This window comes from Calliopsis andreniformis, unplaced genomic scaffold (genome assembly GCF_051401765.1).
Source record: "Calliopsis andreniformis isolate RMS-2024a unplaced genomic scaffold, iyCalAndr_principal scaffold0015, whole genome shotgun sequence".
Classification (NCBI taxonomy): domain Eukaryota; kingdom Metazoa; phylum Arthropoda; class Insecta; order Hymenoptera; family Andrenidae; genus Calliopsis; species Calliopsis andreniformis.
In genome coordinates, this window is record NW_027480428.1 from 72627 (window position 1) to 144715 (window position 72089).

Below are 72089 nucleotides of genomic sequence, written 5' to 3' on the forward strand. Positions count from 1 at the left end.
GTGGAGCAACGCCCTAGAGTGAAGCCTAGGTTGCTCGGAAAGTAGAAATGACCATAGGTTTCATACTGGTTGCAATTATCCGTTCTATACGATGGAAGAACTGTTGTATTTATATTGTATTTTATGCTTCTGGCGTTGACTTCTAAGGCCCTAGCTGTTCGATCTAGTGGAGCAACGCCCTGGAGTGAAACCTAGGTTGCCCGGAACGGAGAATTGGCCATCACTTTCAAACTGGTTGCAATCACTCCTGTTATATGATGGAAACACTGTTGTATTTTCTTTGCATTTTATGGTTCGGGCGTTGACTTCTAAGGCCCTAACTATTCAATCCGTTGGAGCAACGCCCTAGGGTGAAGCCTAGGTTGCTCTGAAAGTAGAAATGACCATAAGTTTCATACAGGTTGCAATTATTTGTTTCATACGATGGAAAAACTGTTGTATTTATATTGTATTTTATGCTTCTGGAGTTGAATTCTAGGGCACTAACTACTCGATCTGGTGGAGCAACGCCCTAGAGTGAAGCCTAGGTTGCCCGGAACGTAGAATTGGCCATCACTTTCAAACTGGTCACAATTATTCCTGTTATATGATTGAAACACTGTTGTATTTTTTTTGCATTTTATGGTTCGGGCGTAGACTTATAAGGCCCTAACTATTCAATCTGTTGGAGCAACGCCCTAGGGTGAAGCCTAGGTTGCTCGGAAAGTAGAAATGACCATAAGTTTCATACTGGTTGCAATTATTCGTTTTATACGATGGAAAAGCTGTTGTATTTATATTGTATTTTATGCTTCTGGCGTTGACTTCTAAGGCACTAACTATTCGATCTGGTGAAGCAACGCCCTAGAGTGAAGCCTAGGTTGCCCGGGACGTAGAATTGGCCATCACTTTCAAACTGGTCGAAATTATTCCTGTTATATGATGGAAACACAGTTGTATTTTCTTTGCATTTTATGGTTCGGGCGTTGACTTCTAAGGCCCTAACTATTCAATCTGTTGGAGCAACGCCCTAGGGTGAAGCCTAGGTTGCTCGCAAAGCAGTAATGACCATAAGTTTCATACTGGTTGCAATTATTCGTTTTATACGATGGAAAAACTGTTGTATTTATATTGTATTTTATGCTTCTGCCGTTGACTTCTAAGGCCCTAATTATTCGATTTGGTGGAGCAATGCCTCAGAGTTAAGTCTAGGATGCCCGAAACGCCGAAATGATCATTACTTTCACGCTTGTTGCAATTATTCCTGTTATACGATGAAAAGACTGTTGTATTTTTATTGTATTTTATGCTTCAGGCGTGGACTTCTGAGGCCGTAGCTATTCGATGTGGTGGAAGAACGCCATACAGTGAAGCCTAGGTTGCCCGGAACGCAGAAATGACCACTACTTTCACACTGTTTGCAATTGTTCATTTAATACGATGGAAATGCTGTTGTATTTATATCGTATTTTATGCTTCGGGCGTTGACTTCTTAGGCCCTAACATTTCGATCTGGTGGAGCAACGCCCGACAGTGAAGCCTAGGTTGCCCGGAACGTAGATATGACAATAACCTTCACACAGGTTGCAATTATTCGTTTTATACGGTGTAAAGGCTGTTGTATTTATTTTGTATTTTATGCTTCTGGCGTTGACTTCTTAGGCCGTAACAATTCGATCTGGTGGAGCAACGCCCTGGAGTGAAACCTGGGTTGCCCGGAACGTAGAAATGACCACTACTATCACACTGGTTGCAAATTGTTCCCGCTATACGATGGAAAAACTGTTGTATTTTTATTGCATTTTATGCTTCTGGCGTTCAAATCTTAGGCCCTAACTATTCGATCTGGTGGAACAACGGCCTAGGGTGAGGCCTAGGTTGTCCGGAACGTAGAAATGACCATAACCTTCACACTGGTTGCAATTATTTGTTTTATACGATGGAATAGCTGTTGTATTTATATCGTATTTTATGCTTCTGGCGTTGACTTCTTAGGCCCTGACTATTCCGTCTGGTGGAACAACGCCCTAGAGTAAAGCCCAGGTTGCGCGGAACGTATAAATGACCATAGCTTTTACACTGGTAGCAATTATTCGTTTTATACAATGGAAATCTGTTCTATTTGTATTGCATTTTATGCTTCTGGCGTTGACTACTTAGGCCCTAACTATTCGATCTTGTGGAACAACGCCCTAGAGTCAAGCCTAGGTTGCCTGGAACGTAGAAATGACCATCACTTTCACACGGGTTGCAATTATTCCTGTTATAGGATGGAAAGACTGTTGTATTTTTATTGTATTTTATTCTTCTGGTGTTGACTTCTTAGGCCCTAACTATTCGATCTGGTGGAACAACGCCGTAGAGTGAAGCCTAGGTTGTCCGGAACGCAGAAATGACCATTACTTTCACACTGTTTGCAATTATTCCTTTTATACGTTGGAACAGCTGTTGTATTTATATCGTATTTTATGCTTCTGGCGTTGACTTCTAAGGACCTAACTATTCGATCTGGCGGAGCAGCGCCCTAGAGTGAAGCCTAGGTTGCTCGGAATGTAGAAATGACCATAAGTTGCATACTGGTTGCAATTATTCGTTTTAGACACTGGAAAAACTGTTGTATTTATATTGTATTTTATGCTTCTGGCGTTGACCTCTAAGGCCCTAAATATTCGATCTGGTGGAGCAATGCCTCAGAGTTAAGTCTAGGATGCCCGAAACGCCGAAATGATCATTACTTTCACGCTTGTTGCAATTATTCCTGTCATACGATGAAAAGACTGTTGTATTTTTATTGTATTTTATGCTTCAGGCGTGGACTTCTGAGGCCGTAGCTATTCGATGTGGTGGAAGAACGCCATACAGTGAAGCCTAGGTTGCCCGGAACGTAGAAATGACCACTACTTTCACACTGTTTGCAATTATTCGTTTTATACGATGGAAAAACTGTTGCATCTTTATCGTATTTTATGCTTCTGGCGTTGACTTCTTAGGCCGTAACTATTCGACCTGGTGGAGCAACGCCCTGGAGTGAAACCTAGGTTGCCCGGAACGTAGAAATGACCACTACTATCACACTGGTTGCAAATTATTCCTGCTATACGATGGAAAAACTGTTGTATTTATATTGCATTTTACGCTTCGGGCATTGACTTCTAAGGCCCTAACTATTCCATCTGTTGGAGCAACGCCCTAGGGTGAAGCCTAGGTTGCCCGGAAAGTAGACATGGCCATAACTTTCATACTGGTTGCAATTATTCGTTTTGTATGATGGAAAAGCTGTTGCATCATTAATCTATTTTATTCATCTGGGGTTGACTTCTAAGACCCTAACAGTTTGATCTGGTGGAGCAATGCCCTAAAGTGAAGCCTAGGTTGCCCGGAACGTAGAAATGATCATAACTTTCACACTGGTTGTTATTATTCGTTTTATCCGGTGGAGAAACTGTTATATTTATATTGTATTTTATGCTTCTGGCGTTGACTTCTTAGGTCCTAACTATTCGATCTTGTGGAACAACGCCCTGGTGTGAAGCCTAGGTTGCCTGGAACGTAGAAATGACCATCACTTTCACACGGGTTGCAATAATTCCTGTTATAGGATGGAAATACTGTTGTATTTTTATTGTATTTTAAACTTCAGGCGTTGACTCCTGAGGCCGTAGCTATTCGATGCGGTGGAAGAACGCCATACAGTGAAGCCTAGGTTGCCCGGAACGTAGAAATGACCATAAGTTTCATACTGGTTGCAATTATTCGTTTTATACGATGGAAAAACTGTTGTATTTATATTGTATTTTATGCTTCTGGCGTTTACATCTTAGGCCCTAAATATTCGATCTGGTGGTACAACGCCCTAGGGTGAATTCTAGGTTGTCCGGAACGTAGAAATGACCATAACTTTTACACTGGTAGCATTTATTCGTTTTATACAATGGAAAAAACGTTCTATTTATTTTGTATTCTATGCTTCGGGCGTTGACTTCTAAGGCCGTAACTGTTCGATCTGGTGGAGCAACGCCCTGGAGTGAAACCTAGGTTGCCCGTAACGTAGAAATGACCACTACTATCACACTGGTTGCATATTATTCCTGCTACACGATGGAAAAGCTGTTGTATTTTTATTGCATTTTATGCTTCTGGCGATCACTTCTTAGGCCCTAACTATTCGATCTGGTGGAACAACGGCCTAGGGTGAAGCCTAGGTTGCCCGGAACGTAGAAATGACCATAACTTTTACACTGGTAGCAATTATTCGTTTTATACAATGGAAAAACTGTTCTATTTATTTTGTACTTAATGCTTCGGGCGTTGACTGCTAAGACCCTAACTGTTTGATCTGGTGGAGCAACGCCCTAGAGTGAAGCTTAGGTTGCCCGGATCGTAGAAATGGCCATAACTTTCACACTGGTTGCTATCATTCGTTTTATACGATGGAAGAACTGTTATATTTATATTGTATTTTATGCTTCTGGCGTTGACTTCTTAGGCCCTAACTGTTCGATCTGGTAGAGCAACGCCCTAAAGAGAAGCCTAGGCTGCCCGGTACGTAGAAATGACCATAACTTTCACACTGGTAGCAATTATTCGTTTTATACAATGGAAAAACTGTTCTATTTATTTTGTATTTAATGCTTCGGGCGTTGACTTCTAAGGCCCTAACTGTTTGATCTGGTGGAGCAACGCCCTAGAGTAAAGCCTAGGTTGCCCGGAACGTAGAAATGACCATAACTTTCACACTGGTTGCTATTATTCGTTTTATACGATGGAAAAACTGTTACATTTATATTGTATTTTATGCTTCTGGCGTTGACTTCTTAGTCCCTAACTGTTCGATCTTGTGGAGCAACGCCCTAGAGTAAAGCCTAGATTGCCTCGAACGTAGAAATGACCATCACTATCACACGGGTTGCAATTATTCCTGTTATAGAATGGAAAGACTGCTGTATTTTTATTGTATTTAAATACTTCAGGCGTTGACTCCTTAGGCCCTAACTATTCGATCTGGTGGAACAACGTCGTAGAGTGTAGCCTAGGTTGCCCGGAACGTAGAAATGACCATTACTTTCACACTGCTTGCAATTATTCGTTTTATACGATGGAAAAACTGTTGCATCTTGATCGTATTTTATGCTTCTGGCGTTGACTTCTTAGGCCGTAACTATCCGATCTGGTGGAGCAGCGCCCTAGAGTGAAGCCTAGGTTGCTCGGAATGTAGAAATGACCATAAGTTGCATACTGGTTGCAATTATTCGTTTTATACGATGGTAAAACTGTTGTATTTATATTGTATTTTATGCTTCTGGCGTTGACTTCTAAGGCCCGAAATAATCGATCTGGTGGAGCAATGCCTCAGAGTTAAGTCTAGGATGCCCGAAACGCCGAAATGATCATTACTTTCACGCTTGTTGCAATTATTCCTGTTATACGATGAAAAGACTGTTGTATTTTTATTCTAGTTTATGCTTCAGGCGTGGACTTCTGAGGCCGTAGCTATTCGATGTGATGGAAGAACGCCATACAGTGAAGCCTAGGTTGCCCGGAACGTAGAAATGACCACTACTTTCACACTGTTTGCAATTATTCATTTAATACGATGGAAATGCTGTTGTATTTATATCGTATTTTATGCTTCGGGCGTAGACTTCTTAGGCCCTAACATTTCGATCAGGTGGAGCAACGCCCGACAGTGAAGCCTAGGTTGCCCGGAACGTAGATATGACCATAACTTTCACACAGGTTGCAATTATTCGTTTTATACGGTGTAAAGGCTGTTGTATTTATTTTGTATTATATTCTTCTGGTGTTGACTTCTTAGGCCCTACCTATTCGACCTGGTGGAACATCGCCGTAGACTGAAGCCTAGGTTGCCCGGAACGTAGAAATGACCATTACTTTCACACTGCTTGCAATTATTCGTTTTATACGATGGAAAAACTGTTGCATCTTGATCGTATTTTATGCTTCTGGCGTTGACTTCTTAGGCCGTAACTATCCGATCTGGTGGAGCAACGCCCTAGAGTGAAGCCTAGGTTGCTCGGAATGTAGAAATGACCATAAGTTGCATACTGGTTGCAATTATTCGTTTTATACGATGGAAAAACTGTTGCATTTTTATTGTATTCTATGCTTCTGGCGTTTAATTCTAAGTCGCTAGCTATTTGGTCTGGTGGAGCAACGACCTGGAGTGAAGCCTAGGTTGCCCGGAACGTAGAAATGACAATTACTTTCACACTGTTTGCTATTGTTCATTTTGTACGATGGAAAAGCTGTTGTATTTATATTGTATTTTATGCCTCTGGCGTTGACTTCTAAGGCCGTAGCTATTAGATGTGGTGGAGCAACGCCTTAGAGTGACGCCTAGGTTGCCCGGAACGTAGAAATGACCATTACTTTCACAATGTCTGCAATTATTCATTTTATACGATGGAAAAACTGTTGTACTTATATTGTATTTTATCCTTCTGGCGTTGAATTCTAAGTCCCTAGCTATTCGATCCTGTGGTGCAACGCCCCAGAGTGTAACCTAGGTTACCCGGAAAGTAGAAATGACCAGTACTTTCACACTGGTTGCAGTTATTCGTTTTATACAATGGAAAAACTGTTCTATTTATTTTGCATTTTATGCTTCGGGCGTTGACTTCTAAGGCCCTAACTATTCGATCTGGTGGAGCAACGCCCTAGAGTGAAGCCTAGGTTGCTCGGAACGTAGAAATGACCATTACCTTCACACTGTTTGCAATTATTCATTTTATACGATGGCAAAGCTGTTGTATTTATATTGTATTTTATGCTTCCGGCGTTAACTTCTAAGGCCGTAGCTATCAGATGTGGAGCAGCAACGCCCTAGAGTGACGCGTAGGCGGCCAGGAACGTAGAAATGATCATTACTTTCACAATGTTCGCAATCATCCATTTTATGCGACGGAAAAACTGTTGTACTTATATTGTATTTTATGCTTCGGGCGTTGACTTCTAAGGCCCTAACTATCCGATTTGGTAGAGCAACGCCCTACGGTGAAGCCTAGGTTGCCCGGAACGTAGATATGTCCATAACCATCACACAGGTTGCAATTATTCGTTTTATACGATGGAAAGGCTGTAGTGTTTATTAGGTAGTTTATGCTTCTGGCGTTGACTTCTAAGGCCTTAACTCTTCGATCTGGTGGAGCAACTCCTCAGAGTTAAGTCTAGGATGCCCGAAATGTCGATATGATCATTACTTTCGCACTGGTTGCAATTAGTCATGCTATACGATGGAAAAACTGTTGCATTTTTATTGTATTTTGTGCTTCTGGCGTTGACTTCTAAGTCCTTAGCTATTAGATATGGTGGAGCAACTCCCTAGAGTGACGCCTAGGATCCCCGGAACGTAGAAATGACCATTACTTTCACACTGTTCGCAATTATTCGTTTTATACGATGGGAAAGCCGTTGTATTTATATTGTATTTTATGCTTCTGGCGTTGACTTCTAAGGCCGTAGCTATTAGATGTGGTGGAGCAACGCCCTAGGGTGACGGCTAGGTTGCCCGGAACGTAGAAATGACCATTACTTTCACAATGTTTGCAATTATTCATTTTATACGATGGAAAAACTGTTGTACTTATACTGTATTTTATCCTTCCGGCGTTGAATTCTAAGTCCCTAGCTATTCGATCTGGTGGAGCAACGACCTAGGGTGAAACCTAGGTTACCCGGAACGTAGAAATGACCAGTACTTTCACACTGGTTACAGTTATTCGTTTTATACAATGGAAAAACTGCTCTACTTATTTTGCATTTTATGCTTCGGGCGTTGACATCTAAGGCCCTAACTATTCGATCTGGTGGAGCAACGCCCTAGAGTGAAGCCTAGGTTGCCCGGAACGTAGATATGACCATAACCTTCACACAGGTTGCAATTATTCGTTTTATACGGTGTAAAGGCTGTTGTATTTATTTTGTATTTTATCCTTCTGGCGTTGACTTCTTAGGCCCTAACTATTCGATCTGGTGGAACAACGCCGTAGAGTGAAGCCTAGGTTGCCCGGAACGTTGAAATGACCATTACTTTCACACTGTTTGCAATTATTCGTTTTATACGATGGAAAAACTGTTGCATCTTTATCGTATTTTATGCTTCTGGCGTTGACTTCTTAGGCCGTAACTATCCGATCTGGTGGAGCAACGCCCTAGAGTGAAGCCTAGGTTGCTCGGAATGTAGAAATGACCATAAGTTGCATACTGGTTGCAATTATCCGTTTTATACGATGGAAAGACTGTTGTATTTATATTGTATTTTATGCTTCTGGCGTTGACTTCTAAGGCCCTAAATATTCGATCTGGTGGAGCAATGCCTCAGAGTTAAGTCTAGGATGCCCGAAACGCCGAAATGATCATTACTTTCACGCTTGTTGCAATTATTCCTGTCATACGATGAAAAGACTGTTGTATTTTTATTGTATTTTATGCTTCAGGCGTGGACTTCTGAGGCCGTAGCTATTCGATGTGGTGGAAGAACGCCATACAGTGAAGCCTAGGTTGCCCGGAACGTAGAAATGACCACTACTTTCACACTGTTTGCAATTATTCGTTTTATACGATGGAAAAACTGTTGCATCTTTATCGTATTTTATGCTTCTGGCGTTGACTTCTTAGGCCGTAACTATTCGACCTGGTGGAGCAACGCCCTGGAGTGAAACCTAGGTTGCCCGGAACGTAGAAATGACCACTACTATCACACTGGTTGCAAATTATTCCTGCTATACGATGGAAAAACTGTTGTATTTATATTGCATTTTACGCTTCGGGCATTGACTTCTAAGGCCCTAACTATTCCATCTGTTGGAGCAACGCCCTAGGGTGAAGCCTAGGTTGCCCGGAAAGTAGACATGGCCATAACTTTCATACTGGTTGCAATTATTCGTTTTGTATGATGGAAAAGCTGTTGCATCATTAATCTATTTTATTCATCTGGGGTTGACTTCTAAGACCCTAACAGTTTGATCTGGTGGAGCAATGCCCTAAAGTGAAGCCTAGGTTGCCCGGAACGTAGAAATGATCATAACTTTCACACTGGTTGTTATTATTCGTTTTATCCGGTGGAGAAACTGTTATATTTATATTGTATTTTATGCTTCTGGCGTTGACTTCTTAGGTCCTAACTATTCGATCTTGTGGAACAACGCCCTGGTGTGAAGCCTAGGTTGCCTGGAACGTAGAAATGACCATCACTTTCACACGGGTTGCAATAATTCCTGTTATAGGATGGAAATACTGTTGTATTTTTATTGTATTTTAAACTTCAGGCGTTGACTCCTGAGGCCGTAGCTATTCGATGCGGTGGAAGAACGCCATACAGTGAAGCCTAGGTTGCCCGGAACGTAGAAATGACCATAAGTTTCATACTGGTTGCAATTATTCGTTTTATACGATGGAAAAACTGTTGTATTTATATTGTATTTTATGCTTCTGGCGTTTACATCTTAGGCCCTAAATATTCGATCTGGTGGTACAACGCCCTAGGGTGAATTCTAGGTTGTCCGGAACGTAGAAATGACCATAACTTTTACACTGGTAGCATTTATTCGTTTTATACAATGGAAAAAACGTTCTATTTATTTTGTATTCTATGCTTCGGGCGTTGACTTCTAAGGCCGTAACTGTTCGATCTGGTGGAGCAACGCCCTGGAGTGAAACCTAGGTTGCCCGTAACGTAGAAATGACCACTACTATCACACTGGTTGCATATTATTCCTGCTACACGATGGAAAAGCTGTTGTATTTTTATTGCATTTTATGCTTCTGGCGATCACTTCTTAGGCCCTAACTATTCGATCTGGTGGAACAACGGCCTAGGGTGAAGCCTAGGTTGCCCGGAACGTAGAAATGACCATAACTTTTACACTGGTAGCAATTATTCGTTTTATACAATGGAAAAACTGTTCTATTTATTTTGTACTTAATGCTTCGGGCGTTGACTGCTAAGACCCTAACTGTTTGATCTGGTGGAGCAACGCCCTAGAGTGAAGCTTAGGTTGCCCGGATCGTAGAAATGGCCATAACTTTCACACTGGTTGCTATCATTCGTTTTATACGATGGAAGAACTGTTATATTTATATTGTATTTTATGCTTCTGGCGTTGACTTCTTAGGCCCTAACTGTTCGATCTGGTAGAGCAACGCCCTAAAGAGAAGCCTAGGCTGCCCGGTACGTAGAAATGACCATAACTTTCACACTGGTAGCAATTATTCGTTTTATACAATGGAAAAACTGTTCTATTTATTTTGTATTTAATGCTTCGGGCGTTGACTTCTAAGGCCCTAACTGTTTGATCTGGTGGAGCAACGCCCTAGAGTAAAGCCTAGGTTGCCCGGAACGTAGAAATGACCATAACTTTCACACTGGTTGCTATTATTCGTTTTATACGATGGAAAAACTGTTACATTTATATTGTATTTTATGCTTCTGGCGTTGACTTCTTAGTCCCTAACTGTTCGATCTTGTGGAGCAACGCCCTAGAGTAAAGCCTAGATTGCCTCGAACGTAGAAATGACCATCACTATCACACGGGTTGCAATTATTCCTGTTATAGAATGGAAAGACTGCTGTATTTTTATTGTATTTAAATACTTCAGGCGTTGACTCCTTAGGCCCTAACTATTCGATCTGGTGGAACAACGTCGTAGAGTGTAGCCTAGGTTGCCCGGAACGTAGAAATGACCATTACTTTCACACTGCTTGCAATTATTCGTTTTATACGATGGAAAAACTGTTGCATCTTGATCGTATTTTATGCTTCTGGCGTTGACTTCTTAGGCCGTAACTATCCGATCTGGTGGAGCAGCGCCCTAGAGTGAAGCCTAGGTTGCTCGGAATGTAGAAATGACCATAAGTTGCATACTGGTTGCAATTATTCGTTTTATACGATGGTAAAACTGTTGTATTTATATTGTATTTTATGCTTCTGGCGTTGACTTCTAAGGCCCGAAATAATCGATCTGGTGGAGCAATGCCTCAGAGTTAAGTCTAGGATGCCCGAAACGCCGAAATGATCATTACTTTCACGCTTGTTGCAATTATTCCTGTTATACGATGAAAAGACTGTTGTATTTTTATTCTAGTTTATGCTTCAGGCGTGGACTTCTGAGGCCGTAGCTATTCGATGTGATGGAAGAACGCCATACAGTGAAGCCTAGGTTGCCCGGAACGTAGAAATGACCACTACTTTCACACTGTTTGCAATTATTCATTTAATACGATGGAAATGCTGTTGTATTTATATCGTATTTTATGCTTCGGGCGTAGACTTCTTAGGCCCTAACATTTCGATCAGGTGGAGCAACGCCCGACAGTGAAGCCTAGGTTGCCCGGAACGTAGATATGACCATAACTTTCACACAGGTTGCAATTATTCGTTTTATACGGTGTAAAGGCTGTTGTATTTATTTTGTATTATATTCTTCTGGTGTTGACTTCTTAGGCCATACCTATTCGACCTGGTGGAACATCGCCGTAGACTGAAGCCTAGGTTGCCCGGAACGTAGAAATGACCATTACTTTCACACTGCTTGCAATTATTCGTTTTATACGATGGAAAAACTGTTGCATCTTGATCGTATTTTATGCTTCTGGCGTTGACTTCTTAGGCCGTAACTATCCGATCTGGTGGAGCAACGCCCTAGAGTGAAGCCTAGGTTGCTCGGAATGTAGAAATGACCATAAGTTGCATACTGGTTGCAATTATTCGTTTTATACGATGGAAAAACTGTTGCATTTTTATTGTATTCTATGCTTCTGGCGTTTAATTCTAAGTCGCTAGCTATTTGGTCTGGTGGAGCAACGACCTGGAGTGAAGCCTAGGTTGCCCGGAACGTAGAAATGACAATTACTTTCACACTGTTTGCTATTGTTCATTTTGTACGATGGAAAAGCTGTTGTATTTATATTGTATTTTATGCCTCTGGCGTTGACTTCTAAGGCCGTAGCTATTAGATGTGGTGGAGCAACGCCTTAGAGTGACGCCTAGGTTGCCCGGAACGTAGAAATGACCATTACTTTCACAATGTCTGCAATTATTCATTTTATACGATGGAAAAACTGTTGTACTTATATTGTATTTTATCCTTCTGGCGTTGAATTCTAAGTCCCTAGCTATTCGATCCTGTGGTGCAACGCCCCAGAGTGTAACCTAGGTTACCCGGAAAGTAGAAATGACCAGTACTTTCACACTGGTTGCAGTTATTCGTTTTATACAATGGAAAAACTGTTCTATTTATTTTGCATTTTATGCTTCGGGCGTTGACTTCTAAGGCCCTAACTATTCGATCTGGTGGAGCAACGCCCTAGAGTGAAGCCTAGGTTGCTCGGAACGTAGAAATGACCATTACCTTCACACTGTTTGCAATTATTCATTTTATACGATGGCAAAGCTGTTGTATTTATATTGTATTTTATGCTTCCGGCGTTAACTTCTAAGGCCGTAGCTATCAGATGTGGAGCAGCAACGCCCTAGAGTGACGCGTAGGCGGCCAGGAACGTAGAAATGATCATTACTTTCACAATGTTCGCAATCATCCATTTTATGCGACGGAAAAACTGTTGTACTTATATTGTATTTTATGCTTCGGGCGTTGACTTCTAAGGCCCTAACTATCCGATTTGGTAGAGCAACGCCCTACGGTGAAGCCTAGGTTGCCCGGAACGTAGATATGTCCATAACCATCACACAGGTTGCAATTATTCGTTTTATACGATGGAAAGGCTGTAGTGTTTATTAGGTAGTTTATGCTTCTGGCGTTGACTTCTAAGGCCTTAACTCTTCGATCTGGTGGAGCAACTCCTCAGAGTTAAGTCTAGGATGCCCGAAATGTCGATATGATCATTACTTTCGCACTGGTTGCAATTAGTCATGCTATACGATGGAAAAACTGTTGCATTTTTATTGTATTTTGTGCTTCTGGCGTTGACTTCTAAGTCCTTAGCTATTAGATATGGTGGAGCAACTCCCTAGAGTGACGCCTAGGATCCCCGGAACGTAGAAATGACCATTACTTTCACACTGTTTGCAATTATTCGTTTTATACGATGGGAAAGCCGTTGTATTTATATTGTATTTTATGCTTCTGGCGTTGACTTCTAAGGCCGTAGCTATTAGATGTGGTGGAGCAACGCCCTAGGGTGACGGCTAGGTTGCCCGGAACGTAGAAATGACCATTACTTTCACAATGTTTGCAATTATTCATTTTATACGATGGAAAAACTGTTGTACTTATACTGTATTTTATCCTTCCGGCGTTGAATTCTAAGTCCCTAGCTATTCGATCTGGTGGAGCAACGACCTAGGGTGAAACCTAGGTTACCCGGAACGTAGAAATGACCAGTACTTTCACACTGGTTACAGTTATTCGTTTTATACAATGGAAAAACTGCTCTACTTATTTTGCATTTTATGCTTCGGGCGTTGACATCTAAGGCCCTAACTATTCGATCTGGTGGAGCAACGCCCTAGAGTGAAGCCTAGGTTGCCCGGAACGTAGATATGACCATAACCTTCACACAGGTTGCAATTATTCGTTTTATACGGTGTAAAGGCTGTTGTATTTATTTTGTATTTTATCCTTCTGGCGTTGACTTCTTAGGCCCTAACTATTCGATCTGGTGGAACAACGCCGTAGAGTGAAGCCTAGGTTGCCCGGAACGTTGAAATGACCATTACTTTCACACTGTTTGCAATTATTCGTTTTATACGATGGAAAAACTGTTGCATCTTTATCGTATTTTATGCTTCTGGCGTTGACTTCTTAGGCCGTAACTATCCGATCTGGTGGAGCAACGCCCTAGAGTGAAGCCTAGGTTGCTCGGAATGTAGAAATGACCATAAGTTGCATACTGGTTGCAATTATCCGTTTTATACGATGGAAAGACTGTTGTATTTATATTGTATTTTATGCTTCTGGCGTTGACTTCTAAGGCCCTAAATATTCGATCTGGTGGAGCAATGCCTCAGAGTTAAGTCTAGGATGCCCGAAACGCCGAAATGATCATTACTTTCACGCTTGTTGCAATTATTCCTGTTATACGATGAAAAGACTGTTGTATTTTTATTGTATTTTATGCCTCAGGCGTGGACTTCTGAGGCCGTAGCTATTCGATGTGGTGAAAGAACGCCATACAGTGAAGCCTAGGTTGCCGGAACGTAGAAATGACCACTACTTTCACACTGTTTGCAATTATTCATTTAATACGATGGAAATGCTTTTGTATTTATATCGTATTTTATGCTTCGGGCGTAGACTTCTTAGGCCCTAACATTTCGATCTGGTGGAGCAACGCCCGACAGTGAAGCCTAGGTTGCCCGGAACGTAGATATGACCATAACCTTCACACAGGTTGCAATTATTCGTTTTATACGGTGTAAAGGCTGTTGTATTTATTTTGTATTTTATTCCTCTGGTGTTGACTTCTTAGGCCCTAACTATTCGATCTGGCGGAACAACGCTGTAGAGTGAAGCCTAGGTTGCCAGGAACGTAGAAATGACCATTACTTTCACACTGTTTGCAATTATTCCTTTTATACGATGGTAAAGCTGTTGTATTTATATCGTATTTTATGCTTCTGGCGTTGACTTCTTAGGCCCTAACTACTCGGCCTGGTATAGCAACGCCCTAGAGTGAAACCTAGGTTATTCGGAACGTAGAAATGACCATTACATTCACACTGGTTGCAATTATTCCTGTTATACGATGGAAAAACTGTTGTACTTATACTGTATTTTATCCTTCCGGCGTTGAATTCTAAGTCCCTAGCTATTCGATCTGGTGGAGCAACGACCTAGGGTGAAACCTAGGTTACCCGGAACGTAGAAATGACCAGTTCTTTCACACTGGTTACAGTTATTCGTTTTATACAATGGAAAAACTGCTCTACTTATTTTGCATTTTATGCTTCGGGCGTTGACATCTAAGGCCCTAACTATTCGATCTGGTGGAGCACCGCCCTAGAGTGAAGCCTAGGTTGCCCGGAACGTAGAAATGACCATAACTTCCACCCTGGTTGCAATTATTCGTTTTATACGATGGAAAAGCTGTTGTATTTATATCGTTTTATGCTTCTGGCGTTGGCTTCTTAGGCCCTAGCTATTCGATCTGGTCGAGCAACGCCCTAGAGTGAAGCCTAGGTTGCCCGGAACGTAGAAATGACCATAACTTTCACACTGGTTGCTATCATTCGTTTTATACGATGGAAAAACTGTTACATTTATATTGTATTTTATGCTTCTGGCGTTGACTTCTTAGGCCCTAACTGTTCGATCTGGTGGAACAACGCCCTAGAGTGAAGCCTAGGTTATCCAGAACGTAGAAATGACCAGTACATTCACACTGGTTGCAGTTATTCCTGTAAAACAATGGAAAAACTGTTGTATTTTAATTGTATTTTATGCTTTTAGCGATGAATTCTAAGTCCCTAGCTATTCGATCTGGTGGAGCAACGCCCTAGAGTGACGCCTAGCTTGCTCGCAACGTAGAAATGACCATTCCTTTCACACTGGTTGCAATTATTCGTTTTATACGATGCAAAAGCTGTTGTATTTATAACGTATTTTATGCTTCTGGCGTTGACTTCTTATGACCTAACTATTCGAACTGGTGGAGCAACGCCCTGGAGTGAAACCTAGGTTACCCGGAACGTAGAAATGGCCATAACTCTAACACCGGTAGCAACTATTCGTTTTATACGATGGAAAAACTGTTCTATTTATTTTGTATTTTATGCTTCGGGCGTTGACTTCTGAGGCCCTAACTATTCAATCTGTAGGTGCAACGCTCTAGGGTGAAGCCTAGGTTGCCGGGAAGGTAGAAATGACCATATCCTTCACACTGGTTTGTATTATTCGTTTCATACGATGGAAAAACTGTTATATTTATATTGTATTTTATGCTTCTGGCGTTGACTTCTTAGGCCCTAACTATTCCATCTGGTCGAACAACGACCTAGGGTGAAGCCAACGTTGCCTGGAACGTAGAAATGACCATAACTTTCACACTGGTAGCAATTACTCGTTTTATACGATGGAAAAACTGTTTTATTTATTTTGCATTTTATGCTTCGGGCGTTGACTTCTAAGGCCCTAACTATTCGATCTGGTGGAGCAACGCCCTAGGGTGAAGCCTAGGTTGGCCGCAATGTAGAAATGTCCATAGCTTCCACACTGGTTGCAATTATTCGTTTTATACGATTGAAAAGCTGTTGTATTTATATCGTATTTTATGCTTCTGGCGTTCACTTCTTATGACCTAACTATTCGACCTGGTGGAGCAACGCCCTGGAGTGAAACCTAGGTTGCCCGGAACGTAGGAATGACCATTACCTTCACACTGGTTGCAATTATTCCTGTTATACGATGGAAAAACTGTTGGATTCTTATTGCATTTTATGCTTCGGGGATTGACTTTTAAGGCCCTAACTATTCAATCTAGTGGTGCAACTCCCTAGGGTGAAGACTAGGTTGCTCGGAAAGTAGATATGACCATAACTTTCATACTGCTTGCGATTATTCGTTTTATACGGTGGAAATACTGTTGTATTTATATCGTGTTGTGTTCTTCTGGCGTTGACTTCTTAGGCCCTGACTATTCCATCTGGTCGAACAACTCCCTAGGGTGAAGCCTAGGTTGCCCGGAAAGTAGAAATGCCCATAACTTCCACACTGGTAGAAATTATTCGTTTTATACGATTGAAAAACTGTACAATTTATTTTGTATTTTATGCTTCGGGCGTTGACTTCTAAGGCTCTAACTGTTCGATCTGGTCGAGCAACGCCCTAGAGTGAAGCCTAGGTTGCCCGGAACGTAGAAATGACCATAACTTCCACACTGGTTGCAATTATTCGTTTTATACAATGTAAAAGCTGTTGCATTTATATCGTATTTTATGCTTCTGGCGTTGACTTCTAAGGCCGTAGCTATCAGATCTGGTGGAGCAACGCCCTAGAGTGACGCCTAGGTTGCCCGGAACGTAGAAATGACCATTTCTTTTACAATGTTTGCAACTATTCATTTTATACGATGGAATAACTGTTGTACTTATATTGTATTTTATCCTTCTGGCGTTGAATTCTAAGTCCCTAGCTATTCGATCTGGTAGAGCAACGCCCTAGAGTGAAACCTAGGTTATCCGGAACGTCGAAATGACCAGTACATTCACACTGGTTGCAGTTATTCCTGTTAAACGATGGAAAAACTGTTGCATCTTTATTGTATTTTATACTTCTGGCGCTGACTTCTAAGGCCGTAACTATTCCGTCTGGTGGAGCAACGCCCTAGAGTGATGCCTAGGTTAGCCGGAACGTAGAAATGACCATTACTTTCACACTGTTTGCAAATATACATTATATACGATGGAAAAGCTGTTGTATTTATATTGTCTTTTATGCTTCTGGCGTTGACTTCTTAGGCCCTGACTGTTCGATCTGGTGGAACAACGCCCTAGAGTGAAGCCTAGGTTATCCGGAACGTAGAAATGACCAGTACATTCACACTGGTTGCAGTTATTCCTGTAAAACAATGGAAAAACTGTTGTATTTTAATTGTATTTTATGCTTTTAGCGATGAATTCTAAGTCCCTAGCTATCCAATCTGGTGGAGCAACGCCCTATAGTGGCGCCTAGCTTGCTCGGAACGTAGAAATGACCATTACTTTCACACTGGTTGCAATTATTCGTTTTATACGATGCAAAAGCTGTTGTATTTATATCGTATTTTATGCTTCTGGAGTTGACTTCTTATGACCTAACTACTCGAACTGGTGGAGCAACGCCCTGGAGTGAAACCTAGGTTGCCCGGAACGTAGAAATGACCATCACTTTCAAACTGGTTGCAATTATTCCTGTTATAAGATGGAAAAACTGTTGCATTTTTATTGTATTCTATGCTTCTGGCGTTTAATTCTAAGTCGCTAGCTATTTGATCTGGTGGAGCAACGACCTAGATGGAAGCCTAGGTTGCCCGGAACGTAGAAATGACAATTACTTTCACACTGTTTGCTATTATTCATTTTGTACGATGGAAACGCTGTTGTATTTATATTGTATTTTATGCCTCTGGCGTTGACTTCTAAGGCCGTAGCTATTAGATCTGGTGGAGCAACGCCCTAGAGTGACGCCTAGGTTGCCCGGAACGTAGAAATGACCATTTCTTTTACAATGATTGCAACTATTCATTTTATACGATGGAATAACTGTTGTACTTATATTGTATTTTATCCTTCTGGCGTTGAATTCTAAGTCCTTAGCTATTCGATCTGGTAGAGCAACGCCCTAGAGTGAAACCTAGGTTATCCGGAACGTAGAAATGACCAGTACATTCACACTGGTTGCAGTTATTCCTGTTAAACGATGGAAAAACTGTTGCATCTTTATTGTATTTTATGCTTCTGGCGCTGACTTCTAAGGCCGTAACTATTCCGTCTGGTGGAGCAACGCCCTAGAGTGAAGCCTAGGTTGGCCGGAATGTAGAAATGTCCATAACTTTCACACTGGTTGCAATTATTCGTTTTATACGATTGAAAAGCTGTTGTATTTATATGGTATTTTATGCTTCTGGCGTTGACTTCTTATGACCTAACTATTAGATCAGGTGGAGCAACGCCTGGAGTGAAACCTAGGTTGCCCGGAACGTAGGAATGACCATTACTTTCACACTGGTTGCAATTATTCCTGTTATACGATGGAAAAACTGTTGTATTTTTATTGCATTTTATGCTTCGGGCATTGACTTTTAAGGCCCTAACTATTCAATCTTGTGGTGCAACTCCCTAGGGTGAAGCCTAGGTTGCTCGGAAAGTAGATATGACCATAACTTTCATACTGCTTGCGATTATTCGTTTTATACGATGGAAAAACTGTTGTATTTATATCGTGTTTTATGCTTCTGGCGTTGACTTCTTAGGCCCTAACTATTCCATCTGGTGGAACAACTCCCTAGGGTGAAGCCTAGGTTGCCCGGAAAGTAGAAATGCCCATAACTTCCACACTGGTAGATATTATTCGTTTTATACGGCTGAAAAACTGTACTATTTATTTTGTATTTTATGCTTCGGGCGTTGACTTCTAAGGCCCTAACTGTTCGATCTGGCGGAGCAACGCCCTAGAGTGAAGCCTAGGTTGCCCGGAACGTAGAAATGACCATCACTTTCAAACTGGCTGCAATTATTCCTGTTATATGATGGAAAAACTGTGGTATTTTTATTGCATTTTATGCTTCGGGCATTGACTTTTAAGGCCCTAACTATTCAATCTGGTGGTGCAACTCCCTAGGGTGAAGCCTAGGTTGCTCGGAAAGTAGAAATGACCATAACTTCCACACTGGTTGCAATTATTCGTTTTATACGATGTAAAAGCTGTTGCATTTATATCGTATTTTATGCTTCTGGCGTTGACTTCTTAGGCCCTAACTACTCGACCTGGTGGAGCAACGCCCTAGAGTGAAACCTAGGTTGCCCGGAACGTAGAAATGACCATTACATTCACACTGGTTGCAATTATTCCTGTTATACGATGGAAAAACTGTTGCATTTTTATTGTATTCTATGCTTCTGGCGTTTAATTCTAAGTCGCTAGCTATTTGATCTGGTGGAGCAACGACCTAGAGTGAAGCCTAGGTTGCCCGGAACGTAGAAATGACAATTACTTTCACACTGTTTGCTATTATTCATTTTGTACGATGGAAAAGCTGTTGTATTTATATTGTATTTTATGCCTCTGGCGTTGACTTCTAAGGGCGTAGCTATTAGATCTGGTGGAGCAACGCCCTAGAGTGACGCCTAGGTTGCCCGGAACGTAGAACTGACCATAACTTTTACGCTGGTAGCAATTATTCGTTTTATACAATGGAAAAACTGTTGTATTTATATTGTATTTTATGCTGCTGGCGTTCACATCTTAGGCCCTAACTATTCGATCTGGTGGAACAACGCCGTAGGGTGAAGCCTAGGTTGCCCGGAACGTAGAAATGACCATTACCTTCACGCTTGTTGCAATTATTCCTGTTATACGATGGAAAAACAGTTGCATCTTTATTGTATTTTATGCTTCTGGCGTTGACTTCTAAGGCCGTAACTATTCGATCTGGTGGAGCAACGCCCTAGGGTGAAGCCTAGGTTGGCCGGAATGGAGAAATGTCCATAACTTTCACACTGGTTGCAATTATTCGTTTTATACGATTGAAAAGCTGTTGTATTTATATTGTATTTTATGCTTCTGGCGTTGACTTCTTAAGCCCTAACTATTCCATCTGGTGGAACAACGCCCTAGGGTGACGCCTAGGTTACCTGGAAAGTAGAAATGACGATAACTTTCACACTGGTAGCAATTATTCGTTTTATACGATGGAAAAACTGTTCTATATATTTTGTATTTTATGCTTCGGGCGTTGACTTCTAAGGCCCTAACTATTCGATCTGGTGGTGCAACTCCCTAGGGTGAAGCCTAGGTTGCTCGGAAAGTAGAAATGACCATAACTTTCATACTGCTTGCGATTATTCGTTTTATACGGTTGAAAAACTGTACTATTTATTTTGTATTTTATGCTTCGGGCGTTGACTTCTAAGGTCCTAACTGTTCGATCTGGTGGAGCAACGCCCTAGTGTGAAGCCTAGGTTGCCCGGAACGTAGAAATGACCATCACTTTCAAACTGGTTGCAATTATTCCTGTTATATGATGGAAAAACTGTTGTATTTTTATTGCATTTTATGCTTCGGGCATTGACTTCTAAGGCCCTAACTATTCAATCTGTAGGAGCTACGCCCTAGGGTGAAGCCTAGGTAGCCCGGAACGTAGAAATGACCATTACTTTCACACTGGTTGCAATTATTCGTTTTATACGATGGATAAGCTGTTGTATTTATATCGTATTTTATGCTTCTGGCTTTGACTTGTTAGGCCCTAACAATTCGAGCTGGTGGAGCAACGCCCTAGAGTGAAATCTAGGTTGCCCGGAACGTAGAAATGTCCATCACTTTCACACTGGTTGCAATTATTCCTGTTATACGATGGAAAAACTCTTGTATATTTATTGTATTTTATGCTTCGGGCGTTGACTTCTATGGCCTTACCTATTCGATCCGGTGGAACAACACCCTACAGTGAAGCCTAGGTTGCCCGGAACGTATATATGACCATAACCTTCACACAGGTTGCAATTATACGTTTTATACGATTGAAAGACTGTTGCATTTATTTTGTAGTTTATGCTTATGGCGTTAACTTCTAAGGCCCTAACTCTTCGATCTGGTGGAGCAACGCCTCAGAGTTAAGCCTAGGATGCCCGAAAAGTCGAAATGATCATTACTTTCGCACTGGTTGCAATTAGTCATGCTATATGATGGAAAAACTGTGGCATTTTTATTGTATTTTATGCTTCTGGCGTTGACTTCTAAGGCCCTAACTATTCGATCTGGTGAAGCAACGCCCTAGAGTGATGCCTAGGTTGCCCGGAACGTAGAACATACCATTACCTTCACACTGGTTGCAATTATTCCTGTTATACGATGGAAAAACTGTTGCACCTTTATTGTATTTTATGCTTCGGGCGTTGACTTCTAACGCCCTAACTATTTGATCTGGTGGAGCAACGCCGTAGAGCGAAGCCTATGTTGCCCTGAACATAGAAATGACCATTACTTTCACACTGTTTGCAATTATTCGTTTTATACGATGGAAAAACTGTTTTATTTATTTTGTATTTCAAGCCACGGGCCTTGAGTTCTAAGGCACTAACTATTCGATCTGGTGGAGCAACGCCCTAGAGTGAAGCCTAGCTTGCGCGGAACGTAGAAATGACCATAACTTTCACACTGGTAGCAATTGTTCGTTTTACACGATGGAAAAACTGTTCTATTTATTTTGTATTTTATGCATCGGGCGTTGACTTCTAAGGCCCTAACTATTCAATCTGTTGGAGCAACGCCCTAGGGTGAAGACTAGGTTGCCCGGAAAGTAGAAATGACGTTATCTTTCACACCGGTAGCAATTATTCGATTTACACGACGGAAAAACTGTTATATTTATATTGTATCTTATGCTTCTGGCGTTGACTTCTTAGGCCCTAACAATTCGATCTGGTGGAACAACGACCTAGAGTGAGGCCTAGCTTGTCCGGAACGTAGAACTGACCATAACTTTTACGCTGGTAGCAATTATTCGTTTTATACAATGGAAAAACTGTTGTATTTATATTGTATTTTATGCTGCTGGCGTTCACTTCTTAGGCCCTAACCAGTCGATCTGGTGGAACAACGCCCTGGGGTGAAGCCAAGGTTGCCCGGAACGTAGAAATGACCATAACTTTCACACTGGTTGAAATTATTCGTTTTATACGATGGAAAAACTGTTATATTTATATTGTATTTTACGCTTCTGGCGTTGCCTTCTTAGGCCCTAACTGTTCGATCTGGTGCAACAACGCCCTAGAGTGAAGCCTAGGTTACCCGGAACGTACAAATGACCAGTACTTTCACACTGTTTGCAATTATTCATTTTATACGATGGAAAACCTGTTGTATTTATATTGTTTTTTATGCTTCTGGTGTTGACTTCTAAGGCACTAACTATTCCATCTGGTGGAGCAACGCCCTAGGGTGAAGCCTAGGTTGCCTGGAACGTACAAATGACCATCACTTTCACACGGGTTGCAATTATTCCTGTTATAGGATGGAAAGACTGTTGTATTTTTATTGTATTTTATGCTTCAGGCGTTGACTTCTGAGGCCGTAGCTGTTCGATGTGGTGGAATAACGCCCTACAGTCAAGCCTAGGTTGCCCGGAACGTAGAAATGAACATAACTTTCACACTGCTAGCAATTCTTCGTTTTATACAATGGAAAAACTGTTCTATTTATTTTGTATTTTATGCTTCGGGCGTTGACTTCTATGGCCCTACCTATTCGATCTGGTGGAGCAACACCCTTTAGTCAAGCCTAGGTTGCCCGGAACGCAGAAATGACCATGACATTCACACCGGTTGCAATTATTCATGCTATACTTTTGGAAAAACTGCTGCATTTTTATTGTATTTTATGCTTCTAGCGTTGACTTCTAAGGCCGTATGTATTCGATGTGGTGGAGCAACGCCATAGAGTGAAGCCTAGGTTGCCCGGAAAGTAGAAATGACCACAACTTTCATACTGGTTGCAATTACTCGTTTTATATGATGGAAAAACTGTTGTATTTATATTGTATTTTATGCTTCTGGCGTTCACTTCTTAGGCCCTAACTATTCGATCTGGTGGAACAACGCCCTAGGGTGAAGCCTAGGTTACCCGGAACGTAGAAATGACCATAACTTTCACACCGGTAGTAATTATTCGTTTTATACGATGGTAAAACTGTTGTATTTATATTGCATTTTATGCTTCGGGCGTTGACTTGTAAGGCCCTAACTATTCAATCTGTTGGAGCAACGCCCTAGGGTGAAGCCTAGGTTGCCAGGAACTTAGAAATGACCATAACTTTCACACTGGTTGCTATTATTCGTCTTACACGATGGAAAAACTGTTATATTTATATTGTATTTTATGCTTCTGGGTGTGCCTTCTTAGGCCCTAAGTGTTCGATCTGGTGGAGCAACGCCCTAGAGTGAAGCCTAGGTTGCCCGGAACGTAGAAATGATCATCACTTTCAAACTGGTTGCAATTAATCCTTTTATACGATGGAAAAACTGTTGTATTTATATTGCATTTTATGCTTCGGGCGTAGACTTCTATGGCCCTACCTATTCGATCTGGTGGAATAACACCCTACAGTGAAACCTATGTTGCCCGTAACGTAGATATGACCATAACCTTCACACAGGTTGCAATTATTCGTTTTCTACGATGGAAAAGATGTTGTATTTATATTGTATTTTATGCTTCCGGTGTTGACTTCTTAGACCCTAACTCTTCGATCTGGTGGAGCAACGCCTCAGAGTTAAGTCTAGGGTGCCCGAAACGTCGAAATGATCGTTACTTTCGCACTGGTTGCAATTAGTCATGTTATACAATGGAAAAACTGTTGTATTTATACTGTATTTTATGCTTCTGGCGTTGACATCTAAGGCCGTAGCTATTCGATGTGGTGGAGCAACGCCCTAAAGTGAAGCCTAGGTTGCCCGGAACGTAGAAATGCCCATTACTTTCACACTGGTTGCAATTATTAGTTTTATACGATGGAAAAACTGTTCTATTTATTTTGTATTTTATGCTTCGGGCGTTGACTTCTAAGGCCCTAACTATTCAATCTGTTGGAGCAACGCCCTAGGGTGAAGCCTAGGTTGCCCGGAACGTAGAAATGACCATCACTTTCAAACTGGTTGCAATTAATCCTTTTATACGATGGAAAAACTGTTGTATTTATATTGTATCTTATGCTTCTGGCGTTGACTTCTAAGGCACTAACTATTCGATCTGGTGGAGCAACGCCCTAGAGTGAAGCCTCAGTTGCCCGGAACGTAGCAATTACCATCACTTTCGAACTGGTTGCAAATATTCCTGTTATATGATGGAAAAGCTGTTGTATTTTTATTGCATTTTATGCTTCGGGCATTGACTTCTAAGGCCCTAACTATTCAATCTGTAGGAGCAACGCCCTAGGGTGAAGCCTGTGTTGCCCGTAAAGTAGAAATGACGTTAACTTTCATACTGGTTGCAATTATTCGTTTTATACGATGGAAAAACTGTTGTATTTATATTGTATTTTATGCTTCTGGCGTTGACTTCTAAGGCACTAACTATTCGATCTGGTGGAGCAACGCCCTAGAGTCAAGCCTAGGTTTCCCGGAAAGTAGAAATGACAATAACTTTCACACTGGTTGCAATTATTCGTTTTATACGATGGAAAAGCTGTTCCATCTTTATTGTATTTAATGCTTCTGTCGTTGACTTCTAAGGCACTAACTATTCGATCTGGTGGAGCAACGCCCTAGAGTCAAGCCTAGGTTTCCCGGAAAGTAGAAATGACCATCACTTCCATACTGGTAGCAATTATTCGTTTTAAACGATGGAAAAACTGTTGTGTTTATATTGTATTTTATGCTTCTGGCGTTGACTTCTAAGGCACTAACTATTCGATCTGGTGGAGCAACGCCCTAGAGTGAAGCCTAGGTTGCCCGGAACGTAGAAATGACCATCACTTTCAAACTGGTTGCAATTATTCCTGTTATAGGGAGGAAAGACTGTTGTATTGTTATTGTGTTTTATGCGTCAGGCGTTGACTTCTGAGGCCGTAGCTATTCGATGTGGTGGAAGAACGCCATAGAGTGAAGCCTGGGTTGCCCGGAACGTAGAAATGATCATAACCTTCATACTGGTTGCAATTATTCGTTTTATATGATGGAAGAACTGTTGTATTTATATTGTATTTTATGCTGCTGGCGTTCACTTCTTAAGCCCTAACTATTCGATCTGGTGGAGCAACGCCCTAGAGTGAAGCCTTAGTTGCCCTGAACGTAGCAATTACCATCACTTTCCAACTGGTTACAAATATTCCTGTTATATGATGGAAAAACTGTTGTATTTTTATTGCATTTTATGCTTCGGGCATTGACTTCTAAGGCCCTAACCATTCAATCTGTAGGAGCAACGCCCTAGTGTGTAGCCTAGGATGCCCCTAAAGGAGAAATGACCGTAGCTTTCATACTGGTTGCAATTATTCGTTTTATATGATGGCAAAACTGTTGTATTTATATTGTATTTTATGCTTCTGTCGTTGACGTCTAAGGCCGTAGCTATTAGATGTGGTGGAGCAACGCATTAGAGTGACGCCTATGTTGCCCGAAACGTAGAAATGACCATTACTTTCGCAATGATTGCAATTATACATTTTATACGATGGAAAAACTGTTGTACTTATATCGTATTTTATGCTTCTGGCGTTGACTTCTTATGCCCTAACTGTTCCATCTGGTGGAACAACGACGTCGGGTGAAGCCTAGGTTGCCCGGATCGTAGAAATGGAAATAACTTTCACACCGGTAGCAATTATTCGTTTTATACGATGGAAAAACTGTTATATTTATACTGCATTTTATGATTCTGGCGGTGCCTTCTTAGGCCCTAAGTGTTCGATCTGGTGGAACAACGCCCTAGAGTGAAGCCTACGTTGCGCGGAACGTAGAAATGACCATTACTTTCACACTGGTTGCAATTATTCCTGCTATATGATGGAAAAACTGTTGTATTTTTATTGCATTTTATGCTTCGGGCATTGACTTCTAAGGCCCTAACTATTCGATCTGGTGGAGCAACGCCCTAGAGTGAAGCCTAGGTTGCCCGGAACGTAGAAATGACCATCACTTTCAAGCTGGTTGCAATTATTCCTGCTATATGATGGAAAAACTGTTGTATTTTTATTGCATTTTATGCTTCGGGCATTGACTTCTAAGGTCCTAACTATTCAATCTGTTGGAGCAACGCCCTAGGGTGAAGCCTAGGTTGCGCGGAAAGTAGAAATGACAATAACTTTCACACTGGGTGCTTTGATTCGTTCTATACGATCGAAAAACTGTTATATTTATATTGTATTTTATGCTTCTGGCGCTGACTTCTAGGGCACTAACTATTCGATCTGGTGGAGCAGCGCCCTAGGGTGAAGCCTAGGTTGCCCGGAACGTAGAAATGACCATCACTTGCAAACTGGTTGCAATTAATCCTTTTATACGATGGAAAAACTGTTGTATTTATATTGTTTTTTATGCTTCTGGTGTTGACTTCTAAGGCACTAACTATTCCATCTGGTGGAGCAACGCCCTAGGGTGAAGCCTAGGTTGCCTGGAACGTACAAATGACCATCACTTTCACACGGGTTGCAATTATTCCTGTTATAGGATGGAAAGACTGTTCTATTTATTTTGTATTTTATGCTTCGGGCGTTGACTTCTATGGCCCTACCTATTCGATCTGGTGGAGCAACACCCTTTAGTCAAGCCTAGGTTGCCCGGAACGCAGAAATGACCATGACATTCACACCGGTTGCAATTATTCATGCTATACTTTTGGAAAAACTGCTGCATTTTTATTGTATTTTATGCTTCTAGCGTTGACTTCTAAGGCCGTATGTATTCGATGTGGTGGAGCAACGCCATAGAGTGAAGCCTAGGTTGCCCGGAAAGTAGAAATGACCACAACTTTCATACTGGTTGCAATTACTCGTTTTATATGATGGAAAAACTGTTGTATTTATATTGTATTTTATGCTTCTGGCGTTCACTTCTTAGGCCCTAACTATTCGATCTGGTGGAACAACGCCCTAGGGTGAAGCCTAGGTTACCCGGAACGTAGAAATGACCATAACTTTCACACCGGTAGTAATTATTCGTTTTATACGATGGTAAAACTGTTGTATTTATATTGCATTTTATGCTTCGGGCGTTGACTTGTAAGGCCCTAACTATTCAATCTGTTGGAGCAACGCCCTAGGGTGAAGCCTAGGTTGCCAGGAACTTAGAAATGACCATAACTTTCACACTGGTTGCTATTATTCGTCTTACACGATGGAAAAACTGTTATATTTATATTGTATTTTATGCTTCTGGGTGTGCATTCTTAGGCCCTAAGTGTTCGATCTGGTGGAGCAACGCCCTAGAGTGAAGCCTAGGTTGCCCGGAACGTAGAAATGATCATCACTTTCAAACTGGTTGCAATTAATCCTTTTATACGATGGAAAAACTGTTGTATTTATATTGCATTTTATGCTTCGGGCGTAGACTTCTATGGCCCTACCTATTCGATCTGGTGGAATAACACCCTACAGTGAAACCTATGTTGCCCGTAACGTAGATATGACCATAACCTTCACACAGGTTGCAATTATTCGTTTTCTACGATGGAAAAGATGTTGTATTTATATTGTATTTTATGCTTCCGGTGTTGACTTCTTAGACCCTAACTCTTCGATCTGGTGGAGCAACGCCTCAGAGTTAAGTCTAGGGTGCCCGAAACGTCGAAATGATCGTTACTTTCGCACTGGTTGCAATTAGTCATGTTATACAATGGAAAAACTGTTGTATTTATACTGTATTTTATGCTTCTGGCGTTGACATCTAAGGCCGTAGCTATTCGATGTGGTGGAGCAACGCCCTAAAGTGAAGCCTAGGTTGCCCGGAACGTAGAAATGCCCATTACTTTCACACTGGTTGCAATTATTAGTTTTATACGATGGAAAAACTGTTCTATTTATTTTGTATTTTATGCTTCGGGCGTTGACTTCTAAGGCCCTAACTATTCAATCTGTTGGAGCAACGCCCTAGGGTGAAGCCTAGGTTGCCCGGAACGTAGAAATGACCATCACTTTCAAACTGGTTGCAATTAATCCTTTTATACGATGGAAAAACTGTTGTATTTATATTGTATCTTATGCTTCTGGCGTTGACTTCTAAGGCACTAACTATTCGATCTGGTGGAGCAACGCCCTAGAGTGAAGCCTCAGTTGCCCGGAACGTAGCAATTACCATCACTTTCGAACTGGTTGCAAATATTCCTGTTATATGATGGAAAAGCTGTTGTATTTTTATTGCATTTTATGCTTCGGGCATTGACTTGTAAGGCCCTAACTATTCAATCTGTAGGAGCAACGCCCTAGGGTGAAGCCTGTGTTGCCCGTAAAGTAGAAATGACGTTAACTTTCATACTGGTTGCAATTATTCGTTTTATACGATGGAAAAACTGTTGTATTTATATTGTATTTTATGCTTCTGGCGTTGACTTCTAAGGCACTAACTATTCGATCTGGTGGAGCAACGCCCTAGAGTCAAGCCTAGGTTTCCCGGAAAGTAGAAATGACAATAACTTTCACACTGGTTGCAATTTTTCGTTTTATACGATGGAAAAGCTGTTCCATCTTTATTGTATTTAATGCTTCTGTCGTTGACTTCTAAGGCACTAACTATTCGATCTGGTGGAGCAACGCCCTAGAGTCAAGCCTAGGTTTCCCGGAAAGTAGAAATGACCATCACTTCCATACTGGTAGCAATTATTCGTTTTAAACGATGGAAAAACTGTTGTGTTTATATTGTATTTTATGCTTCTGGCGTTGACTTCTAAGGCACTAACTATTCGATCTGGTGGAGCAACGCCCTAGAGTGAAGCCTAGGTTGCCCGGAACGTAGAAATGACCATCACTTTCAAACTGGTTGCAATTATTCCTGTTATAGGGAGGAAAGACTGTTGTATTGTTATTGTGTTTTATGCGTCAGGCGTTGACTTCTGAGGCCGTAGCTATTCGATGTGGTGGAAGAACGCCATAGAGTGAAGCCTGGGTTGCCCGGAACGTAGAAATGATCATAACCTTCATACTGGTTGCAATTATTCGTTTTATATGATGGAAGAACTGTTGTATTTATATTGTATTTTATGCTGCTGGCGTTCACTTCTTAAGCCCTAACTATTCGATCTGGTGGAGCAACGCCCTAGAGTGAAGCCTTAGTTGCCCTGAACGTAGCAATTACCATCACTTTCCAACTGGTTACAAATATTCCTGTTATATGATGGAAAAACTGTTGTATTTTTATTGCATTTTATGCTTCGGGCATTGACTTCTAAGGCCCTAACCATTCAATCTGTAGGAGCAACGCCCTAGTGTGTAGCCTAGGATGCCCCTAAAGGAGAAATGACCGTAGCTTTCATACTGGTTGCAATTATTCGTTTTATATGATGGCAAAACTGTTGTATTTATATTGTATTTTATGCTTCCGGTGTTGACTTCTTAGACCCTAACTCTTCGATCTGGTGGAGCAACGCCTCAGAGTTAAGTCTAGGGTGCCCGAAACGTCGAAATGATCGTTACTTTCGCACTGGTTGCAATTAGTCATGTTATACAATGGAAAAACTGTTGTATTTATACTGTATTTTATGCTTCTGGCGTTGACATCTAAGGCCGTAGCTATTCGATGTGGTGGAGCAACGCCCTAAAGTGAAGCCTAGGTTGCCCGGAACGTAGAAATGCCCATTACTTTCACACTGGTTGCAATTATTAGTTTTATACGATGGAAAAACTGTTCTATTTATTTTGTATTTTATGCTTCGGGCGTTGACTTCTAAGGCCCTAACTATTCAATCTGTTGGAGCAACGCCCTAGGGTGAAGCCTAGGTTGCCCGGAACGTAGAAATGACCATCACTTTCAAACTGGTTGCAATTAATCCTTTTATACGATGGAAAAACTGTTGTATTTATATTGTATCTTATGCTTCTGGCGTTGACTTCTAAGGCACTAACTATTCGATCTGGTGGAGCAACGCCCTAGAGTGAAGCCTCAGTTGCCCGGAACGTAGCAATTACCATCACTTTCGAACTGGTTGCAAATATTCCTGTTATATGATGGAAAAGCTGTTGTATTTTTATTGCATTTTATGCTTCGGGCATTGACTTCTAAGGCCCTAACTATTCAATCTGTAGGAGCAACGCCCTAGGGTGAAGCCTGTGTTGCCCGTAAAGTAGAAATGACGTTAACTTTCATACTGGTTGCAATTATTCGTTTTATACGATGGAAAAACTGTTGTATTTATATTGTATTTTATGCTTCTGGCGTTGACTTCTAAGGCACTAACTATTCGATCTGGTGGAGCAACGCCCTAGAGTCAAGCCTAGGTTTCCCGGAAAGTAGAAATGACAATAACTTTCACACTGGTTGCAATTATTCGTTTTATACGATGGAAAAGCTGTTCCATCTTTATTGTATTTAATGCTTCTGTCGTTGACTTCTAAGGCACTAACTATTCGATCTGGTGGAGCAACGCCCTAGAGTCAAGCCTAGGTTTCCCGGAAAGTAGAAATGACCATCACTTCCATACTGGTAGCAATTATTCGTTTTAAACGATGGAAAAACTGTTGTGTTTATATTGTATTTTATGCTTCTGGCGTTGACTTCTAAGGCACTAACTATTCGATCTGGTGGAGCAACGCCCTAGAGTGAAGCCTAGGTTGCCCGGAACGTAGAAATGACCATCACTTTCAAACTGGTTGCAATTATTCCTGTTATAGGGAGGAAAGACTGTTGTATTGTTATTGTGTTTTATGCGTCAGGCGTTGACTTCTGAGGCCGTAGCTATTCGATGTGGTGGAAGAACGCCATAGAGTGAAGCCTGGGTTGCCCGGAACGTAGAAATGATCATAACCTTCATACTGGTTGCAATTATTCGTTTTATATGATGGAAGAACTGTTGTATTTATATTGTATTTTATGCTGCTGGCGTTCACTTCTTAAGCCCTAACTATTCGATCTGGTGGAGCAACGCCCTAGAGTGAAGCCTTAGTTGCCCTGAACGTAGCAATTACCATCACTTTCCAACTGGTTACAAATATTCCTGTTATATGATGGAAAAACTGTTGTATTTTTATTGCATTTTATGCTTCGGGCATTGACTTCTAAGGCCCTAACCATTCAATCTGTAGGAGCAACGCCCTAGTGTGTAGCCTAGGATGCCCCTAAAGGAGAAATGACCGTAGCTTTCATACTGGTTGCAATTATTCGTTTTATATGATGGCAAAACTGTTGTATTTATATTGTATTTTATGCTTCTGTCGTTGACGTCTAAGGCCGTAGCTATTAGATGTGGTGGAGCAACGCATTAGAGTGACGCCTATGTTGCCCGAAACGTAGAAATGACCATTACTTTCGCAATGATTGCAATTATACATTTTATACGATGGAAAAACTGTTGTACTTATATCGTATTTTATGCTTCTGGCGTTGTCTTCTTATGCCCTAACTGTTCCATCTGGTGGAACAACGACGTCGGGTGAAGCCTAGGTTGCCCGGATCGTAGAAATGGAAATAACTTTCACACCGGTAGCAATTATTCGTTTTATACGATGGAAAAACTGTTATATTTATACTGTATTTTATGATTCTGGCGGTGCCTTCTTAGGCCCTAAGTGTTCGATCTGGTGGAACAACGCCCTAGAGTGAAGCCTACGTTGCGCGGAACGTAGAAATGACCATTACTTTCACACTGGTTGCAATTATTCCTGCTATATGATGGAAAAACTGTTGTATTTTTATTGCATTTTATGCTTCGGGCATTGACTTCTAAGGCCCTAACTATTCGATCTGGTGGAGCAACGCCCTAGAGTGAAGCCTAGGTTGCCCGGAACGTAGAAATGACCATCACTTTCAAGCTGGTTGCAATTATTCCTGCTATATGATGGAAAAACTGTTGTATTTTTATTGCATTTTATGCTTCGGGCATTGACTTCTAAGGTCCTAACTATTCAATCTGTTGGAGCAACGCCCTAGGGTGAAGCCTAGGTTGCGCGGAAAGTAGAAATGACAATAACTTTCACACTGGGTGCTTTGATTCGTTCTATACGATCGAAAAACTGTTATATTTATATTGTATTTTATGCTTCTGGCGTTGCCTTCTAAGGCCCTAGCTGTTCGATCTGGTGGAACAACGCCCTAGAGTGGAGCCTAGGTTACCCGGAACGTAGAAATGACCAGTACTTTCACACTGTTTGCAGTTTATTCCTGTTATACGATGGAAAAACTGTTGTATTTTTATTGCTCTTTATGCTTCCGGCGTTGACTTCTAAGGCCCTAACTATTCAATCTGTTGGAGCAACGCCCTAGGGTGAAGCCTGGCTTGCCCGGAAAGCAGAAATGACGTTAACTTTCATACTGGTTGCAATTATTCGTTTTATACGATGGAAAAACTGTTGTATTTATATTGTATTTTATGCTTCTGGCGTTGACATCTAAGGCACTAAGTATTCGATCTGGTGGAACAACGTCATAGAGTGAGGCCTAGGTTGCCCGGAACGTAGAAATGACCATCACTTCCATACTGGTAGCAATTATTCGTTTTATACGATGTAAAAACTGTTGTAGTTATATTGTATTTTATGCTTCTGGCGTTGACTTCTTAGGCACTAAATATTCGATCTGGTGGAGCAACGCCCTAGAGTGAAGCCTAGGTTTCCCGGAAAGTAGAAATGACCATAACTTGCACACCGGTAGCAATTATTCGTTTTATACGATGGAAAAACGGTTCTATTTATTTTGTATTTTATGCTTCGGCCGTTGACTTCTAAGGCCGTAACTATTCGATCTGTTGGAGCAACGCCCTATGGTGAAGCCTAGGTTGCCCGGAAAGTAGAAATTACCATAACTTTCATACTGGTTGCAATTATTCGTTTTATACGATGGAAAAACTGTTATATTTATACTGTATTTTATGATTCTGGCGGTGCCTTCTTAGGCCCTAAGTGTTCGATCTGGTGGAACAACGCCCTAGAGTGAAGCCTACGTTGCGCGGAACGTAGAAATGACCATTACTTTCACACTGGTTGCAATTATTCCTGCTATATGATGGAAAAACTGTTGTATTTTTATTGCATTTTATGCTTCGGGTATTGACTTCTAAGGCCCTAACTATTCGATCTGGTGGAGCAACGCCCTAGAGTGAAGCCTAGGTTGCCCGGAACGTAGAAATGACCATCACTTTCAAGCTGGTTGCAATTATTCCTGCTATATGATGGAAAAACTGTTGTATTTTTATTGCATTTTATGCTTCGGGCATTGACTTCTAAGGTCCTAACTATTCAATCTGTTGGAGCAACGCCCTAGGGTGAAGCCTAGGTTGCGCGGAAAGTAGAAATGACAATAACTTTCACACTGGGTGCTTTGATTCGTTCTATACGATCGAAAAACTGTTATATTTATATTGTATTTTATGCTTCTGGCGTTGCCTTCAAAGGCCCTAGCTGTTCGATCTGGTGGAACAACGCCCTAGAGTGGAGCCTAGGTTACCCGGAACGTAGAAATGACCAGTACTTTCACACTGTTTGCAGTTTATTCCTGTTATACGATGGAAAAACTGTTGTATTTTTATTGCTCTTTATGCTTCCGGCGTTGACTTCTAAGGCCCTAACTATTCAATCTGTTGGAGCAACGCCCTAGGGTGAAGCCTGGCTTGCCCGGAAAGCAGAAATGACGTTATCTTTCACACCGGTAGCAATTATTCGATTTACACGACGGAAAAACTGTTATATTTATATTGTATCTTATGCTTCTGGCGTTGACTTCTTAGGCCCTAACAATTCGATCTGGTGGAACAACGACCTAGAGTGAGGCCTAGCTTGTCCGGAACGTAGAACTGACCATAACTTTTACGCTGGTAGCAATTATTCGTTTTATACAATGGAAAAACTGTTGTATTTATATTGTATTTTATGCTGCTGGCGTTCACTTCTTAGGCCCTAACCAGTCGATCTGGTGGAACAACGCCCTAGAGTGAAGCCTCAGTTGCCCGGAACGTAGCAATTACCATCACTTTCGAACTGGTTGCAAATATTCCTGTTATATGATGGAAAAGCTGTTGTATTTTTATTGCATTTTATGCTTCGGGCATTGACTTGTAAGGCCCTAACTATTCAATCTGTAGGAGCAACGCCCTAGGGTGAAGCCTGTGTTGCCCGTAAAGTAGAAATGACGTTAACTTTCATACTGGTTGCAATTATTCGTTTTATACGATGGAAAAACTGTTGTATTTATATTGTATTTTATGCTTCTGGCGTTGACTTCTAAGGCACTAACTATTCGATCTGGTGGAGCAACGCCCTAGAGTGAAGCCGATGTTGCCCGGAACGTAGAAATGACCATCACTTTCAAACTGGTTGCAATTATTCCGTTTATATGATGGAAAAACTGTAGTATTTTTATTGCATTTTATGCTTCGGGCATTGACTTCTAAGGCCCTAACTATTCAATCTGTAGGAGCAACGCCCTAGGGTGTAGCCTAGGTTGCCCGGAACGTAGAAGTGACCATAACTTTCAGACTGGTTGCTATTATTCGTTCTATACGATGGAAAAACTGTTATATTTATATTGTATCTTATGCTTCTGGCGTTGACTTCTTTGGCCCTAACTATTCAATCTGTTGGAGCAACGCCCTAGAGTCAAGCCTAGGTTTCCCGGAAAGTAGAAATGACAATAACTTTCACACTGGTTGCAATTATTCGTTTTATACGATGGAAAAGCTGTTCCATCTTTATTGTATTTAATGCTTCTGTCGTTGACTTCTAAGGCACTAACTATTCGATCTGGTGGAGCAACGCCCTAGAGTCAAGCCTAGGTTTCCCGGAAAGTAGAAATGACCATCACTTCCATACTGGTAGCAATTATTCGTTTCAAACGATGGAAAAACTGTTGTGTTTATATTGTATTTTATGCTTCTGCCGTTGACTTCTAAGGCACTAACTATTCGATCTGGTGGAGCAACGCCCTAGAGTGAAGCCTAGGTTGCCCGGAACGTAGAAATGACCATCACTTTCAAACTGGTTGCAATTATTCCTGTTATAGGGAGGAAAGACTGTTGTATTTTTATTGCTCTTTATGCTTCCGGCGTTGACTTCTAAGGCCCTAACTATTCAATCTGTTGGAGCAACGCCCTAGGGTGAAGCCTGGCTTGCCCGGAAAGCAGAAATGACGTTAACTTTCATACTGGTTGCAATTATTCGTTTTATACGATGGAAAAACTGTTGTATTTATATTGTATTTTATGCTTCTGGCGTTGACATCTAAGGCACTAAGTATTCGATCTGGTGGAGCAACGTCATAGAGTGAGGCCTAGGTTGCCCGGAACGTAGAAATGACCATCACTTCCATACTGGTAGCAATTATTCGTTTTATACGATGTAAAAACTGTTGTAGTTATATTGTATTTTATGCTTCTGGCGTTGACTTCTTAGGCACTAAATATTCGATCTGGTGGAGCAACGCCCTAGAGTGAAGCCTAGGTTTCCCGGAAAGTAGAAATGACCATAACTTGCACACCGGTAGCAATTATTCGTTTTATACGATGGAAAAACAGTTCTATTTATTTTGTATTTTATGCTTCGGCCGTTGACTTCTAAAGCCGTAACTATTCGATCTGTTGGAGCAACGCCCTAGGGTGAAGCCTAGGTTGCCCGGAAAGTAGAAATTACCATAACTCTCATACTGGTTGCAATTATTCGTTTTATACGATGGAAAAACTGTTGTATTTATATTGCATTTTATGCTTCGGGCATTGACTTCTAAGGTCCTAGCTATTCAATCTGTTGGAGCAACGCCCTAGGGTGAAGCCTAGGTTGCGCGGAAAGTAGAAATGACAATAACTTTCACACTGGTAGCAATTATTCGTTTTATACAATGGAAAAACCGTTCTATTTATTTTGCATTTTATGCTTCGGGCGTTGACTTCTAAGGCCCTAACTGTTTGATCTGGTGGAGCAACGCCGTAGAGCGAAGCCTATGTTGCCCTGAACATAGAAATGACCATTACTTTCACACTGTTTGCAATTATTCGTTTTATACGATGGAAAAACTGTTTTATTTATTTTGTATTTCAAGCCACGGGCCTTGAGTTCTAAGGCACTAACTATTCGATCTGGTGGAGCAACGCCCTAGAGTGAAGCCTAGCTTGCGCGGAACGTAGAAATGACCATAACTTTCACACTGGTAGCAATTGTTCGTTTTACACGATGGAAAAACTGTTCTATTTATTTTGTATTTTATGCATCGGGCGTTGACTTCTAAGGCCCTAACTATTCAATCTGTTGGAGCAACGCCCTAGGGTGAAGACTAGGTTGCCCGGAAAGTAGAAATGACGTTATCTTTCACACCGGTAGCAATTATTCGATTTACACGACGGAAAAACTGTTATATTTATATTGTATCTTATGCTTCTGGCGTTGACTTCTTAGGCCCTAACAATTCGATCTGGTGGAACAACGACCTAGAGTGAGGCCTAGCTTGTCCGGAACGTAGAACTGACCATAACTTTTACGCTGGTAGCAATTATTCGTTTTATACAATGGAAAAACTGTTGTATTTATATTGTATTTTATGCTGCTGGCGTTCACTTCTTAGGCCCTAACCAGTCGATCTGGTGGAACAACGCCCTGGGGTGAAGCCTAGGTTGCCCGGAACGTAGAAATGACCATCACTTGCAAACTGGTTGCAATTAATCCTTTTATACGATGGAAAAACTGTTGTATTTATATTGTTTTTTATGCTTCTGGTGTTGACTTCTAAGGCACTAACTATTCCATCTGGTGGAGCAACGCCCTAGGGTGAAGCCTAGGTTGCCTGGAACGTACAAATGACCATCACTTTCACACGGGTTGCAATTATTCCTGTTATAGGATGGAAAGACTGTTCTATTTATTTTGTATTTTATGCTTCGGGCGTTGACTTCTATGGCCCTACCTATTCGATCTGGTGGAGCAACACCCTTTAGTCAAGCCTAGGTTGCCCGGAACGCAGAAATGACCATGACATTCACACCGGTTGCAATTATTCATGCTATACTTTTGGAAAAACTGCTGCATTTTTATTGTATTTTATGCTTCTAGCGTTGACTTCTAAGGCCGTATGTATTCGATGTGGTGGAGCAACGCCATAGAGTGAAGCCTAGGTTGCCCGGAAAGTAGAAATGACCACAACTTTCATACTGGTTGCAATTACTCGTTTTATATGATGGAAAAACTGTTGTATTTATATTGTATTTTATGCTTCTGGCGTTCACTTCTTAGGCCCTAACTATTCGATCTGGTGGAACAACGCCCTAGGGTGAAGCCTAGGTTACCCGGAACGTAGAAATGACCATAACTTTCACACCGGTAGTAATTATTCGTTTTATACGATGGTAAAACTGTTGTATTTATATTGCATTTTATGCTTCGGGCGTTGACTTGTAAGGCCCTAACTATTCAATCTGTTGGAGCAACGCCCTAGGGTGAAGCCTAGGTTGCCAGGAACTTAGAAATGACCATAACTTTCACACTGGTTGCTATTATTCGTCTTACACGATGGAAAAACTGTTATATTTATATTGTATTTTATGCTTCTGGGTGTGCATTCTTAGGCCCTAAGTGTTCGATCTGGTGGAGCAACGCCCTAGAGTGAAGCCTAGGTTGCCCGGAACGTAGAAATGATCATCACTTTCAAACTGGTTGCAATTAATCCTTTTATACGATGGAAAAACTGTTGTATTTATATTGCATTTTATGCTTCGGGCGTAGACTTCTATGGCCCTACCTATTCGATCTGGTGGAATAACACCCTACAGTGAAACCTATGTTGCCCGTAACGTAGATATGACCATAACCTTCACACAGGTTGCAATTATTCGTTTTCTACGATGGAAAAGATGTTGTATTTATATTGTATTTTATGCTTCCGGTGTTGACTTCTTAGACCCTAACTCTTCGATCTGGTGGAGCAACGCCTCAGAGTTAAGTCTAGGGTGCCCGAAACGTCGAAATGATCGTTACTTTCGCACTGGTTGCAATTAGTCATGTTATACAATGGAAAAACTGTTGTATTTATACTGTATTTTATGCTTCTGGCGTTGACATCTAAGGCCGTAGCTATTCGATGTGGTGGAGCAACGCCCTAAAGTGAAGCCTAGGTTGCCCGGAACGTAGAAATGCCCATTACTTTCACACTGGTTGCAATTATTAGTTTTATACGATGGAAAAACTGTTCTATTTATTTTGTATTTTATGCTTCGGGCGTTGACTTCTAAGGCCCTAACTATTCAATCTGTTGGAGCAACGCCCTAGGGTGAAGCCTAGGTTGCCCGGAACGTAGAAATGACCATCACTTTCAAACTGGTTGCAATTAATCCTTTTATACGATGGAAAAACTGTTGTATTTATATTGTATCTTATGCTTCTGGCGTTGACTTCTAAGGCACTAACTATTCGATCTGGTGGAGCAACGCCCTAGAGTGAAGCCTCAGTTGCCCGGAACGTAGCAATTACCATCACTTTCGAACTGGTTGCAAATATTCCTGTTATATGATGGAAAAGCTGTTGTATTTTTATTGCATTTTATGCTTCGGGCATTGACTTGTAAGGCCCTAACTATTCAATCTGTAGGAGCAACGCCCTAGGGTGAAGCCTGTGTTGCCCGTAAAGTAGAAATGACGTTAACTTTCATACTGGTTGCAATTATTCGTTTTATACGATGGAAAAACTGTTGTATTTATATTGTATTTTATGCTTCTGGCGTTGACTTCTAAGGCACTAACTATTCGATCTGGTGGAGCAACGCCCTAGAGTCAAGCCTAGGTTTCCCGGAAAGTAGAAATGACAATAACTTTCACACTGGTTGCAATTTTTCGTTTTATACGATGGAAAAGCTGTTCCATCTTTATTGTATTTAATGCTTCTGTCGTTGACTTCTAAGGCACTAACTATTCGATCTGGTGGAGCAACGCCCTAGAGTCAAGCCTAGGTTTCCCGGAAAGTAGAAATGACCATCACTTCCATACTGGTAGCAATTATTCGTTTTAAACGATGGAAAAACTGTTGTGTTTATATTGTATTTTATGCTTCTGGCGTTGACTTCTAAGGCACTAACTATTCGATCTGGTGGAGCAACGCCCTAGAGTGAAGCCTAGGTTGCCCGGAACGTAGAAATGACCATCACTTTCAAACTGGTTGCAATTATTCCTGTTATAGGGAGGAAAGACTGTTGTATTGTTATTGTGTTTTATGCGTCAGGCGTTGACTTCTGAGGCCGTAGCTATTCGATGTGGTGGAAGAACGCCATAGAGTGAAGCCTGGGTTGCCCGGAACGTAGAAATGATCATAACCTTCATACTGGTTGCAATTATTCGTTTTATATGATGGAAGAACTGTTGTATTTATATTGTATTTTATGCTGCTGGCGTTCACTTCTTAAGCCCTAACTATTCGATCTGGTGGAGCAACGCCCTAGAGTGAAGCCTTAGTTGCCCTGAACGTAGCAATTACCATCACTTTCCAACTGGTTACAAATATTCCTGTTATATGATGGAAAAACTGTTGTATTTTTATTGCATTTTATGCTTCGGGCATTGACTTCTAAGGCCCTAACCATTCAATCTGTAGGAGCAACGCCCTAGTGTGTAGCCTAGGATGCCCCTAAAGGAGAAATGACCGTAGCTTTCATACTGGTTGCAATTATTCGTTTTATATGATGGCAAAACTGTTGTATTTATATTGTATTTTATGCTTCCGGTGTTGACTTCTTAGACCCTAACTCTTCGATCTGGTGGAGCAACGCCTCAGAGTTAAGTCTAGGGTGCCCGAAACGTCGAAATGATCGTTACTTTCGCACTGGTTGCAATTAGTCATGTTATACAATGGAAAAACTGTTGTATTTATACTGTATTTTATGCTTCTGGCGTTGACATCTAAGGCCGTAGCTATTCGATGTGGTGGAGCAACGCCCTAAAGTGAAGCCTAGGTTGCCCGGAACGTAGAAATGCCCATTACTTTCACACTGGTTGCAATTATTAGTTTTATACGATGGAAAAACTGTTCTATTTATTTTGTATTTTATGCTTCGGGCGTTGACTTCTAAGGCCCTAACTATTCAATCTGTTGGAGCAACGCCCTAGGGTGAAGCCTAGGTTGCCCGGAACGTAGAAATGACCATCACTTTCAAACTGGTTGCAATTAATCCTTTTATACGATGGAAAAACTGTTGTATTTATATTGTATCTTATGCTTCTGGCGTTGACTTCTAAGGCACTAACTATTCGATCTGGTGGAGCAACGCCCTAGAGTGAAGCCTCAGTTGCCCGGAACGTAGCAATTACCATCACTTTCGAACTGGTTGCAAATATTCCTGTTATATGATGGAAAAGCTGTTGTATTTTTATTGCATTTTATGCTTCGGGCATTGACTTCTAAGGCCCTAACTATTCAATCTGTAGGAGCAACGCCCTAGGGTGAAGCCTGTGTTGCCCGTAAAGTAGAAATGACGTTAACTTTCATACTGGTTGCAATTATTCGTTTTATACGATGGAAAAACTGTTGTATTTATATTGTATTTTATGCTTCTGGCGTTGACTTCTAAGGCACTAACTATTCGATCTGGTGGAGCAACGCCCTAGAGTCAAGCCTAGGTTTCCCGGAAAGTAGAAATGACAATAACTTTCACACTGGTTGCAATTATTCGTTTTATACGATGGAAAAGCTGTTCCATCTTTATTGTATTTAATGCTTCTGTCGTTGACTTCTAAGGCACTAACTATTCGATCTGGTGGAGCAACGCCCTAGAGTCAAGCCTAGGTTTCCCGGAAAGTAGAAATGACCATCACTTCCATACTGGTAGCAATTATTCGTTTTAAACGATGGAAAAACTGTTGTGTTTATATTGTATTTTATGCTTCTGGCGTTGACTTCTAAGGCACTAACTATTCGATCTGGTGGAGCAACGCCCTAGAGTGAAGCCTAGGTTGCCCGGAACGTAGAAATGACCATCACTTTCAAACTGGTTGCAATTATTCCTGTTATAGGGAGGAAAGACTGTTGTATTGTTATTGTGTTTTATGCGTCAGGCGTTGACTTCTGAGGCCGTAGCTATTCGATGTGGTGGAAGAACGCCATAGAGTGAAGCCTGGGTTGCCCGGAACGTAGAAATGATCATAACCTTCATACTGGTTGCAATTATTCGTTTTATATGATGGAAGAACTGTTGTATTTATATTGTATTTTATGCTGCTGGCGTTCACTTCTTAAGCCCTAACTATTCGATCTGGTGGAGCAACGCCCTAGAGTGAAGCCTTAGTTGCCCTGAACGTAGCAATTACCATCACTTTCCAACTGGTTACAAATATTCCTGTTATATGATGGAAAAACTGTTGTATTTTTATTGCATTTTATGCTTCGGGCATTGACTTCTAAGGCCCTAACCATTCAATCTGTAGGAGCAACGCCCTAGTGTGTAGCCTAGGATGCCCCTAAAGGAGAAATGACCGTAGCTTTCATACTGGTTGCAATTATTCGTTTTATATGATGGCAAAACTGTTGTATTTATATTGTATTTTATGCTTCTGTCGTTGACGTCTAAGGCCGTAGCTATTAGATGTGGTGGAGCAACGCATTAGAGTGACGCCTATGTTGCCCGAAACGTAGAAATGACCATTACTTTCGCAATGATTGCAATTATACATTTTATACGATGGAAAAACTGTTGTACTTATATCGTATTTTATGCTTCTGGCGTTGTCTTCTTATGCCCTAACTGTTCCATCTGGTGGAACAACGACGTCGGGTGAAGACTAGGTTGCCCGGATCGTAGAAATGGAAATAACTTTCACACCGGTAGCAATTATTCGTTTTATACGATGGAAAAACTGTTATATTTATACTGTATTTTATGATTCTGGCGGTGCCTTCTTAGGCCCTAAGTGTTCGATCTGGTGGAACAACGCCCTAGAGTGAAGCCTACGTTGCGCGGAACGTAGAAATGACCATTACTTTCACACTGGTTGCAATTATTCCTGCTATATGATGGAAAAACTGTTGTATTTTTATTGCATTTTATGCTTCGGGCATTGACTTCTAAGGCCCTAACTATTCGATCTGGTGGAGCAACGCCCTAGAGTGAAGCCTAGGTTGCCCGGAACGTAGAAATGACCATCACTTTCAAGCTGGTTGCAATTATTCCTGCTATATGATGGAAAAACTGTTGTATTTTTATTGCATTTTATGCTTCGGGCATTGACTTCTAAGGTCCTAACTATTCAATCTGTTGGAGCAACGCCCTAGGGTGAAGCCTAGGTTGCGCGGAAAGTAGAAATGACAATAACTTTCACACTGGGTGCTTTGATTCGTTCTATACGATCGAAAAACTGTTATATTTATATTGTATTTTATGCTTCTGGCGTTGCCTTCTAAGGCCCTAGCTGTTCGATCTGGTGGAACAACGCCCTAGAGTGGAGCCTAGGTTACCCGGAACGTAGAAATGACCAGTACTTTCACACTGTTTGCAGTTTATTCCTGTTATACGATGGAAAAACTGTTGTATTTTTATTGCTCTTTATGCTTCCGGCGTTGACTTCTAAGGCCCTAACTATTCAATCTGTTGGAGCAACGCCCTAGGGTGAAGCCTGGCTTGCCCGGAAAGCAGAAATGACGTTAACTTTCATACTGGTTGCAATTATTCGTTTTATACGATGGAAAAACTGTTGTATTTATATTGTATTTTATGCTTCTGGCGTTGACATCTAAGGCACTAAGTATTCGATCTGGTGGAACAACGTCATAGAGTGAGGCCTAGGTTGCCCGGAACGTAGAAATGACCATCACTTCCATACTGGTAGCAATTATTCGTTTTATACGATGTAAAAACTGTTGTAGTTATATTGTATTTTATGCTTCTGGCGTTGACTTCTTAGGCACTAAATATTCGATCTGGTGGAGCAACGCCCTAGAGTGAAGCCTAGGTTTCCCGGAAAGTAGAAATGACCATAACTTGCACACCGGTAGCAATTATTCGTTTTATACGATGGAAAAACGGTTCTATTTATTTTGTATTTTATGCTTCGGCCGTTGACTTCTAAGGCCGTAACTATTCGATCTGTTGGAGCAACGCCCTATGGTGAAGCCTAGGTTGCCCGGAAAGTAGAAATTACCATAACTTTCATACTGGTTGCAATTATTCGTTTTATACGATGGAAAAACTGTTATATTTATACTGTATTTTATGATTCTGGCGGTGCCTTCTTAGGCCCTAAGTGTTCGATCTGGTGGAACAACGCCCTAGAGTGAAGCCTACGTTGCGCGGAACGTAGAAATGACCATTACTTTCACACTGGTTGCAATTATTCCTGCTATATGATGGAAAAACTGTTGTATTTTTATTGCATTTTATGCTTCGGGTATTGACTTCTAAGGCCCTAACTATTCGATCTGGTGGAGCAACGCCCTAGAGTGAAGCCTAGGTTGCCCGGAACGTAGAAATGACCATCACTTTCAAGCTGGTTGCAATTATTCCTGCTATATGATGGAAAAACTGTTGTATTTTTATTGCATTTTATGCTTCGGGCATTGACTTCTAAGGTCCTAACTATTCAATCTGTTGGAGCAACGCCCTAGGGTGAAGCCTAGGTTGCGCGGAAAGTAGAAATGACAATAACTTTCACACTGGGTGCTTTGATTCGTTCTATACGATCGAAAAACTGTTATATTTATATTGTATTTTATGCTTCTGGCGTTGCCTTCAAAGGCCCTAGCTGTTCGATCTGGTGGAACAACGCCCTAGAGTGGAGCCTAGGTTACCCGGAACGTAGAAATGACCAGTACTTTCACACTGTTTGCAGTTTATTCCTGTTATACGATGGAAAAACTGTTGTATTTTTATTGCTCTTTATGCTTCCGGCGTTGACTTCTAAGGCCCTAACTATTCAATCTGTTGGAGCAACGCCCTAGGGTGAAGCCTGGCTTGCCCGGAAAGCAGAAATGACGTTATCTTTCACACCGGTAGCAATTATTCGATTTACACGACGGAAAAACTGTTATATTTATATTGTATCTTATGCTTCTGGCGTTGACTTCTTAGGCCCTAACAATTCGATCTGGTGGAACAACGACCTAGAGTGAGGCCTAGCTTGTCCGGAACGTAGAACTGACCATAACTTTTACGCTGGTAGCAATTATTCGTTTTATACAATGGAAAAACTGTTGTATTTATATTGTATTTTATGCTGCTGGCGTTCACTTCTTAGGCCCTAACCAGTCGATCTGGTGGAACAACGCCCTAGAGTGAAGCCTCAGTTGCCCGGAACGTAGCAATTACCATCACTTTCGAACTGGTTGCAAATATTCCTGTTATATGATGGAAAAGCTGTTGTATTTTTATTGCATTTTATGCTTCGGGCATTGACTTGTAAGGCCCTAACTATTCAATCTGTAGGAGCAACGCCCTAGGGTGAAGCCTGTGTTGCCCGTAAAGTAGAAATGACGTTAACTTTCATACTGGTTGCAATTATTCGTTTTATACGATGGAAAAACTGTTGTATTTATATTGTATTTTATGCTTCTGGCGTTGACTTCTAAGGCACTAACTATTCGATCTGGTGGAGCAACGCCCTAGAGTGAAGCCGATGTTGCCCGGAACGTAGAAATGACCATCACTTTCAAACTGGTTGCAATTATTCCGTTTATATGATGGAAAAACTGTAGTATTTTTATTGCATTTTATGCTTCGGGCATTGACTTCTAAGGCCCTAACTATTCAATCTGTAGGAGCAACGCCCTAGGGTGTAGCCTAGGTTGCCCGGAACGTAGAAGTGACCATAACTTTCAGACTGGTTGCTATTATTCGTTCTATACGATGGAAAAACTGTTATATTTATATTGTATCTTATGCTTCTGGCGTTGACTTCTTTGGCCCTAACTATTCAATCTGTTGGAGCAACGCCCTAGAGTCAAGCCTAGGTTTCCCGGAAAGTAGAAATGACAATAACTTTCACACTGGTTGCAATTATTCGTTTTATACGATGGAAAAGCTGTTCCATCTTTATTGTATTTAATGCTTCTGTCGTTGACTTCTAAGGCACTAACTATTCGATCTGGTGGAGCAACGCCCTAGAGTCAAGCCTAGGTTTCCCGGAAAGTAGAAATGACCATCACTTCCATACTGGTAGCAATTATTCGTTTCAAACGATGGAAAAACTGTTGTGTTTATATTGTATTTTATGCTTCTGCCGTTGACTTCTAAGGCACTAACTATTCGATCTGGTGGAGCAACGCCCTAGAGTGAAGCCTAGGTTGCCCGGAACGTAGAAATGACCATCACTTTCAAACTGGTTGCAATTATTCCTGTTATAGGGAGGAAAGACTGTTGTATTTTTATTGCTCTTTATGCTTCCGGCGTTGACTTCTAAGGCCCTAACTATTCAATCTGTTGGAGCAACGCCCTAGGGTGAAGCCTGGCTTGCCCGGAAAGCAGAAATGACGTTAACTTTCATACTGGTTGCAATTATTCGTTTTATACGATGGAAAAACTGTTGTATTTATATTGTATTTTATGCTTCTGGCGTTGACATCTAAGGCACTAAGTATTCGATCTGGTGGAGCAACGTCATAGAGTGAGGCCTAGGTTGCCCGGAACGTAGAAATGACCATCACTTCCATACTGGTAGCAATTATTCGTTTTATACGATGTAAAAACTGTTGTAGTTATATTGTATTTTATGCTTCTGGCGTTGACTTCTTAGGCACTAAATATTCGATCTGGTGGAGCAACGCCCTAGAGTGAAGCCTAGGTTTCCCGGAAAGTAGAAATGACCATAACTTGCACACCGGTAGCAATTATTCGTTTTATACGATGGAAAAACAGTTCTATTTATTTTGTATTTTATGCTTCGGCCGTTGACTTCTAAAGCCGTAACTATTCGATCTGTTGGAGCAACGCCCTAGGGTGAAGCCTAGGTTGCCCGGAAAGTAGAAATTACCATAACTCTCATACTGGTTGCAATTATTCGTTTTATACGATGGAAAAACTGTTGTATTTATATTGCATTTTATGCTTCGGGCATTGACTTCTAAGGTCCTAGCTATTCAATCTGTTGGAGCAACGCCCTAGGGTGAAGCCTAGGTTGCGCGGAAAGTAGAAATGACAATAACTTTCACACTGGTAGCAATTATTCGTTTTATACAATGGAAAAACCGTTCTATTTATTTTGCATTTTATGCTTCGGGCGTTGACTTCTAAGGCCCTAACTGTTTGATCTGGTGGAGCAACGCCGTAGAGCGAAGCCTATGTTGCCCTGAACATAGAAATGACCATTACTTTCACACTGTTTGCAATTATTCGTTTTATACGATGGAAAAACTGTTTTATTTATTTTGTATTTCAAGCCACGGGCCTTGAGTTCTAAGGCACTAACTATTCGATCTGGTGGAGCAACGCCCTAGAGTGAAGCCTAGCTTGCGCGGAACGTAGAAATGACCATAACTTTCACACTGGTAGCAATTGTTCGTTTTACACGATGGAAAAACTGTTCTATTTATTTTGTATTTTATGCATCGGGCGTTGACTTCTAAGGCCCTAACTATTCAATCTGTTGGAGCAACGCCCTAGGGTGAAGACTAGGTTGCCCGGAAAGTAGAAATGACGTTATCTTTCACACCGGTAGCAATTATTCGATTTACACGACGGAAAAACTGTTATATTTATATTGTATCTTATGCTTCTGGCGTTGACTTCTTAGGCCCTAACAATTCGATCTGGTGGAACAACGACCTAGAGTGAGGCCTAGCTTGTCCGGAACGTAGAACTGACCATAACTTTTACGCTGGTAGCAATTATTCGTTTTATACAATGGAAAAACTGTTGTATTTATATTGTATTTTATGCTGCTGGCGTTCACTTCTTAGGCCCTAACCAGTCGATCTGGTGGAACAACGCCCTGGGGTGAAGCCTAGGTTGCCCGGAACGTAGAAATGACCATCACTTGCAAACTGGTTGCAATTAATCCTTTTATACGATGGAAAAACTGTTGTATTTATATTGTTTTTTATGCTTCTGGTGTTGACTTCTAAGGCACTAACTATTCCATCTGGTGGAGCAACGCCCTAGGGTGAAGCCTAGGTTGCCTGGAACGTACAAATGACCATCACTTTCACACGGGTTGCAATTATTCCTGTTATAGGATGGAAAGACTGTTCTATTTATTTTGTATTTTATGCTTCGGGCGTTGACTTCTATGGCCCTACCTATTCGATCTGGTGGAGCAACACCCTTTAGTCAAGCCTAGGTTGCCCGGAACGCAGAAATGACCATGACATTCACACCGGTTGCAATTATTCATGCTATACTTTTGGAAAAACTGTTGCATTTTTATTGTATTTTATGCTTCTAGCGTTGACTTCTAAGGCCGTATGTATTCGATGTGGTGGAGCAACGCCATAGAGTGAAGCCTAGGTTGCCCGGAAAGTAGAAATGACCACAACTTTCATACTGGTTGCAATTACTCGTTTTATATGATGGAAAAACTGTTGTATTTATATTGTATTTTATGCTTCTGGCGTTCACTTCTTAGGCCCTAACTATTCGATCTGGTGGAACAACGCCCTAGGGTGAAGCCTAGGTTACCCGGAACGTAGAAATGACCATAACTTTCACACCGGTAGTAATTATTCGTTTTATACGATGGTAAAACTGTTGTATTTATATTGCATTTTATGCATCGGGAGTTGACTTGTAAGGCCCTAACTATTCAATCTGTTGGAGCAACGCCCTAGGGTGAAGCCTAGGTTGCCAGGAACTTAGAAATGACCATAACTTTCACACTGGTTGCTATTATTCGTCTTACACGATGGAAAAACTGTTATATTTATATTGTATTTTATGCTTCTGGGTGTGCCTTCTTAGGCCCTAAGTGTTCGATCTGGTGGAGCAACGCCCTAGAGTGAAGCCTAGGTTGCTCGGAAAGTAGAAATGACCATAAGTTTCATACTGGTTGCAATTATTCGTTTTATACGATGGAAAAACTGTTGTATTTTTATTGTATTTTATGCTTCTGGTGTTGACTTCTAAGGCACTAACTATTCGATCTGGTGGAGCAACGCCCTCGGGTGAAGCCTAGGTTGCTCGGAAAGTAGAAATGACCATCACTTTCACACGGGTTGCAATTATTCCTGTTATAGGACGGAAAGACTGTTGTATTTTTATTGTATTTTATGCTTCGGGCGTTGACTGCTAAGGCCCTAACTATTCGATATGGTGGAACAACGCCCTGTGGTGAAGTCTAGGTTGCCTGGAACGTAGAAATGACCATAACTTTCACACTGGTTGCTATTATTCGCTTTATACGATTGAAAAACTGTTATATTTATATTGTATATTATGCTTCTGGCGTTGCCTTCTTAGGCCCTGACTGTTCGATCTGGTGGAACAACGCCCTAGAGTGAAGCCTAGGTTACCCGGAACGTAGAAATGACCAGTACTTTCACACTGTTTGCAGTTACGCCTGTTATACGATGGAAAAACTGTTGCATCTTTATTGAATTTTATGCTTCTGGCGTTGAGTTCTAAGGCCCTAACTATTCGATATGGTGGAGCAACGCCCTAGAGTGAAGCCTAGGTTTCCCGGAACGTAGAAATGACCATCACTTTCAAACTGGTTGCAATTATTCCTGTTATATGATGGAAAAACTGTTGTATTTATATTGTATTTTATGCTTCGGGCGTTGACTGCTAAGGCCCTAACTATTCAATCTGTTGGATCAACGTCCTAGAGTGAAGCATAGGTTGCTCGGAATGTAGAAATGACCATAACATTCACACTGGTTGAAATTATTCGTTTAATACGGTGGAAAAACTGTTGCATCTTTATTGTATTTTATGATTCTGGCGTTGACTTCTAAGGCCCTAACTATTCGATCTGGTGGAGCAACGCCCTAGAGTGAAGCCTTAGTTGCCCTGAACGTAGCAATTACCATCACTTTCCAACTGGTTACAAATATTCCTGTTATATGATGGAAAAACTGTTGTATTTTTATTGCATTTTATGCTTCGGGCATTGACTTCTAAGGCCCTAACCATTCAATCTGTAGGAGCAACGCCCTAGTGTGTAGCCTAGGATGCCCCTAAAGGAGAAATGACCGTAGCTTTCATACTGGTTGCAATTATTCGTTTTATATGATGGCAAAACTGTTGTATTTATATTGTATTTTATGCTTCTGTCGTTGACGTCTAAGGCCGTAGCTATTAGATGTGGTGGAGCAACGCATTAGAGTGACGCCTATGTTGCCCGAAACGTAGAAATGACCATTACTTTCGCAATGATTGCAATTATACATTTTATACGATGGAAAAACTGTTGTACTTATATCGTATTTTATGCTTCTGGCGTTGACTTCTTATGCCCTAACTGTTCCATCTGGTGGAACAACGACGTCGGGTGAAGCCTAGGTTGCCCGGATCGTAGAAATGGAAATAACTTTCACACCGGTAGCAATTATTCGTTTTATACGATGGAAAAACTGTTATATTTATACTGTATTTTATGATTCTGGCGGTGCCTTCTTAGGCCCTAAGTGTTCGATCTGGTGGAACAACGCCCTAGAGTGAAGCCTACGTTGCGCGGAACGTAGAAATGACCATTACTTTCACACTGGTTGCAATTATTCCTGCTATATGATGGAAAAACTGTTGTATTTTTATTGCATTTTATGCTTCGGGCATTGACTTCTAAGGCCCTAACTATTCGATCTGGTGGAGCAACGCCATAGAGTGAAGCCTAGGTTGCCCGGAACGTAGAAATGACCATCACTTTCAAGCTGGTTGCAATTATTCCTGCTATATGATGGAAAAACTGTTGTATTTTTATTGCATTTTATGCTTCGGGCATTGACTTCTAAGGTCCTAACTATTCAATCTGTTGGAGCAACGCCCTAGGGTGAAGCCTAGGTTGCGCGGAAAGTAGAAATGACAATAACTTTCACACTGGGTGCTTTGATTCGTTCTATACGATCGAAAAACTGTTATATTTATATTGTATTTTATGCTTCTGGGTGTGCCTTCTTAGGCCCTAAGTGTTCGATCTGGTGGAGCAACGCCCTAGAGTGAAGCCTAGGTTGCTCGGAAAGTAGAAATGACCATAAGTTTCATACTGGTTGCAATTATTCGTTTTATACGATGGAAAAACTGTTGTATTTATATTGTATTTTATGCTTCTGGCGTTGACATCTAAGGCACTAAGTATTCGATCTGGTGGAGCAACGTCATAGAGTGAGGCCTAGGTTGCCCGGAACGTAGAAATGACCATCACTTCCATACTGGTAGCAATTATTCGTTTTATACGATGTAAAAACTGTTGTAGTTATATTGTATTTTATGCTTCTGGCGTTGACTTCTTAGGCACTAAATATTCGATCTGGTGGAGCAACGCCCTAGAGTGAAGCCTAGGTTTCCCGGAAAGTAGAAATGACCATAACTTGCACACCGGTAGCAATTATTCGTTTTATACGATGGAAAAACAGTTCTATTTATTTTGTATTTTATGCTTCGGCCGTTGACTTCTAAAGCCGTAACTATTCGATCTGTTGGAGCAACGCCCTAGGGTGAAGCCTAGGTTGCCCGGAAAGTAGAAATTACCATAACTCTCATACTGGTTGCAATTATTCGTTTTATACGATGGAAAAACTGTTGTATTTATATTGCATTTTATGCTTCGGGCATTGACTTCTAAGGTCCTAGCTATTCAATCTGTTGGAGCAACGCCCTAGGGTGAAGCCTAGGTTGCGCGGAAAGTAGAAATGACAATAACTTTCACACTGGTAGCAATTATTCGTTTTATACAATGGAAAAACCGTTCTATTTATTTTGCATTTTATGCTTCGGGCGTTGACTTCTAAGGCCCTAACTGTTTGATCTGGTGGAGCAACGCCGTAGAGCGAAGCCTATGTTGCCCTGAACATAGAAATGACCATTACTTTCACACTGTTTGCAATTATTCGTTTTATACGATGGAAAAACTGTTTTATTTATTTTGTATTTCAAGCCACGGGCCTTGAGTTCTAAGGCACTAACTATTCGATCTGGTGGAGCAACGCCCTAGAGTGAAGCCTAGCTTGCGCGGAACGTAGAAATGACCATAACTTTCACACTGGTAGCAATTGTTCGTTTTACACGATGGAAAAACTGTTCTATTTATTTTGTATTTTATGCATCGGGCGTTGACTTCTAAGGCCCTAACTATTCAATCTGTTGGAGCAACGCCCTAGGGTGAAGACTAGGTTGCCCGGAAAGTAGAAATGACGTTATCTTTCACACCGGTAGCAATTATTCGATTTACACGACGGAAAAACTGTTATATTTATATTGTATCTTATGCTTCTGGCGTTGACTTCTTAGGCCCTAACAATTCGATCTGGTGGAACAACGACCTAGAGTGAGGCCTAGCTTGTCCGGAACGTAGAACTGACCATAACTTTTACGCTGGTAGCAATTATTCGTTTTATACAATGGAAAAACTGTTGTATTTATATTGTATTTTATGCTGCTGGCGTTCACTTCTTAGGCCCTAACCAGTCGATCTGGTGGAACAACGCCCTGGGGTGAAGCCTAGGTTGCCCGGAACGTAGAAATGACCATCACTTGCAAACTGGTTGCAATTAATCCTTTTATACGATGGAAAAACTGTTGTATTTATATTGTTTTTTATGCTTCTGGTGTTGACTTCTAAGGCACTAACTATTCCATCTGGTGGAGCAACGCCCTAGGGTGAAGCCTAGGTTGCCTGGAACGTACAAATGACCATCACTTTCACACGGGTTGCAATTATTCCTGTTATAGGATGGAAAGACTGTTCTATTTATTTTGTATTTTATGCTTCGGGCGTTGACTTCTATGGCCCTACCTATTCGATCTGGTGGAGCAACACCCTTTAGTCAAGCCTAGGTTGCCCGGAACGCAGAAATGACCATGACATTCACACCGGTTGCAATTATTCATGCTATACTTTTGGAAAAACTGTTGCATTTTTATTGTATTTTATGCTTCTAGCGTTGACTTCTAAGGCCGTATGTATTCGATGTGGTGGAGCAACGCCATAGAGTGAAGCCTAGGTTGCCCGGAAAGTAGAAATGACCACAACTTTCATACTGGTTGCAATTACTCGTTTTATATGATGGAAAAACTGTTGTATTTATATTGTATTTTATGCTTCTGGCGTTCACTTCTTAGGCCCTAACTATTCGATCTGGTGGAACAACGCCCTAGGGTGAAGCCTAGGTTACCCGGAACGTAGAAATGACCATAACTTTCACACCGGTAGTAATTATTCGTTTTATACGATGGTAAAACTGTTGTATTTATATTGCATTTTATGCATCGGGCGTTGACTTGTAAGGCCCTAACTATTCAATCTGTTGGAGCAACGCCCTAGGGTGAAGCCTAGGTTGCCAGGAACTTAGAAATGACCATAACTTTCACACTGGTTGCTATTATTCGTCTTACACGATGGAAAAACTGTTATATTTATATTGTATTTTATGCTTCTGGGTGTGCCTTCTTAGGCCCTAAGTGTTCGATCTGGTGGAGCAACGCCCTAGAGTGAAGCCTAGGTTGCACGGAACGTAGAATTGGCCATCACTTTCAAACTGGTTGCAATTAATCCTTTTATACGATGGAAAAACTGTTGTATCTTTATTGCATTTTATGCTTCGGGCGTTGACTTCTAAGGACCTAACCATTCAATCTGTTGGATCAACGCCCTAGGGTTGAAGCCTAGGTTGCTCGGAAAGTAGAAATGACCATAAGTTTCATACTGGTTGCAATTATTCGTTTTATACGATGGAAAAACTGTTGTATTTTTATTGTATTTTATGCTTCTGGTGTTGACTTCTAAGGCACTAACTATTCGATCTGGTGGAGCAACGCCCTCGGGTGAAGCCTAGGTTGCTCGGAAAGTAGAAATGACCATCACTTTCACACGGGTTGCAATTATTCCTGTTATAGGACGGAAAGACTGTTGTATTTTTATTGTATTTTATGCTTCTGGCGTTGTCTTCTGAGGCCGTTGCTATTCGATGTAGTGGAAGAACGCCATACAGTGAAGCCTAGGTTGCCCGGAACGTAGAAATGACCATAACTTTCATACTGGTTGCAATTATTCCTGTTATATGATGGAAAAACTGTTGTATTTATATTGTATTTTATGCTTCGGGCGTTGACTGCTAAGGCCCTAACTATTCGATATGGTGGAACAACGCCCTGTGGTGAAGTCTAGGTTGCCTGGAACGTAGAAATGACCATAACTTTCACACTGGTTGCTATTATTCGCTTTATACGATTGAAAAACTGTTATATTTATATTGTATATTATGCTTCTGGCGTTGCCTTCTTAGGCCCTGACTGTTCGATCTGGTGGAACAACGCCCTAGAGTGAAGCCTAGGTTACCCGGAACGTAGAAATGACCAGTACTTTCACACTGTTTGCAGTTACTCCTGTTATACGATGGAAAAACTGTTGCATCTTTATTGAATTTTATGCTTCTGGCGTTGAGTTCTAAGGCCCTAACTATTCGATATGGTGGAGCAACGCCCTAGAGTGAAGCCTAGGTTTCCCGGAACGTAGAAATGACCATCACTTTCAAACTGGTTGCAATTATTCCTGTTATATGATGGAAAAACTGTTGTATTTATATTGTATTTTATGCTTCGGGCGTTGACTGCTAAGGCCCTAACTATTCAATCTGTTGGATCAACGTCCTAGAGTGAAGCATAGGTTGCTCGGAATGTAGAAATGACCATAACATTCACACTGGTTGAAATTATTCGTTTAATACGGTGGAAAAACTGTTGCATCTTTATTGTATTTTATGATTCTGGCGTTGACTTCTAAGGCCCTAACTATTCGATCTGGTGGAGCAACGCCCTAGAGTGAAGCCTAGGTTGCCCGGAACGAAGAAATGACCATCACTTTCAAACTGGTTGCAATTAATCCTTTTATACGATGGAAAAACTGTTGTATTTTTTAAGCGTTTTATGCTTCCGGCGTATACGTCTAAGGCCCTAACTATTCAATCTGTTGGTGAAACGCCCAAGGGTGAAGCCCAGGTTGCCCGGAAAGAAGAAATGACGTTAACTTTCATACTGGTTGCAATTATTCGTTTTATACGATGGAAAAACTGTTGTATTTATATTGTATTTTATGCTTCTGGCGTTGACATCTAATGCACTAACTATTCGATCTGGCGGAGCAACGCCCTAGAGTGAAGCCGAGGTTTCCCGGAACGTAGAAATAACCATAAGTTTCATACTGGTTGCAATTATTCGTTTTATACGATGGAAAAACTGTTGTATTTATATTGTATTTTATGCTTCTGGCGTTGACATCTAAGGCACTAACTATTCGATCTGGTGGAGCAACGCAATAGAGTGAAGCCTAGGTTGCCCGGAACGTTGAATTGGCAATCACTTTCAAACTGGTTGCAATTATTCCTGTTATATGCTGGACACACTGTTGTATTTTTATTGCATTTTATGCTTCGGGCGTTGACTTCTAAGGCCCTAACTATTCAATCTGTTGGAGCAACGCCCTAGGGTTGAAGCCTAGGTTGCTCGGAAAGTAGAAATGACCATAAGTTTCATACTGGTGGCAATTATTCGTTTTATACGATGGAAAAACTGTTGTATTTTTATTGTGTTTTATGCTTCTGGCGTTGACGTCTAAGGCCGTAGCTATTAGATGAGGTGGAGCAACGCACTGGAGTGACGCCTAGGTTGGCCGGAACGTAGTATGACCATTACCTTCGCAATGTTTGCAATTATTCATTTAAATGGTGGCAAAACTGTTGCACTTATATTGTATTTTATGCTTCTGGCGTTGAGTTCTTAGGCCCTAACAATTCGATCTGGTGGAACAACGCCCTAGAGTGAAGCCTAGGTTGCCTGGAACGTACAAATGACCATCACTTTCACACGGGTTGCAATTATTCCTGTTATAGGACGGAAAGACTGTTGTATTTTTATTGTATTTTATGCTTCTGGCGTTGTCTTCTGAGTCCGTTGCTATTCGATGTAGTGGAAGAACGCCATAGAGTGAAGCCTAGGTTGCCCGGAACGTAGAAATGACCATAACTTTCATACCGGTTGCAATTATTCCTGTTATATGATGGAAAAACTGTTGTATTTATATTGTATTTTATGCTTCGGGCGTCGACTGCTAAGGCCCTAACTATTCAATCTGTTGGATCAACGCCCTAGAGTGAAGACTAGGTTGCTCGGAATGTAGAAATGACCATAACATTCACACTGGTTGAAATTATTCGCTTAATACGGTGGAAAAGCTGTTGCATCTTTATTGTATTTTATGATTCTGGCGTTGACTTCTAAGGCCCTAACTATTCGATCTGGTGGAGCAACGCCCTAGAGTGAAGCCTAGGTTGCCCGGAACGTAGAAATGACCATCACTTTCAAACTGGTTGCAATTGATCCTTTTATACGATGGAAAAACTGTTGTATTTTTATTGCATTTTATGCTTCCGGCGTTGACTTCTAAGGCCCTAACCATTCAATCTGTTGGAGCAACGCCCAAGGGTGAAGCCTAGGTTGCCCGGAAAGAAGAAATGACCATAACTTTCATACTGGTTGCAATTATTCGTTTTATATCATGGAAAAACTGTTGCATTCAAATTGTATTTTATGCTGCTGGCGTTCACTTCTTAGGCCCTAACTATTCGATCTGGTGGAGCAACGCCCTAGGGTGTAGCCTAGGTTGCCCGGAACGTAGAAATGACCATAACTTTCACACTGGTTGCTATTATTCGTTCTATACGATGGAAAAACTGTTCTATTTATTTTGTATTTTATGCTTCGGGCGTTGACTTCTAAGGCCCTAACTGTTTGATCTGGTGGAGCAACGCCCCAGAGTGAAGCCTAGGTTGCCCGGAACGTAGGAATGACCATAACTTTCACACTGGTTGCTATTATTCGTTCTATACGATGGAAAAACTGTTATATTTATATTGTATCTTATGCTTCTCGCGTTGACTTCTTAGGCCCTAACAATTCGATCTAGTGGAACAACGCCCTAGAGTGAAGCCTAGGTTGCCTGGAACGTACAAATGACCATCACTTGCACAAGGGTTGCAATTATTCCTGTTATAGGATGGAAAGACTGTTGTACTTTTATTGTATTTTATGCTTCAGGCGTTGACTTCTGAGGCCGCAGCTATTCCATGTGGTGGAAGACGCCATAGAGTGAAACCTAAGTTGCCCGGAACGTAGAAATGACCATAACTTTCACACTGGGTGCAATCATTCGTTTTATACGATGGAAAAGCTGTTGCATCTTTATTGTATTTTATGCTTCTGTCGTTGACGTCTAAGGCCGTAGCTATTAGATGTGGTTGAGCAATGCACTAGAGTGACGCCTAGGTTGCCCGGAACGTGGAATGACCATTACTTTCGCAATGTTTGCAATTATTCATTTTATACGATGGAAAAGCTGTTGTACTTATATTGTATTTTATGCTTCTGGAGTTGACTTCTTAGGCCCTAACAATTCGATCTGGTGGAGCAACGCCCTAGAGTGAAGCCTAGGTTGCTCGGGAAGTAGAAATGACCATGACCTTCACACTGGTTTGTATTATTCGTTTCATACGATGGAAAAACTGTTATATTTCTATTGTATTTTATGCTTCTGGCGTTGACTTCTTAGGCCCTAACTATTCCATCTGGTGGAAAAACGACCTAGGGTGAAGCCAACGTTGCCTGGAACGTAGAAATGACCATAACTTTCAAACGGGTTGCAATTATTCCTGTTATAGGATGGAAAGACTGTTGTATTTTTTTTGTATTTTATACTTCAGGCGTTGACTTCTGAGGCCGTAGCTATTCGATGTGGTGGAAGGACGCCATAGAGTGAAGCCTAGGTTGCCCGGAACGTAGAAATGACCATAAGTTTCATACTGGTTGCAATTATCCCTTTTATACGATGGAAAAACTGTTGTATTTATATTGTATTTTATGCTTCTGGCGTTCACTTCTGTGGCCCTAACTATTCGATCTGGTGGAACAACATCCTAGGGTGAAGCCAAGGTTGCCCGGAACGTTGAACTGACCATAACTTTCACACTGGTTGCTATTATTCGTTTCATACAATGGAAAAACTGTTATGTTTATATTGCATTTTATTCTTATGGCGTTGAATTCTAAGTCCCTAGCTATTCCATCTCGTGGAACAACGCCCTAGGGTAAAGCCCAGGTTGCCCGGAAAGTAGAAATGACCACAACTTTCATACTGGTTGCAATTACTCGTTTTATATGATGGAAAAACTGTTGTATTTATATCGTGTTTTATGCCTCTGGCGTTGACTTCTAAGGCCGTAGCTATTAGATCTGGTGGAGCAACGCCCTAGAGTGACGCCTAGGTTGCTCGGAACGTAGAAATGACCATAACTTTCACACTGGTTGCTATCATTCGATTTATACGATGGAAAAACTGTTATATTTACATTGTATTTTATACTTCTGGCGTTGACTTCTTAGGCCCTAACTGTTCGATCTGGTGGAACAACGCCCTAGAGTGAAGCCTAGGTTATCCGGAACGTAGAAATGACCAGTACATTCACACTGGTTGCAGTTATTCCTGCATAACGATGGAAAAACTGTTGCATCTTTATTGTATTTTATGCTTCTGGCGTTGACTTCTAAGGCCCTAACTATTCGATCTGGTGGAGCAACGCCCTAGGGTGAAGCCTGGGTTGGCCGGAATGTAGAAATGTCCATAACTTTCACACTGGTTGCAATTATTCGTTTCATACGATTGAAAAGCTGTTATATTTATATTGTATTTTATGCTTCTGGCGTTGACTTCATCTGACCTAACTATTCGATCTGGTGGAGCAACGCCCTGGAGTGAAACCTAGGTTGCCCGGAACGTGGGAATGACCATTACTTTCACACTGGTTGCAATTATTCCTGTTATACGATGGAAAAACTGTTGTATTAATATTGCATTTTATGCTTCGGGCATTGACTTTTAAGGCCCTAACTATTCAATCTGGTGGTGCAACTCCCTAGGGTGAAGCCGAGGTCGCCCGGAACATAGAAATGGCCATAACTTTCACACTGATTGCTATTATTCGTTCTATACGATGGAAAAACTGTTATATTTATATTGTACCTTATGCTTCTGGCGTTGACTTCTTAGGCCCTAGCAATTCGATCTGGTGGAACAACGCCCTAGAGTGAAGCCTAGGTTGCTCGGGAAGTAGAAATGACCATAACTTTCATACTGCTTGCGATTATTCGTTTTATACGATGGAAAAACTGTTGTATTTATATCGTGTTTTATGCCTCTGGCGTTGACTTCTAAGGCCGTAGCTATTAGATCTGGTGGAACAACGCCCTAGAGTGACGCCTAGGTTGCCCGGAACGTAGAAATGACCATTACTTTTACAATGTTTGCAACTATTCATTTTATACGATGGAATAACTGTTGTACTTATATTGTATTTTATCCTTCTGGCTTTGAATTCTAAGTCTCTAGCTATTCGATCTGGTAGAGCAACGCCCTAGAGTGAAACCTAGGTTATCCGGAACGTAGAAATGCCCAGTACATTCACACTGGTTGCAGTTATTCCTGTTAAACGATGGAAAAACTGTTGCATCTTTATTGTATTTTATGCTTCTGGCGCTGACTTCTAAGGCCGTAACTATTCCGTCTGGTGGAGCAACGCCCTAGAGTGAAGCCTAGGTTAGCCGGAACGTAGAAATGACCATTACTTTCACACTGTTTGCAAATATACATTATATACGATGGAAAAGCTGTTGTATTTATATTGTCTTTTATGCTTCTGGCGTTGACTTCTTACGCCCTAACTATTTAATCTGGTAGAGCACCGCCCTAGAGTGGAGCATAGGCTGCCCGGAACGTAGAACATACCATTACCTTCACACTGGTTGCAATTATTCCTGTTATACGATGGAAAAACTGTTGCATCTTTATTGTATTTTCTGCTTCTGGCGTTGACTTCTAACGCCCTAACTATTCGATCAGGTGGAGGAACGCCCTAGAGTGAAGCCTAGGTCGCTCGGAATGTAGAAATGACCATAACTTTCACACTGGTTGCAATTATTCATTTTATACGATGGAATAACTGTTGTACTCATTTGTATTTTATTCTTATGGCGTTGAATTCTAAGTCCCTAGCTATTCGATCTGGTGGAGCAACGCCCTAGAGTGAAACCTAGGCTACGCGGGACGTAGAAATGACCAGTACTTTCATACTGTCTGCAGTTATTCCTGTTATACGATGTAAAAGCTTTTGCATCTTTACTGTATTTTATGCTTCTGGCGTTGACTTCTAAGGCCCTAGCTATTCGGTCTGGTGGAGCAACGCCCTTGAGTGAAGCCTAGGTTGCCCGGTACGTAGGGGTGACCATTACTTTCAAAATGTTTGCAAATATATATTATATACGATGGAAAATCTGTTGTATTTATCTTGTATTTTATGCTTCTGGCGTTGACTTCTTAGGCCCTAACTATTTGATCTGGTGGAGCACCGCCCTAGAGTGAAGCCTAGGTTGCTCGGAAAGTAGAAATGACCATAACTTTCATACTGCTTGCGATTATTCGTTTTATACGATGGAAAAACTGTTGTATTTATATCGTGTTTTATGCCTCTGGCGTTGACTTCTAAGGCCGTAGCTATTAGATCTGGTGGAACAACGCCCTAGAGTGACGCCTAGGTTGCCCGGAACGTAGAAATGACCATTACTTTTACAATGTTTGCAACTATTCATTTTATACGATGGAATAACTGTTGTACTTATATTGTATTTTATCCTTCTGGCTTTGAATTCTAAGTCTCTAGCTATTCGATCTGGTAGAGCAACGCCCTAGAGTGAAACCTAGGTTATCCGGAACGTAGAAATGACCAGTACATTCACACTGGTTGCAGTTATTCCTGTTAAACGATGGAAAAACTGTTGCATCTTTATTGTATTTTATGCTTCTGGCGCTGACTTCTAAGGCCGTAACTATTCCGTCTGGTGGAGCAACGCCCTAGAGTGAAGCCTAGGTTAGCCGGAACGTAGAAATGACCATTACTTTCACACTGTTTGCAAATATACATTATATACGATGGAAAAGCTGTTGTATTTATATTGTCTTTTATGCTTCTGGCGTTGACTTCTTACGCCGTAACTATTTAATCTGGTAGAGCACCGCCCTAGAGTGGAGCATAGGCTGCCTGGAACGTAGAACATACCATTACCTTCACACTGGTTGCAATTATTCCTGTTATACGATGGAAAAACTGTTGCATCTTTATTGTATTTTCTGCTTCTGGCGTTGACTTCTAAGGCCCTAACTATTCGATCAGGTGGAAACGCCCTAGAGTGAAGCCTAGGTCGCTCGGAATGTAGAAATGACCATAACTTTCACACTGGTTGCAATTATTCATTTTATACGATGGAATAACTGTTGTACTCATTTGTATTTTATTCTTATGGCGTTGAATTCTAAGTCCCTAGGTATTCGATCTGGTGGAGCAACGCCCTAGAGTGAAACCTTGGCTACGCGGGACGTAGAAATGACCAGTACTTTCATACTGTCTGCAGTTATTCCTGTTATACGATGTAAAAGCTTTTGCATCTTTACTGTATTTTATGCTTCTGGCGTTGACTTCTAAGGCCCTAGCTATTCGGTCTGGTGGAGCAACGCCCTTGAGTGAAGCCTAGGTTGCCCGGTACGTAGGGGTGACCATTACTTTCAAAATGTTTGCAAATATATATTATATACGATGGAAAATCTGTTGTATTTATGTTGTATTTTATGCTTCTGGCGTTGACTTCTTAGGCCCTAACTATTTGATCTGGTGGAGCACCGCCCTAGAGTGAAGCCTAGGTTCCCCGGAACGTAGAAGTGACCATAACTTCCACCCTGGTTGCAATTATTCGTTTTATACGATGGAAAAGCTGTTGTATTTATATCGTTTTTTATGCTTCGGGCGTTGACTTCTAAGGCCCTAACTATTCGATCTGGTGGAGCAACGCCCTAGAGTGAAGCCTAGGTTGCTCGGAACGTAGAAATGACCATAACTTTCACACTGGTTGCTATCATTCGATTTATACGATGGAAAAACTGTTATATTTACATTGTATTTTATACTTTCGGCGTTGACTTCTTAGGCCCTAACTGTTCGATCTGGTGGAACAACGCCCTAGAGTGAAGCCTAGGTTATCCGGAACGTAGAAATGACCAGTACATTCACACTGGTTGCAGTTATTCCTGTATAACGATGGAAAAACTGTTGCATCTTTATTGTATTTTATGCTTCTGGCGTTGACTTCTAAGGCCCTAACTATTCGATCTGATGGAGCAACGCCCTAGGGTGAAGCCTAGGTTGGCCGGAATGTAGAAATGTCCATAACTTTCACACTGGTTGCAATTATTCGTTTTATACGATTGAAAAGCTGTTATATTTATATTGTATTTTATGCTTCTGGCGTTGACTTCTTCTGACCTAACTATTCGATCTGGTGGAGCAACGCCCTGGAGTGAAACCTAGGTTGCCCGGAACGTAGGAATGACCATTACTTTCACACTGGTTGCAATTATTCCTGTTATACGATGTAAAAGCTTTTGCATCTTTACTGTATTTTATGCTTCTGGCGTTGACTTCTAAGGCCCTAGCTATTCGGTCTGGTGGAGCAACGCCCTTGAGTGAAGCCTAGGTTGCCCGGTACGTAGGGGTGACCATTACTTTCAAAATGTTTGCAAATATATATTATATACGATGGAAAATCTGTTGTATTTATGTTGTATTTTATGCTTCTGGCGTTGCCTTCTTAGGCCCTAACTATTTGATCTGGTGGAGCACCGCCCTAGAGTGAAGCCTAGGTTCCCCGGAACGTAGAAGTGACCATAACTTCCACCCTGGTTGCAATTATTCGTTTTATACGATGGAAAAGCTGTTGTATTTATATCGTTTTTTATGCTTTTGGCGTTGGCTTCTTAGGCCCTAGCTATTCGATCTGGTCGAGCAACGCCCTAGAGTGAAGCCTAGGTTGCCAGGAACGAAGAAATGACCATAACTTTCACACTGGTTGCTATCATTCGTTTTATACGATGGAAAAACTGTTATATTTATATTGTATTTTATGCTTCTGGCGTTGACTTCTTAGGCCCTAACTGTTCGATCTGGTGGAACAACGCCCTAGAGTGAAGCCTAGGTTATGCGGGACGTAGAATTGACCAGTACATTCACACTGGTTGCAGTTATTCCTGTAAAACAATGGAAAAACTGTTGTATTTTAATTGTATTTTATGCTTTTAGCGATGAATTCTAAGTCCGTAGCTATTCGATCTGGTGGAGCAACGCCCTAGAGTGACGCCTAGCTTGTTCGGAACGTAGAAATGACCATTACTTTCACACTGGTTGCAATTACTCGTTTTATACGATGCAAAAGCTGTTGTATTTATATCGTATTTTATGCTTCTGGCGTTGACTTCTTATGACCTAACTATTCGAACTGGTGGAGCAACGCCCTGGAGTGAAACCTAGGTTGCCCGGAACGTAGAAATGACCATAACTCTCACACCGGTAGCAACTATTCGTTTTATACGATGGAAAAACTGTTCCATTTATATTGTATTTTATGCTTCGGGCGTTGACTTCTGAGGCCCTAACTATTCAATCTGGAGGAAAAACGACTTAGGGTGAAGCCTAGGTTGCCCGGAACGTAGAAATGACCATAACTTTCACACGGGTTGCAATTATTCCTGTTATAGGATGGAAAAACTGTTGTATTTTTATTGTATTTTATACTTCAGGCGTTGACTTCTGAGGCCGTAGCTATTCGATGTGGTGGATGAACGCCATAGAGTGAAGCCTAGGTTGCCCGGAACGTAGAAATGACCATAAGTTTCATACTGGTTGCAATTATCCCTTTTATACGATGGAAAAACTGTTGTATTTATATTGTATTTTATGCTTCTGGCGTTCACTTCTGTGGCCCTAACTATTCGATCTGGTGGAACAACATCCTAGGGTGAAGCCAAGGTTGCCCGGAACGTTGAACTGACCATAACTTTCACACTGGTTGCTATTATTCGTTTCATACAATGGAAAAACTGTTATGTTTATATTGTATTTTATTCTTATGGCGTTGAATTCTAAGTCCCTAGCTATTCCATCTCGTGGAACAACGCCCTAGGGTAAAGCCGAGGTTGCGCGGAACATAGAAATGACCATAACTTTCACACTGGTAGCAATTACTCGTTTTATACGATGGAAAAACTGTTTTATTTATTTTGCATTTTATGCTTCGGGCGTTGACTTCTAAGGCCCTAACTATTCGATCTGGTCGAGCAACGCCCTAGAGTGAAGCCTAGGTTGCTCGGAACGTAGAAATGACCATAACTTTCACACTGGTTGCTATCATTCGATTTATACGATGGAAAAACTGTTATATTTAAATTGTATTTTATACTTCTGGCGTTGACTTCTTAGGCCCTAACTGTTCGATCTGGTGGAACAACGCCCTAGAGTGAAGCCTAGGTTATCCGGAACGTAGAAATGACCAGTACATTCACACTGGTTGCAGTTATTCCTGTATAACGATGGAAAAACTGTTGCATCTTTATTGTATTTTATGCTTCTGGCGTTGACTTCTAAGGCCCTAACTATTCGATCTGGTGGAGCAACGCCCTAGGGTGAAGCCTAGGTTGCCCGGAACGTAGAAATTACCATAACTTTCACACTCGTAGGAATTATTCGTTTTATACGATGGAACAACTGTTCCATTTATTTTGTATTTCATGCTTCGGGCATTGACTTCTAAGGCCCTAACTACTCAATCTGCTGGAATAGCGCCCTAGGGTGAAGCCTAGGTTGCCCGGAAAGTAGAAATGACCATAACTTTCATACTGGTTAAAATTATTCGTTTTATACGATGGAAAAGCTGTTGTATTTATACCGTATTTTATGCTTCTGGCGTTGACTTCTTATGCCCTAACTATTCCATCTGGTGCAACAACGCCCTAGGGTGAAGCCTAGGTTGCCCGGAACGTAGAAATGACCATAACTTTGGCACTGGATGCTATTATTCGTTCTCTACGATGGAAAAACTGTTATATTTATATTGTATCTTATGCTCCTGGCGTTGACTTCTTAGGCCCTAACAATTCGATCTGGTGGAACAACGCCCTATTGTGAAGCCTAGGTTGCCTGGAACGTACAAATGACCATCACTTTCACACGGGTTGCAAATATTCCTGTTATAGGATGGAAAGACTGTTGTATTTTTATTGTATTTTATGCTTCAGGCGTTGACTTCTGAGGCTGTAGCTATTCGATGTGGTGGAAGAATGCCATGGAGTGAAGCCTAGGCTGCCCGGAACGTAGAAATGACCATCACTTTCACATTGGTTGCAATTATTCCTGTTATACGATGGAAAAGCTCTTGTATATTTAATGTATTTTATGCTTGGGGCGTTGACTTCTATCGCCCTACCTATTCGATCTGGTGGAGCAACACCCTACAGTCAAGCCTAGGTTGCCCGGAACGTAGAAATGACCATGACATTCACACCGGTTGCAATTATTCATGCTATACGTTGGAAAAACTGTTGCATTTTTATTGTATTTTAAGCTTCTAGCGTTGACTTCTAAGGCAGTAGCTATTCGATGTGGTGGAGCAACGCCCTAGAGTGAAGCCTAGGTTGTCCGGAACGTAGAAATGACCATTACTTTCACACTGTTTGCAATTATTCTTTTTATACGATGGAAAAGGTGTTGTATTTATATTGTATTTTATGCTTCTAGCGTTGACTTCTAAGGCCGTAGCCATTAGATGTGGTGGAGTAACGCCCCAGAGTGACGCCTAGGTTGCCTGGAGCGTAGAAATGACCATTACTTTCACAATGTTTCCAATTATTCATTTTATACGATGGAAAAACTGTTGTCCTTATATTGTATTTTATTCTTATGGCGTTGAATTCTAAGTCCCTAGCTATGCGACCTGGTGGAGCAACGCCCTAGAGTGACACCTAGGTTGCCCGGAACGTAGAAATTACCATAACTTTCACACTCGTAGGAATTATTCGTTTTATACGATGGAACAACTGTTCCATTTATTTTGTATTTCATGCTTCGGGCGTTGACTTCTAAGGCCCTAACTACTCAACCTGCTGGAATAGCGCCCTAGGGTGAAGCCTAGGTTGCCCGGAAAGTAGAAATGACCATAACTTTTACACTGGTCTCAATTATTCGTTTTATACGATGGAAAAACTGTTCTATTTCTTTTGTATTTTATGCTTCGGGCGTTGACTTCTAAGGCCCTAACTATTCAGTCTGCTGGAACTACGCCCTAGGGTGAAGCCCAGGTTGCCCGGAAAGTAGAAATGACCATAACTTTTACACTGGTTTCAATTATTCGTTTTATACGATGGAAAAACAGTTCTATTTCTTTTGTATTTTATGCTTCGGGCGTTGACTTCTAAGGCCCTAACTATTCAATCGGTTGCAGCAACGCCATAGGTTGGATCCTAGGTTGCCCGGAAAGTAGAAATGACCATAACCTTCATACTGGTTGCAATTATTCCTGTTATAGGATGGAAAGACTGTTGTATTTTTTTTGTATTTTATACTTCAGGCGTTGACTTCTGAGGCCGTAGCTATTCGATGTGGTGGAAGGACGCCATAGAGTGAAGCCTAGGTTGCCCGGAACGTAGAAATGACCATAAGTTTCATACTGGTTGCAATTATCCCTTTTATACGATGGAAAAACTGTTGTATTTATATTGTATTTTATGCTTCTGGCGTTCACTTCTGTGGCCCTAACTATTCGATCTGGTGGAACAACATCCTAGGGTGAAGCCAAGGTTGCCCGGAACGTTGAACTGACCATAACTTTCACACTGGTTGCTATTATTCGTTTCATACAATGGAAAAACTGTTATGTTTATATTGCATTTTATTCTTATGGCGTTGAATTCTAAGTCCCTAGCTATTCCATCTCGTGGAACAACGCCCTAGGGTAAAGCCCAGGTTGCCCGGAAAGTAGAAATGACCACAACTTTCATACTGGTTGCAATTACTCGTTTTATATGATGGAAAAACTGTTGTATTTATATCGTGTTTTATGCCTCTGGCGTTGACTTCTAAGGCCGTAGCTATTAGATCTGGTGGAGCAACGCCCTAGAGTGACGCCTAGGTTGCTCGGAACGTAGAAATGACCATAACTTTCACACTGGTTGCTATCATTCGATTTATACGATGGAAAAACTGTTATATTTACATTGTATTTTATACTTCTGGCGTTGACTTCTTAGGCCCTAACTGTTCGATCTGGTGGAACAACGCCCTAGAGTGAAGCCTAGGTTATCCGGAACGTAGAAATGACCAGTACATTCACACTGGTTGCAGTTATTCCTGCATAACGATGGAAAAACTGTTGCATCTTTATTGTATTTTATGCTTCTGGCGTTGACTTCTAAGGCCCTAACTATTCGATCTGGTGGAGCAACGCCCTAGGGTGAAGCCTGGGTTGGCCGGAATGTAGAAATGTCCATAACTTTCACACTGGTTGCAATTATTCGTTTCATACGATTGAAAAGCTGTTATATTTATATTGTATTTTATGCTTCTGGCGTTGACTTCATCTGACCTAACTATTCGATCTGGTGGAGCAACGCCCTGGAGTGAAACCTAGGTTGCCCGGAACGTGGGAATGACCATTACTTTCACACTGGTTGCAATTATTCCTGTTATACGATGGAAAAACTGTTGTATTAATATTGCATTTTATGCTTCGGGCATTGACTTTTAAGGCCCTAACTATTCAATCTGGTGGTGCAACTCCCTAGGGTGAAGCCGAGGTCGCCCGGAACATAGAAATGGCCATAACTTTCACACTGATTGCTATTATTCGTTCTATACGATGGAAAAACTGTTATATTTATATTGTACCTTATGCTTCTGGCGTTGACTTCTTAGGCCCTAGCAATTCGATCTGGTGGAACAACGCCCTAGAGTGAAGCCTAGGTTGCTCGGGAAGTAGAAATGACCATAACTTTCATACTGCTTGCGATTATTCGTTTTATACGATGGAAAAACTGTTGTATTTATATCGTGTTTTATGCCTCTGGCGTTGACTTCTAAGGCCGTAGCTATTAGATCTGGTGGAACAACGCCCTAGAGTGACGCCTAGGTTGCCCGGAACGTAGAAATGACCATTACTTTTACAATGTTTGCAACTATTCATTTTATACGATGGAATAACTGTTGTACTTATATTGTATTTTATCCTTCTGGCTTTGAATTCTAAGTCTCTAGCTATTCGATCTGGTAGAGCAACGCCCTAGAGTGAAACCTAGGTTATCCGGAACGTAGAAATGCCCAGTACATTCACACTGGTTGCAGTTATTCCTGTTAAACGATGGAAAAACTGTTGCATCTTTATTGTATTTTATGCTTCTGGCGCTGACTTCTAAGGCCGTAACTATTCCGTCTGGTGGAGCAACGCCCTAGAGTGAAGCCTAGGTTAGCCGGAACGTAGAAATGACCATTACTTTCACACTGTTTGCAAATATACATTATATACGATGGAAAAGCTGTTGTATTTATATTGTCTTTTATGCTTCTGGCGTTGACTTCTTACGCCCTAACTATTTAATCTGGTAGAGCACCGCCCTAGAGTGGAGCATAGGCTGCCCGGAACGTAGAACATACCATTACCTTCACACTGGTTGCAATTATTCCTGTTATACGATGGAAAAACTGTTGCATCTTTATTGTATTTTCTGCTTCTGGCGTTGACTTCTAAGGCCCTAACTATTCGATCAGGTGGAAACGCCCTAGAGTGAAGCCTAGGTCGCTCGGAATGTAGAAATGACCATAACTTTCACACTGGTTGCAATTATTCATTTTATACGATGGAATAACTGTTGTACTCATTTGTATTTTATTCTTATGGCGTTGAATTCTAAGTCCCTAGGTATTCGATCTGGTGGAGCAACGCCCTAGAGTGAAACCTTGGCTACGCGGGATGTAGAAATGACCAGTACTTTCATACTGTCTGCAGTTATTCCTGTTATACGATGTAAAAGCTTTTGCATCTTTACTGTATTTTATGCTTCTGGCGTTGACTTCTAAGGCCCTAGCTATTCGGTCTGGTGGAGCAACGCCCTTGAGTGAAGCCTAGGTTGCCCGGTACGTAGGGGTGACCATTACTTTCAAAATGTTTGCAAATATATATTATATACGATGGAAAATCTGTTGTATTTATGTTGTATTTTATGCTTCTGGCGTTGACTTCTTAGGCCCTAACTATTTGATCTGGTGGAGCACCGCCCTAGAGTGAAGCCTAGGTTCCCCGGAACGTAGAAGTGACCATAACTTCCACCCTGGTTGCAATTATTCGTTTTATACGATGGAAAAGCTGTTGTATTTATATCGTTTTTTATGCTTCGGGCGTTGACTTCTAAGGCCCTAACTATTCGATCTGGTGGAGCAACGCCCTAGAGTGAAGCCTAGGTTGCTCGGAACGTAGAAATGACCATAACTTTCACACTGGTTGCTATCATTCGATTTATACGATGGAAAAACTGTTATATTTACATTGTATTTTATACTTTCGGCGTTGACTTCTTAGGCCCTAACTGTTCGATCTGGTGGAACAACGCCCTAGAGTGAAGCCTAGGTTATCCGGAACGTAGAAATGACCAGTACATTCACACTGGTTGCAGTTATTCCTGTATAACGATGGAAAAACTGTTGCATCTTTATTGTATTTTATGCTTCTGGCGTTGACTTCTAAGGCCCTAACTATTCGATCTGATGGAGCAACGCCCTAGGGTGAAGCCTAGGTTGGCCGGAACGTAGAAATGACCATGACTTTCACACTGGTTGCTATTATTCGTTTTATACGATGGAAATTCTGTTATATTTATATTGTATTTTATGCTTCTGGCGTTCACTTCTTAGGCCCTAACTATTCCATCTGGTGGAACAACACCGTAGAGTGAAGCCTAGGTTGGCCGGAACGTAGAAATGACCATTACTTTCACACTGTTTGCAATTATTCCTTCTATGCGATGGAAAAGCTGTTGCATTTATATCGTATTTTATGCTTCTGGCGTTTACTTCTAAGGACCTAACTATTCGATCTGGTGGAGCAACGCCCTAGAGTGAAGCCTATGTTGCTCGGAATGTAGAAATGACCATAACTTTCACGCTGGATGCAATTATTCGTTTTATACGATGGAAACGCTGTTGTATTTATATTGTATTTTATGCCTCTGGCCTTGACCTCTAAGGCCGTAGCTATTAGATGTGGTGGAGCAACGCCCTAGAGTGACGCCTAGGGTGCCCGGAACGTGGAAATGACCATTACTTTCACACTGATTGCAATTACTCGTTTTATACGATGGAAAAGCTTTTGTATTTATACCGTATTTTATGATTCTGGCGTTGACTTCTTAGGCCGTAACTATTCGGTCTGGTGGACCAACGCCCTGGAGTGAAACCTAGGTTGCCCGGAACGTAGAATTGGCCATCACTTTCAAACTGGTTGCAATTATTCGTTTTATACGATGGAAAAGCTGTTGTATTTGTATTGTATTTTATGCTTCTGGCGTTGACTTCTAAGGCACTAACTATTCGATCTGGTGGAGCAACGCCCTAGAGTGAAGCCTAGGCTGCCCGGAACGTAGAATTGGCCGTCACTTTCAAACTAGTTGCAATTATTCCTGTTATATGATGGAAACACTGTTGAATTTTTTTTGCATTTTATGGTTCGGGCGTTGACTTCTAAGGCCCTAACTACTCAATCTGTTGGAGCAACGCCCTAGGGTGAAGCCTAGGTTGCTCGGAACGTAGAAATGACCATAACTTTTACACTGGTACCAATTATTCGTTATATACAATGGAAAAACTGTTCTTTTTATTTTGTATTTTATGCTTCGGGCGTTGACTTCTAAAGCCCTAACTGTTTGATCTGGTGGAGCAACGCCCTAGAGTGAAGCCTAGGTTGCCCGGAACGTAGAAATGACCATAAGTTTCATACTGGTTGCTATTATTCGTTTTATACGATGTAAAAACTGTTATATTTATATTGTATTTTATGCTTCTGGCGTTCACTTCTTAGGCCCTAACTATTCGATCTGGTGGAACAACACCGTAGAGTGAAGCCCAGGTTGCCCGGAACGTAGAAATGACCATAACTTTCACACTGGTTGCTATTATTCGTTTTATACGATGGAAAAACTGTTATATTTATATTGTATTTAATGCTTCTGGCGTTCACTTCTTAGGCCCTAACTATTCGATCTGGTGGAACAACACCGTAGAGTGAAGCCTAGGTTGCCCGGAACGTAGAAATGACCATTACTTTCACACTGTTTGCAATTATTCCTTCTATACGATGGAAAAGCTGTTGTATTTATATCGTATTTTATGCTTCTGGCGTTTACTTCTAAGGACCTAACTATTCGATCTGGTGGAGCAACGCAGTAGAGTGAAGCCTAGGCTGCCCGGAACGTAGAATTGGCCATCACTTTCAAACTGGTTGCAATTATTACTGTTATATGATGGAAACACTGTTGAATTTTTTTTGCATTTTATGGTTCGGGCGTTGACTTCTAAGGCCCTAACTATTCAATCTGTTGGAGCAACTCCCTAGGGTGAAGCCTAGGTTGCTCGGAAAATAGAAATGACCATAACTTTCATACTGGTTGCAATTATTCGTTTTATATGATGGAAAAACTGTTGTATTTATTTTGTATTTTATGCTTCTGGCGTTCACTTCTTAGGCCCTAACTGCTCGATCTGGTGGAACAACGGCCTAGGGTGTAGCCTAGGTTGCCCGGAACGTAGAAATGACCATAACTTTTACACTGGTAGCAATTATTCGTTTTATACAATGGAAAAACTGTTATATTTATATCGTATTTTATGCTTCTGGCGTCGACTTCTTAGGCCCTAACTATACCACCAGGTGGAACAACGCCCTAGGGTGAAGCCTAGGTTGCCCGGAACGTAGAAATGACTATAACTTTTACACTGGTAGCAATTATACGTTTTATACAATGGAAAAACTGTTCTATTTATTTTGTATTTTATGCTTCGGGCGTTGACTTCTAAGGCCCTAACTGTTTGATCTGGTGGAGCAACGCCCTAGAGTGAAGCCTAGGTTGCCCGGAACGTAGAAATGACCATAACTTTCACACTGTTTGCAATTATTCCTGTTATATGATGGAAAAGCTGTTGTATTTTCATTGCTTTTTATGCTTCGGGCATTGACTTCTAAGGCCCTAACTATTCAGTCTGTTGGAGCAACGCCCTAGGGTGAAGCCTAGGTTGCCCGGAAAGTAGAAATGACCATAACTTTCATACTGGTTGCAATTATTCGTTTTATATAATGGAAAAACTTTTGTATTTATATTTTGTATCTATGCTTCGGGCATTGACTTCTAAGGCCCTAACTATTCAATCTGTTGGAGCAACGCCCTAGGGTGAAGCCTAGGTTGCCCGGAAAGTAGAAATGACCAGAACTTTCACACTGGCAGCAATTATTCGTTTTATACGATGGAAAAACTGTTCTATTTATTCTGTATTTTATGCTTCGGGCGTTGACTTCTAAGGACCTAACTATTCGATCTGGTGGAGCAACGCCCTCGAGTGAAGCCTAGGTTGCCCGGTACGTAGATATGACCATCACTTTCAAATTGGTTGCAATTATTCCTGTTATATGATGGAAAAACTGTTATATTTATATTGTATTTAATGCTTCTGGCGTTCACTTCTTAGGCCCTAACCATTCGATCTGGTGGAACAACACCGTAGAGTGAAGCCTAGGTTGCCCGGAACG